At 34.2% G+C, this 71,845-nt stretch overlaps 6 protein-coding genes, 3 long non-coding RNA genes and 1 other non-coding gene across 13 annotated transcripts in view; 5 read left to right on the top strand and 5 right to left on the bottom strand.

Annotated features, from left to right (window-relative positions):
• Positions 1-3,559: 3,559 nt before the first annotated feature.
• LOC125593789 lies at positions 3,560-3,666 on the bottom strand. The gene has a single exon (XR_007329680.1). It is a non-coding gene; the product is annotated as a U6 spliceosomal RNA (small nuclear RNA).
• A 15,305-nt stretch (positions 3,667-18,971) lies between these two features.
• LOC125593193 lies at positions 18,972-20,897 on the bottom strand. The gene is made up of 2 exons (XR_007329140.1): positions 19,381-20,897; positions 18,972-19,302 (listed from the first exon to the last, which is right to left on the bottom strand). It is a non-coding gene; the product is annotated as an uncharacterized LOC125593193 (long non-coding RNA).
• A 73-nt stretch (positions 20,898-20,970) lies between these two features.
• On the top strand, positions 20,971-24,732 carry LOC111209436. Its single transcript, XM_022709332.1, has 6 exons — positions 20,971-21,017; positions 22,099-22,163; positions 22,505-22,942; positions 23,033-23,358; positions 23,479-24,027; positions 24,325-24,732. The coding sequence occupies exons 1-6, from the start codon at positions 20,971-20,973 to the stop codon at positions 24,730-24,732; spliced, it is 1,833 nt and encodes a 610-aa protein (XP_022565053.1).
• A 14,342-nt stretch (positions 24,733-39,074) lies between these two features.
• On the top strand, positions 39,075-43,437 carry LOC106416491 (abscisic acid 8'-hydroxylase 3). 2 transcript variants are annotated; one of them, XM_048768454.1, is made up of 8 exons: positions 39,075-39,597; positions 39,711-39,806; positions 39,918-41,368; positions 41,465-41,783; positions 41,924-42,310; positions 42,398-42,560; positions 42,654-42,879; positions 42,987-43,437. In XM_048768454.1, exons 3-8 carry the CDS (start codon positions 41,169-41,171, stop codon positions 43,090-43,092), a joined length of 1,401 nt encoding a protein of 466 aa, XP_048624411.1. In that variant the 5' UTR covers positions 39,075-39,597; positions 39,711-39,806; positions 39,918-41,168; the 3' UTR covers positions 43,093-43,437. The 2 variants fall into 2 exon arrangements, with proteins under 2 accessions (XP_048624411.1, XP_013712839.1); XM_013857385.3 differs by having other exon boundaries at positions 39,711-41,368.
• A 7,858-nt stretch (positions 43,438-51,295) lies between these two features.
• LOC111209435 (uncharacterized mitochondrial protein AtMg00810-like) lies at positions 51,296-51,853 on the top strand. Its single transcript, XM_022709331.1, has one exon. It carries the CDS (start codon positions 51,296-51,298, stop codon positions 51,851-51,853), a length of 558 nt encoding a protein of 185 aa, XP_022565052.1.
• A 1,169-nt stretch (positions 51,854-53,022) lies between these two features.
• LOC125592535 (secreted RxLR effector protein 161-like) lies at positions 53,023-53,804 on the bottom strand. The gene is made up of 2 exons (XM_048767755.1): positions 53,324-53,804; positions 53,023-53,204 (listed from the first exon to the last, which is right to left on the bottom strand). The coding sequence occupies exons 1-2, from the start codon at positions 53,802-53,804 to the stop codon at positions 53,023-53,025; spliced, it is 663 nt and encodes a 220-aa protein (XP_048623712.1).
• Positions 53,805-62,490: 8,686 nt separating this feature from the next.
• On the bottom strand, positions 62,491-63,788 carry LOC106417598. Of its 3 annotated transcripts, none has more exons than XR_007328688.1 (4): positions 63,460-63,788; positions 63,242-63,316; positions 62,905-63,117; positions 62,491-62,807 (listed from the first exon to the last, which is right to left on the bottom strand). XR_007328688.1 is itself a non-coding variant. In XM_048768609.1 (3 exons), the coding sequence occupies exons 1-3, from the start codon at positions 63,724-63,726 to the stop codon at positions 62,998-63,000; spliced, it is 462 nt and encodes a 153-aa protein (XP_048624566.1). In that variant the 5' UTR covers positions 63,727-63,770; the 3' UTR covers positions 62,491-62,997. The 3 variants fall into 3 exon arrangements, 1 of the variants encoding a protein (XP_048624566.1); XR_007328689.1 differs by having other exon boundaries at positions 62,491-62,813; positions 63,460-63,770; XM_048768609.1 differs by having other exon boundaries at positions 62,491-63,117; positions 63,460-63,770.
• Positions 63,789-65,203: 1,415 nt separating this feature from the next.
• LOC106417936 lies at positions 65,204-66,483 on the top strand. The gene is made up of 3 exons (XR_001283541.3): positions 65,204-65,649; positions 65,739-65,798; positions 66,386-66,483. It is a non-coding gene; the product is annotated as an uncharacterized LOC106417936 (long non-coding RNA).
• A 130-nt stretch (positions 66,484-66,613) lies between these two features.
• Positions 66,614-69,084, bottom strand: LOC106417935. The gene is made up of 4 exons (XR_007328690.1): positions 67,345-69,084; positions 67,043-67,097; positions 66,847-66,932; positions 66,614-66,716 (listed from the first exon to the last, which is right to left on the bottom strand). It is a non-coding gene; the product is annotated as an uncharacterized LOC106417935 (long non-coding RNA).
• A 774-nt stretch (positions 69,085-69,858) lies between these two features.
• The window catches only part of LOC106416572 (decapping 5-like protein), a 3,314-nt gene continuing 1,327 nt past the window's right edge, over positions 69,859-71,845 (top strand). The window contains 4 exon segments of the mRNA XM_048767583.1: positions 69,859-70,211; positions 70,526-70,626; positions 70,804-70,875; positions 70,979-71,833. Of these exon segments, the coding sequence (XP_048623540.1) occupies positions 70,025-70,211; positions 70,526-70,626; positions 70,804-70,875; positions 70,979-71,833 (1,215 nt within the window). The 5' untranslated portion in view covers positions 69,859-70,024.

The following is a 71,845-nucleotide window of genomic DNA, read 5'->3' as shown; positions in this document are numbered from 1 at the left end:
TGAAATCCGACGATATCTCCGGCGATCTCCCCCTTTTCTTACACAAATCATGTAAGGACCCTATCCCACTCTCTTAGATTCTATTTGTTAGGTTTTTGTGGAGTTTTGATAGATTTTTGTTAAGGTGATTGGTTAGGATTGTGATTTTTGGTTGTATAATAGGTTTAGAATTGTGATTTAGTTGAATAATTTGTTTTGTTGAATTGATTTATAATTTTTTTATTATTTTTTTTTTTTTTTGTATTTAGAAAATCGATTTTAGTATATAAAATCGATTTTTGTATTTTACAAAACGATTTTTCTATATAAATTCGATTTTTTGGATTTTACAAAAAAAATTTGTATATAAATTCGATTTTTTGGATTTTACAAAACATTTTTTAATATCTATACAACTTTTTTTTTGATTAAAAACTATTATTTGGGATTTAAAAATATTTTTAATATATATATATATTATTAAAACTATTTTTTGTAATTATTGAACTATTTTTTATTTATTAAAACTATTTTTTTTATTAGAACTATTTTTATATATTTATTAAATATTTTTAATATCTATAAATATTTTTTTGTGATTAAATTATTTGAGACTTTTAAAAAAAAAAATAATTTATATATTTCTGTATTTATTAAATATATTTTTTTTAATTTACAGGTCTCATGATGATCAGATCCGGCCTCGACAGCGTCGTGGTCGTGGTGGTACGGGGAGCCAGTCTCGGGATTCCACCCATTTTCAGGATTCCCCTTCGCCCCACAGCTCCTACCATACATCTCCCTCTGCTGCACCCGCTCCTGCTCCTCTCGCTCCCGCTGCTGCACCCGCTCCTCCTCCTCCGGGTCCTCCAGGAGTGATGAGTGTTGCGGATTTGGTTCAACAGCCCGGTCGTGACCATCTTCCGTATCTCACTCCGTATCCACATGGACATGGTCAAACATGGTAATTAAACATTTTTTTTTCTTTAAATTTTGATTCATTATTAACCGTTTGTTCTTTTTATTAGGTTCAACCGATCCGGGAACGGGATCAGCGCATGGATCAACCGTATGATGTACTCGGCCCTCGACAAGGGACATCCGACTTTCACTCACTTCCCTACCGAAAAGCAGGTTCTGTGGTTTCGTCAGTTTGCGGTAAGTATTCTAATTTTTTACTTATATTTTTAATCTTTAATATTAATTTTTTACTAATTGTGTTTTTTTTTCAGCAAGAGTTCAACTGGAATTCCGATGAGACGCTCTTTATCTATCACCACTTCGTCCATAAAGTTATGGACAACTATGGGAAGCAGATCCACGAGTGGAAGAAAAAGTGGGAAATCAATAAGGTTCGATTTAATTTATTAAACAATTTTTTAATTTATTAAACTATTTTTAAATTTAATAAACTATTTTTTTTTTATATTAAAAGGTACCAAAGTCGATGAACGACACGGTCTGGAAGGAGTTGTGTGCGCATTGGGATAAGGAAGAGACGAAAGAAACTTCTTCCACCAACTCCACCAACCGCAGGAGCGACCGTAAAGGGAAGGGCATCTACAAGCATAACTTGGGTGCTCAATCTATTGCCACTCTGGGAGATCGCATGGTAAGTTCAAATGTTTTTTTTTCAATTATTTGAGTTTCAGAATTTTAATTTATTGTGCATTTCTTCTAATTTCTAATGTTTCTTTAATTTATGTTTTTTTTCAAGGCGGAAGAAAATGATGGCGAGCCGGTTGATGATCTCGCCCTAATGAGGAGGGCGTATACCAACAAGAAGACCGGCCAGATTGATGACGGTCTTGTGAGGGACGTGGTCGACCTGGTCCAAACTCAGGTGGTAGACGAAGTGTCTCAGCTTCAAACCGAGGATGACGCTTCGACGGCTTCGACCAACTTGTCTCGGTGTCGAATCAACGAAATCGTTGAATCCGTAAGTTCTTTTTTTTAAAGTTCAATTCATTTATTTTTTGGTTTAAATTTGTAAATTTGGCTATTTTCTATTCAGTCGGTTCCAAAGAAAAAGGGACGTTTGGTCGGTTTGGGTCGTCGCACCCGGTCGGTTCCTCCTTCTTCTGCACCACCGCCCTTTGTTGATCCAGAAGTACTTACGGCTCAGTTGAAGGACAAAGATGATCGTATATCTTTGTTGGAGACCCAGATGGCGGCTCAACAGGCGGGCTATGAGGCACAGAGGAGGCTGAACCAGCAAATGATGGAGATGATGCAGAGGATGTACCCGAACGAGGTGTTCCCGGACGTGCCAGACCCGTAGATTATTTTTTTTTTTCCCAAAAACTCGGAATGTTTTATTTTTATTTGTGAAACTTTGAATATTAATTAATATGATTTTAATTTTAATTTTAATTTCATATTTTCGAATTTAAATTTCAGAAATTTTATTTTTTAAAAAAAATTAATATTTTTTACATTCCGAGGAAATTAATTATATTTTTCACGCGATCGATCGATGCGTTTTTGGACATATATACATCGATCGATAGGAATATACCGACGGAACTGTTCCCTCGGATTATACCGAGGGACATCTTCCTCGGAATATTCCGAGGAATCCTCGGTATAATCCGAGGGAACAGTTCCGTCGGTATATTCCTATCGATCGATGTATATATGTCTAAAACGCATCGATCGATGAACGTCCGAGGAAATATCCCGACGAAGTTCTCCCTCGGTATATTCCGAGGACATTTCCGACAAAATAATGGTCCTCGGAATTTCCTCGGAAATTTGTTTCCTCGGAATTCCGTCGGAAAATTCCGAGGGATTTCCGACGAAAGAAGAAATTCCGAGGAATTATTTCCGACGACTTGTTTCGTCGGTATGTCGTCGGAATAACGGTATTCCGACGAAATTCTGACGATTTTTTCCCTCAGAATCTTTGCTGTTTTCTTGTAGTGGTTAAGTGGAACGTCATGATATCACCCTTATTTGACTTTTTATTTATTTACTGTGAAAATATAGTTTTTGTTAACTCATACTGTGAAAATATCTTTAAACTTTTTTCTACTAATTATTACGTGGTTCTTACAAAACAAATTATAAATATATTTATCAGGATTTTATTTTTCAGATCATAACTTTTAGAACATAAACATCATCATCATAATTTTTGCATTGAAGTTTTTGTTAATACACATGTTTAGTTAAATTTATATAGTTTTCATAATAATAAGAATATCTTGATCATATTTTTAACAATTACTTTTGAATTAAAGTGTTCGTTGATACATGTTATTATTATTATTTTTATAATGTAATTAATTTTTTTTATTTTGCAATATATGAACTTAATTATTTTGTTATAAGTTAAAAGATAGTCTAACATCCCTTTTATATTGAATTTGTTAGTTATGATATATTTTTACGAAACTTTATTTTTATATCTTCGTTTATAAGGTTTTCAGGAAAAAAACTAATCCTGAAGTTTAAAAATTGGAGAGAATTTACTTCTCTCTAGCTAAATCGGTTTGTTTACTAGCAAAATATCAGTCTGTCATCATTTTGCCAAATGCCAAGAAGTAAAAATATCCCCCCCACCCCTCTTTTTTGGCCAACATAATTGTATCATTTTTATATTTATACGAGTCATCGTGACACAGCGGCTATGCTAATTTTATTTGTATCGTTATAGTATTATCGGATGTGTTACAATATTATCAAATATCTCTGAAAGAACAATTTTTTTTTTGTGTTTTTATTCTGTTTTGTTGGTTAAATTTCTGAGAAAATGGTTTTTTTTTTTGCTTAAATTTGGATATAAGACAAATATCACAAGAAAGGTCACAACTTTCCTTTTGTGGTTGCTCTTTCAAAAAAACTTTTCGTTTGTGGTAATAAAAATTCAAACATTTAATTTTCAATAATAATTATTTCTTCTGTTTCAATTTAGTTATCGTTATAAAGTAAAATTTTTATCTCAAAATAAATGTCATTTTATAATTTAATGCAAAATTTATGAACAATATTATTTTATTTATTTTTTATTGGTTAAAACATGATTAGATGTATAGATAATAGTGTTCTCAGTTTAGAAATATACAAAATTAAATCTATATTTTTAATTTATGTGTATAAATGTAAAATAACAAATAAAATAAAACCGAGTGATTATTAATAAAACAATCCAGAGTTATCTAGGAGTTGACTTTGATGCCAAGCCCAAGAGCATGGGGGATGAGGTTTCAAATTATAATTGACAGCATAGCTTTATTGTGTATTATCTTTGTTTCTTTTTTTTCTGTCAGCTCTCTTTGTGTTAAAAAATGTATGTACGGAGAGGTATGACTGGGATCAATTATTTATGTTTTCTTTTTTTTGTGTAACTTAATTATTTATGTTTTCGTTTTGAAGCAATATTCGAGTTCGATTATGCAACACGTCCGTACTTCTTGTACGTGTCGAGGTTGATTACGTGATACTTTCTCTGATTCAATATAAGTAGTTTTTAAGGTTTTTATACATGGATTAAAAATATATAAATTTTTATACAATTTATTTTGATTACATAAAATATCATTAAATGAAACTAATTCAACCAATAAAAAAATACAGTATTTTGTAATTGGTCATAAAGTTCAAATGATATTACATTTTATCTATAATAACGAAAACATCAATTATTTTGAAACAAAATCTTTTTCTCTAGACATCACTTAAAGTGATACCAATGTTTTTAAAACCGGACCGAACCGGACCGAACCGGCGGTCGGACCGGGTTGAACCATGAACCGAAATAAATATGGGTTGGGTTGATGCTAAAGCCCAACTAAAATTGAACCAGTTAAAAACCGCTATCGAACCGTCAAAAACCCGGGATCCGGCGACCCAACGAACCGGCCAAAATCTAGTTCGTATATAAACCAAAATTTTGTTAATGAAACAACTAATTTTTCTTCCTTTCAAGTAAAAATAAAAAAATTATTAAAGATTAATAAAGTATCGTCTCTCGTCTATTTCTTTTGTCATCTTTACAACTCATAAATTACAAAATTCACAAAGTTTAATATTCACGTCAAGATATTGGTTTTGTCTACTTATCACTTTGTTTAAATTTTATTTCATGATCACTTGTTTTGAAGACTTTAAATAATTGAAGCATTTACGTTTTTGAAATTCGTATTTCAAAATATAATTTTTACCTAATGTGTATATAATTTTTTTAATGCGATGAAGATTTAAAGTGATAAGATCTGCGAATAAAGTTTAAATGTATTTTTCATATTAATTTTAGATTTTAATTGTTATTTTTTATGTTTTTCTATACATTATGGCTATTTAAACATTTTATATGATATGATCTATTATTTTAAGAATATGCATATTATTTATAAATATTATTAAATTTAGTTTAATCTAATTAAATCCGATTAAATCCGGTTCAGATCCGGTCGACCTACAATAACCCATGACCCAAAAAATTTCTGGTCTGCTAGCCGGTCCGGTTTTAAAAACACTGAGTGATACGGAAGGAGTATATTGTTTTCATTTCCACAACCTTCGCTGACTACCTGATCATTCCCATAGCTATATCTATGTCCTAACTCCTAATCTTCTGTTGAAAAAAAAACTCTATGTCCTAATCTTCGCCAATAAAAATATTTGTATTAAAGAAATGAAAAGAAACAAAAAAACACCAAGAACAACCTTTTATACTATGTGTTTTTGCCTTTTAGGTAAGATAAAAAGGCACAACACAAGTAGAGTGTTCGATAAGAAAATTTATTCGAATACGTTCGGCATAATAATGAGATATTTTATGAAATCTATAATCTATTATTTGTTACTCATAATTTTATATCCTGTGACAAAAAAGAGTTAGACCATTCGTTTACTGGTTGTTGTTTAAAACACACAAATTTAAGATATTATCTTCTTTTTTAAAACAACAGATTGGAAACAAGATCGATGTCTTAACATTTACACCAAAAAAAAAAAAAAAAACAAGATCGATGTTATTTATTACTCTTTCAGTTTTATAAAGTAATATTTTCGTCAAATCATAATTTTTTGGAAATATGGATAACAATATAAATGAGAATCGTTTAGAAACATGGACAGCTTCCTTCTATTTACACATTTAACTATTGCATTTAAAATAAATTAAGTAATTTTTTGTATTTCTTTTTATTTACAGATTATGTTAATGCATTTAAAATTAATTTAAAATTAGTTAATTACAATTCTAAAATTTATCTAACCAAATCAATATTCATATATTGACCATTATTAATATTGTACGAATATTAACTAAATCTCATGTAGTCAACAAGTTAATATATGAATAATAAAATTACATCAAATTGCATCAAGTTATAAAAATTTTGATATAATATTGTGTACAAATAACAAAAATTATTATCAAACATCTATATTATAAAATAATATATTTTATTATATATGTAAATTACAAAACATAAAAATATATATGAGATTTTTTATAAAATCAGCAATTTATGAGTTTACATTGAACAAAAGTTAAATCAAATACATGTGCGAGACGCAGATCAAGTTCTATTTAAGTGTTGTAATAAAGAAATATTTTTGTCAAAATAAGTGTCTTTTTATAATTCAATACAAAAGGTATTAACTGTATATTTTATATTACTCGTATTCTTTAGTTTATTTTTCTATTGGTTGGAACGTAGTTAAGTGTATAGTCAATAATGTTTGTATTTCAAAAATATACAAAATTAAATGTTTTCTTAATCTATGTGCACAAATATAAAACAACACCTAAAATGAAATAGAAAAAATATTTTAATTCAATTGGAGTATAATTGTAAAACAATATTATAGAGTTTACTTTGTAATTTTTTGGTGTATATATATCTTATTTAGCTGTAAAAATTATATAAAAAATATGATTTTTTAATATTATAAAATCCGTCAACGAAGTTTTATCCGGGTAAATAATTTCATCTAAAATTTAATGTAAAATCCTCAAACTGGTTTATTTGATGAACTAGAGTATTCGTTTTTTTTGAATTAAAGTATTCGTATACGATACCCGGTAAAACAAACCAATATTATAGACAAAAGGTGTAGTCCAACCAATAAAGTCAGACATAAAATTTTCACGTTAGATATTTAATTTATAAATTTTTACCTCAATCAGACTTAATAAAAAAAATAAGTGTGCGACAGGATCCACTAAATATATCTGATTCAGATAATCCCTTTGGATCATGAGATGAGCATTTATTTTGGAATCAAATTAGAATTGAATCATGTATTTTGGATATTCGATATTTTGGTTGTATTAATTTTGCATTTCTAATTTTGGTTTAGATTTGGTTTCTGTTTGGACTGGTTTGAAAAAAAGTTCACCGATTCAAATCTATTTTTATGTTTGAACATAACAAAAAAAAATGAGATTATCGAAATACTCAAATTATTAAAAAAAACTTATATATTAGAGTTTGTAGATGTAATTTTGAGTATTTAAGTTCTTACAAATATTAATATTGACTAATTGTTTGGTATATATTTATATTTAGATATTTTTGGACTCAATCTTTTAGGTTAGTTTTTTCTGGTAATCTGGATATAAAAATTAAAATCACGGTCATATATATTTGTACCAATTATAATTTGGTTTAGTATCTCTTAGTTTGAGACAGTTTTAATTCGGTTCATTGAATTCATATATTTTTGAGGCATTTTAAGACAGCTTTGGCGTCATGTACAATTCTCAGACTCACTAGTGGAGAGAGTTCTCCGGGGAAGATACTATCCATTGATTCCCCCTTGCGAATCGGTGCAGTGGATAGCCCATCGTATGTGTGGACGAGTATCATAGCGGCAAGGAAACTATTACTTTTGGGCATCAGGAGTAAAGTGCACTCAGGATATGAAATTAATGTTTGGCAAGATCCATGGATTCCCTCGATTCCAGCAAGACTGGCGCGCCCCAGAGCCCCAGTAGTAAATCCAAAGATGACAGTCAGTAATCTTACTAATTTTGAAACAAAGGAGTGGGATATTCGAGTACTGGAACAATATATAGACCAAGAGGACATACCAATGATTCAGAGTCTGGCCATAAGCCCTAATCATCGACGCGATACTTTCTGCTAGAGCTGCACCAAAAATGGACAATATACTGTCAAATCAGGATATTTGGTAGCTACAAATATACTGACAGATGTTGAGGAAAAAGAAGTTGTTGAGCCCAGCATAACCAAACTTCAAGCCTTTGCTTGGAAAGTCAATGCACCACAAAAGATTTTTCATCTTATATGGCAACTAATCTCAGGGCAGGTAGCTGTCACAAGGAATCTGGTACGTCGCAATATGCGATGTGATAACTACTGCCCAAGATGTGGAGAGCCTGAAGAGACGGCTACTCATGTGATCTTTGAATGCCCACCGGCAGTACATGCATGGGCACTGTCATCAACACCGTCAAGCTCTCGGACGTTCCCTACTTCGAGTATCTACACCAACATGGATTATCTCTCTTGGAGGAAGAATAGTATTATGGAACCAGAAAATGACAGAGACCCATATCCTTGGATAATTTGGTATATCCGGAAAGCGAGGAATGACAAGCTGTTCAGAGGTATAGAGAGTGACTCCTTGGAGTTAGTCAGATATGCAGAGAGTGAGGGTCAGACATGGTACAGTGCAAAGGACTCTATACCTGCTCCTCCACAACCACAAATGGTTGAAGACACACAAGCCTTGAGCTTGGAGAATATCTGTGTGGTGGATGGTTCATGGACCTCTACGGATCAATTCAGTGGAATTGGATGGGTGTGGAGCGATGACAGAGGGAAGATCCAACTAATGGGGACAAGGAATTTAAGGAGGCGTGAGACGTCACTACACTCTGAACTGGAAGCATTAAGATGGGCAATGGAGAGCATGCTACAGCACTCGACATGTCAGAGATTTGGGACGGATTGCAAGGACATGATTGCAATGGTAGTGGATCCACAAGCATGACCAAATTTCTCAACTGAGTTGGTGGTCATTCCACTTCTCAAGATGTGTTTACCGGACTTCAAAATTGAATACTTCCCAAGGGTGCAAAATGGTATTGCTGACTCATTAGCTAGGAATGTCCGTTCTTTTCATAGATCTTTGTGTTTTGTTGATTGTTCTATTCCGGTCTGGTTACCCAGGCCACCTCAAGTTTAGGTAATAGAATAGCCGTTTGTTGCAAAAAAAAAAAAAAAGATAATGGCACAAGTTACTCGACCAAGAACTTCCACGACCGTGGCCATGGCCTCATCCTCGGAGTAGTAGTTCCTAGCAGTATATGGACCAGTTTCCATTGTTTCTCTCGCTAAAATCAATAATATTATTTATTATTAATCATTTTTAAAATATTAAGAATATTATCATTGATATTTTGGACCAAAAAATTACTATTATTTATTTATTTATATTTTTCATTAATTCATATATTAATTGAACTCAATATAGTTATCTAAAAAAACAAAAAAAAAGTTGTAAATTGAAAAATATTTAATATGAAAATCTCTGAATTTTGGGGGGATTCTGTTTTTACCTCATTTTTGGTACTACTTTCATATTTATTTTCAGTAAAGTGATATTATAACAAATACCTAAAGTGTGAAGTTTCATGGAAAATTGCCAAAATACTATATTCATAATATCACTTTTCATGTTTACACTAACCACTTTTATCTTCACTTCAATGGTTAGCTAATATAGACTTAGAATTTCTAAAGAGAGAAAAAGATATTTATAACCCTAGGGTTAACTAATCTAGACTTAGGATTTAGAATTGAAGGACGAGGTAGAATTTTTGAATTGTGAAATTTAGGATTCTAATAAAAATATAAAAAAATACTTAAAAAATATATAAAAAATTATAAATAGTTTCAAAAAAAAATTTATAAAAAATTCCAATTCAAAAAGGTATAATTCGAAAATATATTTTTTTTAATATTTATTATATATATATATATATATATATAATAAGGATTTAAGAGTTTTTTACTATTAATGAATAAGGTATTTTTGAAATGGTCTCTTTAGTGGTAGTAAACATGAATAATAGTACAAAAAATTTGATAAACACGAAAATTCTTTAAGTTTCATTAAAGAGGCAAAAGATTATTCTAGTCTTACTTTATTGATATATAAATATAAATAATTATTTAAATAAAAATAAAAAAAAATCTATAGTTTTTGTATTTATGTTTTTAAATTCGAACCTTTTTATAAAAGAAAATTCGAAATTCGAAAGTTCTTTTTGAAATTCAAAAATCCTTTAAAAAAACTATTTTTAAATTTTTTTTATTTATTTTGATTTATTTTTTAAAATTCTAAACCCCATCTTCTTAAACCACACCCATTAAATCTAAACTTTGAGTTCTATATGTGTGTATTTACCTCTTTTTTGTCAACTTTTATTATTGAAGCCCTGCAGGCCAAATACACAAGCATACAAACTTAAGATTATTACATTCTGCCCAATACAAAGCCCATGCGTAAAAGATTAGGATTGTACATGTTCGACATGTTATGCTTGCGTGGCTTCTTCTCTTCAGAAGCAAGAAAAAAAGATTGCGCCGCTGGAGCTCTTCACCAGACGGAGAAGCCATCAAGCTCCATTCTCACTTCATTTGTATTGCTTGTACGCTGCTCCTTCTTCTAATCACCATTGATTCACCATGAAACTCCTCATCACTTGCTGGAGGTTAATCCAAGAAAAGCTTCAGAGAGAAACGAAAACAACACCTTAGGCATGTTCGTTTTATGAACGCCATTACTAGCGGCAGCGGCAGAAAATAAAGCTAGGGCAGAAGGAAATTCTTTGATGTTCTGATTAAAAACAGCCACAACGGACAATCGGAGACATGAAAATGGAATCGCTGCTGCCGCTGAAATTTCGAGCGTCGTATTTGCTGGGTTGAAGTTGACGCAGCGACTGGAAAAAAGGAGGATGTGATTGTTTTTACAAAACCTAGCGACAACGATGATGGTTATTTGCTTTATATTTTTGAAACGCTGACGCAGCCACAGCGTCTCCAAAAAGAACAGGCCTCTTGCCGGAACACTTTCCTATACTGGAAGCTCCGCCTCATCTGGAACTGCTTCAAATCGTCCGAGCTTAAACACATCTCAGATCTTGATCTTTTGGGAGACTCTGCCTGAGCTATAGCGAAGATTGATTCCTATTCAGAATCAAGAACCAAGCTTTCTACCAAAGTGAGAAAGTTTCTTGGAGATCTATCGGATACATATGAACTCCGTCTAACGATCAAGACAATCGCCAAACGAAAACAAAATCGCCTAAAGCGAAAAAAGAAATCCGCAAACCGGAAACATAATCGATCCAGAGATCGAAACTTATTTTACAAACAAAAGTAGAGAGATTCGAATCATCCTCCTGAAGAATAGAAATGAGGTAGAAGGATGATTCGAGAGAAAATATCTCTCTCAAAAAGTAGAGAGAGAACCTTTTTTAAAAGTAAAGATAAATATAAACATATAAATAATCAATATTATATTAGTTGAGTTTTTGCTCACTCTTCAGCGCACCACGTCAGCATTTTGTGGGTCCCACTTTTAAAAAGTGTGAAAAAGTGTCAAATCCATGTCTCGGACCCGGGTTATTGAGATATAAACACCAACATTTATACCACTAAGCTAAATGATACTTTGTACATTGATGGCCAAACCTAATATATATTTTTGAAGGTCGAAAGCTCTTGCTTCTTCGGCTTCCTCTGAGGGTCGGGCCTACAAGTGTATTATGGGTTTCATTTTTAAATGAGATTCATCACGTTATATGAAAAAAGGTCAAGTTTGCAACAATTATAGTTTTCCCATATTGTAAATTGTTGTCGTTTAACATGAGTTTGAGTTCTTTTCATCATTGTCTCAAACAAGTCTGAGTTACAGAATTGCGCTGTGTGTCTGTTCGTAATCTATTTTTTCACCGGTGAACTCTTGATGTCCCCATCTTAAATCTCTTGATCATAAATGTTCCTGATTTGTAGCCCCTCTCTAAACCCTATATATATGATTCTCATATTTGATGAACTCAATCTGCATCTCCACAAAACTCATTGATTTCTCTTAGCTTTAACCATCTTCTAGAAAATGTTTCTCTCCGCCTCTCCAGTTCCTTAAACTGGCGTCCCGGAGTCCGTCACTCAACCTTCGAGTCTCTCCGTCTTGGTCGTAGTAGTCAGAGCATAGCCTCTGGCTTTCTCCGCTTCTGGGATTCCCTGAACTTCAAGAAAGACAGGGAGTTTGTGGGAATCACGGTTCTCTTCCTTGATGAAAAGGTAAGTTAATCTTCGATTTATCACACTTATTTAACATAATTGTTTTTATTGATTTCCTGATTCTTTATTGAATAATATTATTTGCATATTCCGTGATTCATGGGTTTACTCCCGTCGGACGGGATAATCATTACATGTCATCTTTGAAAGCAGATTCTATTGTGAAAGTTGATCGTTTTGAGGTTGTTAGGTGCTCAAGCATGTACAAGATAACTGATCATTCATTCCTCATTCGTTTCATCTCACTAACCATTATTGATGAAGTCATCACAGGTGCTCCTGAGATCAATCTCCAGTCAAGATTATACTGTTCGACAATCTCCAAGTGATTGCGAACACAAACCTAGAACTCCCAGGTATATTATCATATTGTATCTAGGTTTATATTATGTTTTGATATCATAACTGATATTTAAACTCGCAGATGTGGTTGGACAAATCCGTTATGTCCAGGGCTCTGACCTCACCAAAGAAACAATCCGAGTCGTTATTTGTCTCCTCATTGATCTGTAAGAAATAATCAAAACATAATTCCCTTATATTACTATTTATATTGTGCTAACATCAATTATAAAAAATATTTTCTACCTAAGATTTGTGGTCGTCTATTTATCTCCCTTAATTATCAATCTAATTATACACAAATCCTTATTTTACAACTTAAAAGAAACCACAATAACCCAAACAATCAAACACCAAAAACTAGAATCCCAAAAAAGACGAATTATTAAGGATCACCTCTCTTTTTGTCTAATCTTACAAATAAACTTCAAAACAAATATACCAAACCAATCAACTCAACTAAAATTCAACGACACATACATTGGCCAGCTAAACAAATACAAACTACACGGCCAGCTATTTAACAATTTACAAACTTACTTTCGCAGATGCTTACGAAGAAGACGAAGACGATAACCAAGATCAGTGAAATTACCTAAACAAAAAAGCAGAGTAAGTTACAAACTCTGATAAATACAACTAACAATGATTTTTGTTTACATATTACCCATCAAATAAAAAAGAAACAAACACAGCCACACCAGGAGATACAAGAGACAATCCCAACAGATACAAAGACGACAACAACATCTCCACCTGCTCACTCCTCTTGTCTTATGAAAATAACTTACATGCTCAATGTCAACAGACCAATCCCATTGTCTTCTTATGAAAAATACATATATTCGTTTAAAACCCATTAAAGCCCAAATATTAATTGTCACTCATTTTATAGTTATTTCTACAAGTCTTCATGTATTTGTTTTAAAGGTCCAGTAAAAGCGACAAGTTTAAAAATAAAAAAACATATAACCAACATAATAAGAATAATAAAAAATTATTACTTAAAACACACAACTTACACAACTAAACTGGAGAAAAAATATCCAGAAACAAAAGGTACTCTCAACAACCTTAATATAATTTATGTAATCTCAACAATACAAGTAACAAATTAAAAAGACAAACAAACAATAAGTCTCAATGACACAGCAAGCAACACCACGAACTATATCAATCACATTACTAACACAGTTTAGTTCTTCATGAGTGGAGAACAGTGCATACACAGTTCATCATCACAACTATAATCCTATAACAATAAAAAAACTTGAAAAACAATGATCAACCCACAACGGAAAATTCACAGCTACAATAACCCTAAAAAATATTGAGATGAAATAAGAATTCTGTCCACAACCCCGCGCTTGCGCGGAGGCATTGCCCCTAGTATTAAGAATCTGTTAGTTTAAAAAATTTCTCTTGATTTTTTTTTTTGTTTTGAAAACAACAAAATTTGTCTTATACGATCTAACTAAAACCACAGTTTATTTTCCTTGTGCGTGCAAAACTAACGTTCACTTCTTTGGTTTTAAATATATGATTTGCACGAAAATGTATAAAAATCTTTTATTATAATTAGAAGGGAAATAGATTTAGTTTTTCTGTTTGTTTTACTATTCGTTTGGATATTACGGTACCAAAAGAGGAATACTAATTATATGTGGATATATAAAAGTTACAGTTACAACTTACAAGTTGTACGTCGGGTACAGACAATCTAACTAATCATTGTCGCATCATATTATCCTTTCTACTTTAAATGACTGTAACTTAATACCGTGTGGGGGCAAGTACAGAAAAATAAACAAGACAATAACTTTTAACGTCTTTATTAAAGGAACCAACGTAGAAAACTAGTACTAGTATCGAAGAGTTGTCTAATTCCCGTCAACTTGTTCACATAACATTTTAATAGTACTGTATTATTATTTTTATACGAAACCACTGATTAAGAAATGCTGATGTTGACTGGACGTAAAACCACGGCCACGATTACAGCTGACAAAACCAGCGATTAAAAAAAAGTGTTTTTTCTTTATCCGAAATGGATAAAACATAGTGATTAACATAAGAATTAAACTGCCATCAGATTTAGTTAAGGCGATAATGTTACATTTGAAAGAGAAAATATATTTATTGGAGAAATTTTATATTTACCATTTTCATATACTATTTTTCATCTTTACCACCACTAAATGGACATTTTCAAAAATATTTTATCCATTAAACGGTAAAAGACTTTTATATCTCTGTTATCTATATATATAATAAATAATTATTTAAATAGAAATAGAAAAATAGAAAAATAAAATTTGTTTTTGTGTTTTCGAATTATACTTTTTCAAATTCAAATTCTTTTATAAATTTTTTTTTGAATTTTTTTTTCAAATTGGTTTTTTTTTATTTTTTTTTCAAAATTTCTTTTTGAAAATCGAAAATTATGTTTGAAACTATTTTTAAATTTTATTAAATTTTTTAAATATCTATTTATATATTTATTAGAATCCTAAATTTCACATTCCAAAAACCTTATCCCACACCTCAACTCTAAACTCTAAGTAGTTAACCCTAGGGGTATAAATGTCTTTTACAGTTCATTAAAAGTGAGGGTAAAAGTGATTAGTATAAACATGAAAAATGATACTATAAATGTGGTATTTGTGGCAATTTCCCATAGGGAAAATTTTATATTTACCACTTTCATGGTACCACTTTTCATCTTTACCACCACTAAAAAGAAATTTTCAAAAATACATTCTTCATCAAGCGGCAAAAGACTCTTATACCCTTGTTATCTATATATATAATAAGGGAAAATCGTATTTTAAACCCTGAAAGTGTCACATTCTCGCACTTTAAACACTGAATGTTTTTGACTAGCACTTTAAACTTTGAAAGTAGCATTTTTATCATAACAAACCTCCAATGAGGTTTACTTGTTTACCAAGTCAACTAGGTGACACGTACTATTCATTTTGTGATGACGGGTCGGTTTTTTTTTTTTTGTGTTTTTTTAAATAAAAAAATAAAATACATTGAAATTTGAAAAAAATTGAAAAAATTCGAAAAAATTTGAAAAAATTCAAAAAAATATATAAAATTTCAAAAAATATAAAAATAACATTTCAAAATTAAAATTAAAAAATTAATCCAGTTATAAACCAATAAATATATATAATATAGTAACTTGAATGGTGATACTAGATTCTGTTTTTTTGGTTTTTAATTTGTTTTTTTAATTTTTATTTATTAATACTTAACTTATTAAATTTTTGTTAAACTAGAAAAAATCTCATAAACCACTTAAAATATTTTTGACCTTAACTAAAATTTTGTAAGTTAGTTTGAAATATAATTAAAAGATATAGAGGTATGCCTCTAGATTTGTATATGTTAGGTTTTGGTATGCGTTGAGCTTCTTAGATAAGTAACATATATTTTAGTTTCTCTAAAGTTTGATTAGTTATTTATTTAATTTTAAAGTTACTTACTATTTTAAAGAACTTCACGTATAAGTTAATTTATTTTTAAACAAACTTAAAATTACTAAAATAAATATCATTTTGATAAATAATACCAATAATAGGATTAGTGTTGAAAATTTAATAAGTTAAGTATTAATAAATAAAAAAAAAATTAAAAAATCAAAAACCAGAATCTAGAATCACCGTTCAAATTATTATATTATATATATTTATTGGATTAATCTTAAAAATATTTATTTTATTTTTATTTTGAAAAGTTGTTTTCTATATATTTTTTAATTTTTAAATTTGTTTTGTTTTTTCGTATTTTTTTCGAATTTTCTATGTATTTTATTTTTTATTTAAAAAACAAAACCGACACGTCATAAAAAAATGAACAGTACAGGTCACTTAGTTGACTTGGAGGTTTGTTATGATAAAAATATCACTTTCAAAGCTTAAAGTGCTAGTCAAAAATGTTCAGTGTTTAAAGTGTTAGAATATGACACTCTCAGGGTTTAAAATGTGATTTTTCCTATATAATAAAGGATAATTCTCTCAAATAGACATTTTTTAAGTTTATGTCACAAAAATAGACCTTAAAAAACAAAATGACCAAAATAGAGTTTTTTATTTTGAAAATTTTAATATTTTTTTAGTTTTTAAAATTTGAAATCATACCCCCGAAACCGCACCCCTTAACTCTAAACCCTAAACCCTAAATCTTAAACCCAAAAATATACCCTTAATAAAACATTTTGGTCATTTTGATATTTGGAGTCTATATTTGTGATAAAAAAAATTTAAGTTTATCCTAGGGAATTTCTCTATAATAAATTATTATTTAAATAAAAATAAAAAATAATAAAAATAATTTTTTTTTGTGTTTTCGAATTATACGATGCCAAAAAAAATGAATTATACTTTTTCAAATTAAACTTTTTTATAATTTTTTTTGAATTTTTTTTTTCAAATTGTTTTTTTTTCAAAATTTCTTTTTGAAAATCGAAAAATTATGTTTGAAACTATTTTTTAAATTTTTTTTATATTTTTTAAATATTTATTTATATATTTATTAGAAACTTAAATTTTACATTCCAAAAACCCTATCCCACCCCTCAACTTTAAACCCTAAGTCTAGATTAGTTAACCCTAGAAATATAAATGTCTTTTACTCTTCATTAAAAGTGAGGATAAAAGTGATTAATGTAAACATGAAAAGTACTGCTATGAATGTGGTATTTGTGGCAATTTCCTATGTTTATTTGGTTAAAATGTTAAGATGATGTTCCTTTCATTACCTTAAGTAAATAAAGTTTCTATCTTTTTAAAGAAAATTGAACCCGAATGAAGTTAAGAAAAGACTTTTATGTATGAATGTGGTATTTGTGGCAATTTCCTATGTTTATTTGGTTAAAATGTTAAGATGATGTTCCTTTCATTACCTTAAGTAAATAAAGTTTCTATCTTTTTAAAGAAAATTGAACCCGAATGAAGTTAAGAAAAGACTTTTATGTATACCACTTTCATAATACCATTATTCATTTTTACCACCACTAAAAATATATTGTCAAAAATACATTATTCATTAAATGGCAAAAGACACTTATGTTTTTATTCTCTATATATATAATAAATAATTATTTAACTAAATAAAAAAATATCTTTTTTTTCGAATTACACTTTTTCAAATTCGAACTTTTTATAATCTCTTTTTTTGAATTTTTTTCAAATTTTCTTTTTAAAAATCGAAAATTATGTTTGAAACTATTTAAAAAAAATATGTATATTTTTTTAAACATTTGTTTATATATTAATTAGAATCTTAAATTTCACATTCCAAAAATCCTACCCTACCTCTCAACTCTAAACCCTAAGTCTAGATTAGGTAACCATATGGATATAAATGTTTTTTACACTTCATTAAAAATGAGAGTAAAGTGATTAGTGTAAACATAAAAAATGGTACTATGAATGTGGCAGTTGTGGCTATTTCCCAAGTTAAAATTAAATTGACAGTATGCATATTACATGCATATCTATCTATTTTTTTTTACATATGTTTAATGTGAGGATTTGGTTAATGTCAGGATTTGGATTTCAAATTTGACCAATCTATAAATATAATTTAGAATACTATGCTAGCTCCTTATTGTAGTTTATTATTTTTTTTTTTGACAAATCCTTAGTGTAGTTTACTTTCAATGTAAAAAGTAACAGATTATTTTTTACATATGAATTTATCATAATTAAATCTGGGCGTCTAATTGAATATAGGTTTGTTTGTATATTTCATATGAATACGACACATCGGATCTGGTCGACCCATTTCTTGACTAGAAAATATGGACCTAGCTGATTATTTTTAAATATTTGATTGGATATTTGTTGGGAAAAATGTCAGAATTCCAAAATCATGTAGCATGGGAAAGTAATATATCGGTGATGACGTGGACAGTTCCCTATTTTGTCGTGTAGTTAATTGGCCAAATTTGAAATCCGTATCCTAACATTAACCTTATGCAAATAGACAGATTATGTATGAAAGATCCAAGTTTGAAACCATTCTATGTCGGATACCTGTATAAAAATGAAACTCTTAAATTAGTAAAATATCTAAAAGGTATTTACAGTTTTTGAAATAATCTAGAGTCATTTAGCTGAATATACAAATTTCAATTGGTAATTGCAAATGTACGCATAATTCGAAAGTATTTGCATATGTGGTTATTTATTATGTATGATCCGACGATATTGGCCCAACCATCATATGATAAAGCTACATTATAATCATCATGCGATTCAGTGTATCTATTAATGTAACATGATACATTTTTAAGTTTGTAGTACTCAGTTAATATATTTTCAATATTTGTCGTAATACCAAAAAACCTGTTAAAAGTAAAAGAAACTGATCAAACATGTCATGATCTGAATACATTTTCCATAATACCAAAAAAAGTTTTTTTCAACTAAGAACATATTGGATTCTCCGCTGACAGACTATAGAATCCAAATAAAAAATCCAGTTAAAAAGAAAAGAAACCGATCAAACAAATCATGATCCGGATACATTCACCCCAACTATTTTCTGTGATCGGATTATGGTGATGAACCAGAAAAGAACCAAACTTTCAGATATTCTTGGAGTTTTAGAAGGAGAAACCGGTGATGTCTTTGTTTCAACCCATGTCATATTCTCTGTTTTTGGCTATGATCTGTTCGAAAAAAAGAAGAAAACCGAGTGGATATCAAAACAGAGAGAGAGAGAGAGAGAAGAAATTAAAGAAAGTGACATCATATCGGCAATCGTCAAATCGCTTTCTGTTTCTGTTGAATCAAGTGAGTCAATGAGTTGGGAAGAGACCATCTTCTATAAACTTCAATCTGGTTTTACTTTCTGATTGAAATTGAGAGAAGAGACTGTATGAAAAGAGTTACTTAAAGTTTGGTTTTTTGCGGAAAATATAGTTAATAAGGTTAAACTTGGTATTATGAGATAATGCATAGTGCTTTTTCATATAGCTAATTTCCAAACTTGTTTACGTTATCTACTGCAAATACACAATAATCTAAGTTTATCTGAACTACCTAAAGTATATGTTTGCAATATTTTCTACCTTATCTGTTTATTTGATAGATTGTAGATAGTTAGATAGGGTTTTATATTTCAAATCGTAGATGTATAAAATCCATGGGGATCTATGTGAAGTCTTGAGTGTACTTGATTCAGTCTCACTTCGCTGTCACTTTATACATCTGGTAAGATTTTTTTGTATTTTCTCTTCTTTTTTTTTTTTTTTTGGGTCAAATTTCTGTACTTTCTCTTTGTCCATGGTATACGCACACATGCTTATTAAAAAAAAGGAATAATTACCATGAATTCAAATCCCCTCTTATTATATCTAACATTTATAATTTCTACATGAAATGTAAGCTTATTTTATTAGTCATTTGTATAAGTTCTCCCAAATTTCAACTTACTGGAAAATATGACTTTTGTCAATAAAATCTATCAAATAAAAATTTGGTGTGGTTTGGATGATATTTTATAGTAAAAAAGCAATGACTCAAAATATCACCTTCTATGATGGTATATGAAACTTTTTAAAATAAAAAATATACTTCAAATCTTAAAAAAAAAAATCAAACTTTTTTTGTCAGCGAAAATCAAACTGTTTGAAATATAAAAAATAAATTTTGAAAATAAAATTTTAAAAACTTTTATATATTTCATAAAACGATAAAAATATCAAATTATTGTAATTTTAAAAATAATAATATGATTTTAAATAAATATAAAATGTTTAAATGTTTTTTCAAAACATTGATTTTTTTTTCAAAAAACCCATAAAATTTGTAACAAAACTTTTTAAGTTTTACTCAAATCTCGGACTTTCTTGGATTTAATCAAATCTTGAATTCTCTCGAATCCTAGGATAACCATTCTTCCTAAAGTAAAATACTTCGAAACAGAGGTTTATTTGTTAGTTTATACAAAAATGGTAAAATTTAATGATGGTTCATTTTTTATATTATGCAAATATTGCTGTTATATTTTACCAATTGAGTTGATATTTGTCACTTGGTGAGTCTCTCCAAAATTTATCATAGTTTCTTATACGCGCTATCTCTCTATTTATTTCTCTCTTCTATTTTATTTTTATTCTTATTTTCATTAACAAAATATTTTTTTTAAAGTCGACCAATGCAGATGGCCTTAAGTTCCATTAAGTTTAGTGCACAACAAACATTCTAATATATAATTTAAATGTACTAAAAAATTCAATTTGAATAAATTCTTAGCCGGAAAAATTATACAAAATTTATGTTTTTGACTTATTTATTATGATGTTAACACTTAACAGCTTTACATTTTTACAAACATGGCCGGTCTAGAGGACAAGTCACCCATGGCCGGTCTAGAGGACAAGTCACCCAAACCATTTTTTTATAGAGGATTTTGCCAAAACTAACCCACAACTTGATTTTAACCCCAAACCTATACCCAAACTTGAATCAAATGCAAAACTAACCTAAAAGCCTAGTGAAATTATAGCTCAGCCCCTTGGGACCAAACAAAAAAGCAGAAGCCATTTTTACGAATATAGCTCCAGTAAGTCGTCTGAGATGTTGGAAGTAGTCTGGACGACTTACGTGTAAGTCGTCTGGTACCAGTTTATTTTAAAAATAATTTATAAATCTTGTAAAAAATATTTTGATGCGTGAAAAATAAAAATCATATAATTATAAACAGTTTTAAGTGATATAAATTAAGATATGATAAAATTGATTTGTTTTCAAGACAGATGAGTGGAAGTAGTGAATCATGATATTCTTTGGTTTAGGAGTTTGGCAAACATATGTTGTAATATTGTATGCATTCTTAGGGTTAGATTTTGGAAAACTGAAATGTTTTTTTCAAAAATTAGTTTTCACCTATATGTGTTTATTTCTGTGTATAGTAAACACTTTTCAAGTTTGATTTGATTTTATGAAGTGTTTAATTAGATAATTAAGTTTAGGGGTTATGTTTATGGTGTGGACGACTAATATTTCAGTCGTCTGTTGAATAATTTACCCGGACGACGTATATTTCAGTCGTCCACATCGTACCGAACCTTTAATTTTACCAATGTACGTTTTAACCTAACCGGATCATTTACCGGACATATAAAAACTATATTTTCACTATTTCACAACTTTACGAAACCCTAGCGTCGTTTCTCTCCAAGGGCGATTTCGAAGGCGATAAGACGAAAACCCTATCGTGGTCGTGTTCCGCCGTTATCTTCGCCGGTAATCTCTCTGATTACGACGAATCTCGTTTCTCCTTCATGCTGTAGAGTATTTTCGTAGTTTAAACTGACCATCCGCTTCCTTTTTTTTCAGATCTGAAATCTCGTTTGCCAAACTCCGCCGCTGGTATGTTATTTCTCATGTATTAAGGCGTTTAGCCACCGGAAAACCCTAAATATTTTAGTCTTGATTCATATTTTCCTTTCGATTTGCAGATCTGTAACGGCTTGGGACCACATCTTCTCGGACCATATCTTCTCCGACAATATCTTCTCCAACTGTAAGTCATTCGTCTTTTGTTTAAAAGATTGTTTTTCTATTTATTCAGATATGCATGCTCAACAAGATTTTGAGATTGTTGTAGTCTTTTACTGAAAGACTACTTGGACGACTTCTAGGAAGTCGTCTACGATGTCTTACTCTCTGGACGACTTACATGAGTCGTCCAGAGAGTAAGACATCGTAGAAGACTTCCTGGAAGTCGTCCAAGTAGTCTTCTCACTTCCTGGAAGTTGTCTGAGTAGTCTTCTCACTTCCTGGAAGCCGTCTGCAAGTCTTCTATAGTATTTAGAATAGTGCGCTACCTATGTGTTTGAGATGGTTGTTTGTGATTGTTTGCAGGCCTTAAAATGGATTTACCTGAACTCCCGCCGAGGATGTTTACATTAGGAGAAGATCCCGCTGCAATCAGGAGCATTTCGTATCATTCTGATGACACGAAGTTGTTTAAAGCTCTATGTGATTGTCTCACAGCTGACGAATATGATGATCTGAAGGCGTCGAAGTTGGGAGTGTTCATCAAATTCAAGGAGCTTAAGTTTGGTTGGACTTCAAGGCTGGTACATTTTATGCTCTGTTTCCAGCTGGACATCAAGAAGAAGTTTGAGCTCTGGAGTCTTGTCGCTTCACAACCTGCGAGGTTTTTACTGATAGAGTTTGAACACCTCACTGGTCTGAACTGCGATTACATCAAGGACCTGGAAAATCCAAGGTGTGAGGTTACGAAAGAGATGGCTGCTTTCTGGGAGAAGTTGCGTGTTGATCTCGATACTGGGCCAAGTATTGAACAGATAACATAAGCATTTTACCACTGCGACGAGTGGTCTCAGGATGATCGCATGGGGCTGGGATACCTTGCCATCTACGCAGGATACATTGAAGGGAAAAAGTTCTCATCCGCTACACCAGCTAGTCTTGTAAGGCTAGTGATGGATTTAGAAAATTTTGAGAATTATCCATGGCGGAGAGTGGCGTTTAAGGTGCTGATGGATTCTCTGAAGGCAAAAGACTTGACGCAAACAGGTTACACTGTTGATGGGTTCATACAAGTCGTCCAAGTGTGGGCGTACTATGATATGCCAGAATTGGGTGCTAATTATGGGTCTCCCGTACCAAACAGACCGTCTCTACTGTTGCTGGCTTACAAGGGTGGCAAAGGACAACACAAATGTTTTAAGGCTACTATAAAAAAACAGGTACTTAACTTCACTCCCTAAGACTTCTCAGACGACTTAAAGTTAAGTCGTCTGGAAAGTCTTCCAACAAAAATACTTCTCAGACGACTTAACTAAGTTTATATCTTTTATTTACTGCAGAATAACATGAACAACTTCGTTCGGAAGGACTTTGATGAAATGTTTCCAAAATGGGACAGAGACGTAGATGACCCTGCCGCGGATAACATAATTAAAGTCATGTTTAATGATCCTGGATGGAAGTGGACCATAGACTGCTGGCAAGTCACCAGTACTCACAAGGTTGTGAAGATGGAAGTGAGTCCAGGGAAGAATGAAGTGAGTCCAGTGAAGACGGAAAAAACTACAATGAAGTCAGAGAGTGTTGTGAAGGAAGAAAGTAGCAGACCTCGGAAGAAAGCTCGTAAAGGGTCTTCTGTTTCTGCTGAGACACTTGCGGCGGGTAGTGATGGCTTTGGGATGACGAAACAACATATTGAAAGGGCCTTCAAGGACATATCTGATGCCAATAGTTATGGCTTTGGGACGTGCCTTAGGGAGATCAAGTTACTGGGGGATAGGATGGTAGCTGTGGAGAAGAAGGTGGGAATCACCAAAAAAGGGGGTTCATCTGATGATCGTCAACTTACAACCACTTCAAATCCACCAAAACCTGTGCACGAACCCGGGGTTAGTACCAAAACCTCTCCCAAAATTGCAGAGAAGAGAGTCACTAGGCAAAGTGTTAGGAAGAGTCAGAACTGATGTGCTTTGTTTCTTGTGTGCTTTGATGAACCATTGTATGCCTTGATTCTGAACTTGTGTGCTTTGTTTCTAGTGTGCTTTGATGAACCATTGTATGCATTGATTCTGAACATGTGTGCTTTGTTTCTAATGTCAATTTGATCTTTGCTGTAAGGGCTTTGTATGTGTGAATTTGATCTTTGGTTAATAGTTTTTAAACACATTGTGAACTCTAAATTGCAGAGTAAAAGTGTGAATGAGGCAAAATCAGGACAGAAGGAAGCCAAAGAACCGAGTCTTACTACAGAACCGAGTTCCTCGAGAGAGCTATGTCTTGTGAGACCTGCAGACGACTTACCGAGTGATGATCCTAGCGTTCTTCTATTGGACAAACAAGTTTCCACTGCTTCAGATTTACTCTTGGAAGAAGCTAGAAGGCAGACAAAGAAGGAGACTGCTATGGTGAATCTCCGTGAAAAAAGTGAGCGAGAAAGGAAACTTGCTTCCACACAGCAAACTCCTTTTAAGGGAAACAACACTGCCAAACAGATCATTCCAAACAAAAAGGTTGGCCGAGGCTATGATCCTTTTGCACCCTATGACAAGAAGAAGTCGAAGGAGCTCACTGAATGGGTGCAACAAGATCTGTAAAAAAATGATTATTTACATTTTATAAAAAAAAGCATCCATTTGATTATTTACATTTTGTGTTTGCAGTTCTTATAAACTGCCTCTGAAAAAAAAGCCACGTAGTTGTCCAAGTCGATTTTATCATGTCCTCCGAACCCCTTTAGAATGGCTGACCGACCATGTAAGTCTTCTGCTATTTTCTTACTCTTATACGTAAGTCATCTGTAAGTCGTCTGATAGTTTTCTGATTTGCATAAGTTGTCTGTAAGTCGTCTGGTAGTTTTCTGATTTGCATAAGTTGTCTGTAAGTCGTCCGGTAGTTTTTTGATTTGCATAAGTCGTCTGTAAGTCGTCCGGTAGTTTTTTGATTTGCATAAGTCGTCTGTAAGTCGTCTAGTAGTTTTCTGACTTGCATAAGTCGTCTATAAGTCGTCTGGTAGTTTTCTGATTTGCATAAGTCGTCTGGTAGTTTTCTGATTTGCACAAGTCGTCTGTAAGTCATCTGGTAGTTTTTTGATTTGCATAAATCGTCTGTAAGTCATCTGGTAGTTTTCTGACTTGCATAAGTCGTCTATAAGTCGTCTGATAGTTTTCTGACTTGCATAAGTCGTCTGTAAGTCGTCTGGTAGTTTTCTGATTTGCAGAAGTCGTCTGTAAGTCGTCTGGTAGTTATCTGACTTGTATAAGTCGTCTGTAAGTCGTCTGGTAGTTTTCTGACTTGCATAAGTCGTCTGTGAGTCGTCTGGTAGTTATCTGACTTGTATAAGTCGTCTGTAAGTCGTCTGGTACTTTTCTGACTTGTATTGTTTTATATGGAGCAAATGGATGTTTTTATTAATTTACTGAGGCAACGGTACCAAGACCATCCACAACATTTCAGGAGCGACAGAATGTGCTTTCTTGATCATATATTTTCTCGGCAGTGGAGGGCCTCCTACCCTGATTTTAAGAGCGACAATGGAGATGCCAACGGTTTAGGAAGAAGACTCCCTGGTGGGGCGTGGAATTATCATGCAGGCGAGATACCTTCTTTTTGCAAATCTAAGAAGGTTTGGGGGGGTGGATGTGGATGATATCTATGCACCTGTGAACTTCAAGAACCAGCATTGGATTGCTATATGGATATCAATCCATAAGAGGCACATAGTCGTCTGGGACATCATTATCGGTCATATTAGCCCTGAAGAACTCGATGAGGTAGTGGAGCCTTGTCACAATGGTCCCTTATCTGCTTGTTGAGTGCGCACTCTCTGACGAACAAAAGGTTCAATACACATTGGAGTCATACACATATGCGAGACAAACCGATGGAGTACCTCAGTGCCGAGCTGGTGATTGTGGCCCCTTCGCTCTGAAGTATATTGAATGTCATGCTCTTGGGATGAAATTTCCCAAAACGTTTAACAAAAGAAACGGGAAGAGCATCAGGGAGAAGATGGCGGTGGATATATTTCAAGAGCTTCCTATGTGCCATGAATGGGAAAACCAAGACAATGATGAGAACCTGGGAACGTATGAGTAGATATTGGATGTGTTATTTGTATTTGAACTTGATGCTTTTGTGTACTGTTGTATGCTTTTGTGTACTGTTGTATGGTAGATTAGGGGACATTAACAGGGTCAGGATAGGATAATGTTTTTTGTAACCTATCCTCATACCAAACTAGAATTCCGTAGGAAATTAGTTTGGTAGTGCAGTAACCTTTCGGAATATGTAATGTTTGACCAGAAGGTCTTCTGGACGATTTACCATCACTTCCAACAAAAAGACATCTCAGACGACTTAAAGTTAAGTCGTCTGAGAAGTCTTCCAACAAAAAGACTTCTCAGACGACTCAATGTTAAGTCGTCTGAAAAGTCTTCCAACAAAAAGACTTCTCAGATAAGTTCATAAAACATAAACTCTACAGATAAGTTCATAAAACATAAAGTCTACAAAGACAATCATAAAACAAAGAGTCTACAGAGAAGTTCATAAAACATAGAGTCTACAGAGAAGTTCATAAAACATAGAGTCTACAGATAAGTTCATAAAACATAAAGTCTACGGAGAAAATCATAAAACATAGAGTCTACAGAGAAGTTCATAAAACATAGAGTCTAGTTAAGTCGTTGGACGACTAACCTGAAGGTCATCTGGACGACTTACTTGAAGGTCTTCCACGTCAGTTCTTACATTGTGGACGCTTATGGCCAGTTTCTTTGTAGACTGAGCACCGATAAACCCTGTGTTGCTTCCGGGGTTTGCGTCCTCTCATCCTGGATAGCTCCAACCAAGATTGCCATCTTGATTTCTTCCGTCTCCCCGGACCACGTTTTACTTCCGGAGGAAAGTATGTGCGTGCCTCAACAAGTTGTCCAACACAAGGATATATATTCTCTGAGTATCCTGCAAACAAAGTATCCTTTGAGTAGACCGGCTATACAAGTGTGGAGATATGCACACCAGCTGCTGTTCCATCTGCTATAGCATGAGAGCAAGGTATTTTCTCGACTTGATAGACACCACAATCACACTTTTGAAGTTCCAGATCAACATTACAGTCTCTATTGCCACTTTTCACAAAGAACTTCCATCCATCAATTTGTTGGACTCTCAGAGTATACGCGTTCTCCTCTTGAACAGCAAGCAAGTGTTCAACACCCCGACTACAGATGATCCTTCTCCTTCACAACCATATGCCCCTTTGTAATCATCAAAACATATTTCATCATCTTCTTTCTCATCCTCGTCTTTAACCTTTCCATACTCACTATAATCCTCAGCATCAGCGACAACAGGGATGTCAGCATCCTCCTCCCCATCATGATCCTCAGCTTCATGCCCCTCCTCAGCTTCATCCCTCACATCAGCTTCATCCCCCTCCTCAGCTTCATCCCCCTCCTCAGCCTCATCTCCCACATGATCTTCATCTCTTTCCTCTGAAACCGTTCTCATCTTGCTAAAAGCTTGATACACAAAGACGAACTTGTCTATCACTTGTAACATGAATAGGAGGAAGGTTTGGATCCATCTGTTGTAATGAGTAGGTTAACTCCACAAACTCTGTGTTCATGTCCAGGTTATAATCTTCTTGAGTCATTGCAACATGATCAGCATGTGTCGAACCTTCACTCAAAAATAACATTCTCGCTCCTTTGAAATGATCAACCACAAAATTCCAACATCCATCTTTCAACAACCATTCTCCATACACTGCATGTAACTGACGCATCATCTGAAAAAGTCAAAATAAAACACATTAGCAAACTTAGAACAAAGAAAACGAAAGTTTATTAAAGATCAAAGCGGACGACTTCAATCTAAGTCCTCCTGACGACTAAAATATACGTCGTCTGGTCAACGCAGAGGTTATTTTTGCTATTGACTTTGAAATCTGTTATTTCAGACGACTGAAAAATAAGTCTACTACTTTTGTTTGGTTAAAAAAAACTCCAAAAAAGTTAGACGACTTACATTTCAGTCGTCATAGGTTAGTTTTGCATTTCCTGGACGACTTACATTTCAGTCGTCTCGTGAAAATTAAAATAATAATGTTTTTTTTTTAAACTAGACTACTTACAATTAAGTCGTCATAAGTTAGTTTTGCAATTGAAAAAAAAACTTTAATATTTAATTATATATAGACGACTTACAATTCAGTCGTACGTCAGACGACTTAATTGTAAGTCGTCTAGTGTTAATAAAATATTGATATTTCAATTTTCACCAGACGACTGAAATGTAAGTCGTCTGGGAAAGTCAAACTTCTGAAATAATCCAATCAAATGCAAAACTAACCTATGACGACTGAAATGTAAGTCGTCTAGGTTCGTTGCAGATTTTTTTGTAACCAAACAAAATCAGACGACTTAACTTTCAGTCGTCTCAGAAAACAGATTTCAAAGTCAATTGCAAAAATAACCTCTGCGTTGACCAGACGACTTCCAGGTAAGTCGTCTACAGCCAGACGACTTCCCATGTAAGTCTTCTGACGAACATATCTGGAAAAAAACTCGATGTCATACCTTAAATTGGTGAGATAACTTGCTTAGCACACATAAGGCTTCTCCAAGCACACAGAATCTCAAACGAAAATGACCCACCCAGAATCGTTAGCTCTATGACTCTATGAACCATAAAAAGTGTAGAATCAAAATCTTGGTTTTTTTAGCTCATTGTGGAGAGAAAGTGAGAGATATATTGTGTTTAGTTCACAAGAATGGAAAAAGAAGAATGGTAACTCGATTTTGGGAGCATTAAGAGCTTCAAATTGGTTGTTCATGGTGGTTGGGGTATTGATGACAATGACAATTTTGTAATTACTTGAAGATGATGAGGGTGAGAGGGTAAACATATCATTTTCGAAAAAAAAAATAAAAAATTGATGGCATTTTCGTGAATTATATGAACTTGTGGGGTGAATAGGGCAAAACTAATTTCCAAAAAAAAAAAAAAGGTTAGTTTTGTGTTTGACTTTGAGTTGTAGGTCAATTTTGCAAAAAACATTTTTTTATATTTAGAATTTTTCGTTAATATTCTTTTGATAATAATAATATTTGAAAAAATTACTCTTGTTTATATAATTTTTTACTTATAAATATATTTAATAAGTGTATTATTAAAAACTAATTATTTTAAAAATATGAAATTTTGTATTAACAATTAATGTTTATGATAACATTAGCTAATATTAATGTACAGCTAACTTGATAAATTTATGATTATCTTTAAAATGTAAAATTTTGTATTAACAGTGAAATGTTTATGATAAACATTGACTTATATTGATATACAGTTAACTTGATAAAATTATATTTATCAATTATTAATGGACTAAATTAATTTATAAAGTTTTAGTGTGGCTTTGGTTTTACTGTGATATATATATATATTAGATACAATCTCTACAATATTATTTGAGAACTCAGTTTCTTATGTGTCGTGCTCACGTTAACTCTCACGATGGTTGATTACACTAATACCCTTAATGAATTAAAAGTATTACATTAAAATACAATTATTGATTTTTTTTATTTAGTTTCCTTTTTAAAATTTTCTAAATAACATATATAATAAAAAACATTTATAAAGTTTAAAAACAAATTTAAAAACGAAAATATATGTATATATATTATGATTTCATTAAAAAGGAAAGTTCACAAAGTAGAAATATTCTATTTTTTTAAAAAATAACATAAAATGTACTTTTAAAACACAATTTTAAAAAATACAAAAATATATTTTTTCAAAGTAATAGAAATAATTTTTATATATCTATCTATTTTCTTAGATGATTACATAAAATAATTAAGTAACATAAACTTATGTATGTTTAATTGACTAAAAATAATTTATAATTAATATTATTGAACTTTTTTATATATTTTTCATATATTTAGTTGACTATAATATCTTTTAATTAAAGTAAAAAAAATCTATAAGTTATATTTTAGTTATATAATATGATTTTTAAAATACAATCACACAAATTTTTTAAACTGTTTATGTTTAAGAGACATTAAAAAAAAGAATTAACAATAAACATCTTTTGATCAAATAATTACAAAATATTTTAAAATAACATACACTATATACTTTAACAAGGAATATATTATATTTTATCATTATTAAAATTATTTGTTTTCATAATATTAAATTTTCTATTAATTTTTATGTTTTTATGTTTGTGGAACTTAATTTGACTATAATTAAAATACCAACGCAAATTTGAATTCTCATTTTTAAGATTATTTAAAATAAATTTCAGTTTACTATTTAATAAATCTAACGCATAAAATTATTTATAATTTATAAAATATTTTAATTATTGTAAATATTGATATGTGTTCATGAGCTTCCAAAAATGTATTAGTTACTTACGTATGCATGCAAGTTCATATTGATCACCGCTTTATTTTCTAATATATATATTTATTTAAAAAGCAACATATAATTGGATAAATATTATGAAACTACATGCACATTTAAACGATAAATAAAACTAATTTGATTTTACTTAATTTAATTTAAAATAATTATACTTCAGTTTGAATTTGAGAAAAATATATGTAACTCAATATACTCACAACATGAGTGACACGACTAACCACAACTTATATCTAAAATCATAAATTTAACTACAATAAGACTATATAATTTTATAATAATTTATTTTATAAATGTAAATTATAGGATGACTCAAAATATATTAACATATGAAAGTAAAATATTAACCAACTGTCATAATTTAGTTATTTTGTAAAATTTATATATACTCATGAGACTATGGAATATTATCGTCATATTAATTTATGTAATTTAGAATCAGACATTTTAGTTTATTTTATATTTCATTCTAAGCACAATATATCTTAAGTTACTAATGTAAATGCAAATACGAAAATTAATCATAATTTTAATATATTTAAAATAAAAAAAATATTATAGTTGAATTCATAGAAATAGTGCAATCTAATATACCCAAATGATAACTAAATCGACTGTAAAAAAATTAATAAAACCGACTATATATAACATATCTAAAATCATGTCTAATTAAATTAAAGTAATATAATATTATTAATATAAATTATACATACAAATATAAATTTATTTAAAATTAAAATAAATAACAATCAATTATTATATTATATTTATTTTATAAATATTTATACCTGTAAAACATAAACGACATGATGTATTAGATCTAGATATATAAATTGGCTTCTGGTTTTGAACTACCCAATTCAAGTAAGTTGGATTGTGGCTTTGGTCGTTTTTTCTTTGTTTATTTTATTTGCTTGTATTTTTTCACAAAATTTTATGTGTTTTAAAACCAGAAAATTTTAAAACATGCAACATAAAAACCTTTTGAAAGACTTTGTTTAGGACATCTAACAATGTTGGATCGTTTCTGTTTAGACATATATATACACAGTGCCGGTCCTGACATGGCAAACACCACAAGCAATTTTTCAAAAGCTTGGTCTATTATGTATTATATGTAACTAAATTAACATATATATCAATGATTTGTTCTGAAAAAAAAGGCTGAACTTTTCAAAATTTTTTGGTGGGCTAGAAGCTGGTGCTTGTTGTGCTTCCCATCAGGGCCGCTACTGTACAATAGCAAATAATGGGAATTTTCCTTTTCTATATATACATACATGCACTGTTTACTATTTGGTTATGTCCAAAAACTATAAGAATCGGTTTGGAAATACGTATAACCTAAAAGACGTGTCAAACCAGAGGTGTTGGCACATGTGGGATAAAGGACACGTTTAGCATTCAACATAAATTAGATTTATTATTATTATTATTATTAATTAGATCGTAGACAGATTACACAAATACATACACCATGATAAAACAACAAATTATATAAGTAAAATAACTAAGAAAAGTTGACAAAAAAAAAAAAACTAAGAAACAATAAATCTGAAGAAAAACTTGAAAAAACATTTTTTTTTTGAAGATTTTGGATTTTTACGATCTCTGTATCTTTGTCGTATTAACACTGATTCTCTTTGTTGTATTACATCGATCTTATTCCAATATATATATATATATATATTATTTGATTTAATTTCTAATGTATAAATTCAACCGTAATAAATAATAATTGAAAATGCCAGTTCTCAACGATTGCAAAGATATCACTATAAAATAAAGAGAACATTTTTACTATGTGTTGCTGTTTTTTCCATAGTTTCAATATATTTTGATACCAAATATATTGTATCAAAATATAAATTTTGAAACTTTTTTCTTTGGACGACATGAAGCTTCCTGCACCGGTTTCTAAATCATTTAGTTTATTCCAGAATCTTCAGTTATTCACACACAAATATATATATATATATATATATATATATTTATAAGCGTAATATGATTCCAAAGGTTTTTTAGGTCCAAGGACTAATTATTACGAAGTCCGCAAAATTCGCGTTTTTTTACCACTTAAAGCGTTCCGGGTGACCAAGAGGAATCAAACTCATGGCGGTACTCACATCCGTGAACCCATTACCACTAGGTCTATATCAGCATAGTTTTTCATTTTTCTGAAAAGAAACCGGAGCATAATCTATAAAACCATGCATCTTTAGCCCAAAAAAATTAACAAACGTTTTATCATGGGAAATTACATCCTATAATACTAAAAAAAAAAAAAAAACCAAATCTCTATTCTCTCTCTTCTTTTCTCTTTCCTATCTCTTTCTACCTTCTAATTTTGTTTTGTTTTTTATTATTTCACCAATTCTCCTTTCTATCATTTCACCTTTTTTTTCTCTCTAAAATGTGCGTTTTATCATTTCATAAACAAGAAAAAGCTAAAAAAAATATATAATCATAGAGATGTTGACACAAAGGTATACATAATTGCATATTGAACACCAACATAATTACTGAAACAATCTTCGACTTCAATTACAAAAACAAAAGAAAATGATCCTCGACTATGCTTTTCTTATTCTTTCGTCTCGTCCAGTGATTCTAACCAACTATTTTTGGATGACTTACAGACGAGCCTTTTTCAATTGTACGACTTGCATTTTTCACCAGTCGCAACTTCTTTGGATCTCTTGGAGTCATCCTTTTCCATGTTGAGCTACAACTGCATGGAGTCCTACTTTGTGTTTTTCTTTTTGGGTACACCCTTGTCTAACTTCAACATGTTTTCCAAAAAAAGTTTGACCCTACTCTTAAGCAGTGTTAATGAGTTTCTTATTTGTTTAGATATTTTTTTTATTTATCCTCATGTAGCTATTGAAGATCATCAATTTATCTCGATTTAATTTCAGCCTTCAAGTACAATATTACTGGTCTGAAACAGTGCATTGGCCATCACCAGGAAATACAAGATGATTTCACCATTTGCAAACAAGAATATTTTTCAGTTAAAAAAAACCATCCACCTTGAGTCTAATAAACAGGAAAGGCAATACACATTCGATTATATGTTCAAGTCTCAGAGATAGTATATTCTAAGAGTTTATAGGGATCTTCTTTGCCAGTTTTGAAGTAACTACTAATGTAGCTGATTGTTCCTAATTAATTCATGTATAATTCTTATGGACATCTTTGTTATACTACAGAGATGGGACTCGTCAACTGGAATAATACAGTTTTTCAAATTATTTTTAATAAGTGAATAGGTATATTTCGATAAGATTGTTTTACCTTCTCCCTAAATTTATGTTTCTTCTCCCTAAGTTCAAGAAACATGTAATGTTGGTAATTTTATTAAGTAAATAGGTATACTTCGATAAAATTTTGTATCTTCTGGATAAAGTCGCTAGTTATTTCTAATTAATTCATATATAATTCTTATGGACATCTTTGTTATATTACAGACATGAGATTCGTCAATTGGAATATACTCTCCATTTCATTTTATATATCGTTGGTTTTTGTATACATATTTAAAAAATAATTAAATTTCCTATTATACCCCTAATTAATACAATAATTTATTTGTTTTCGGTTAATTAATGAGCTGAAATGTAGGGATAAAAATGGAAAAACTATCAAACATTTGTATTGAAAATAAAAAGACACTTATAATAAAATAAATTTTAAAGTCTGCAACGACATTTAAAATGAAATGGAAGGAATACAATTCTCTTACATTTTTATAGTAAATAGGTATATTTCGATAATGACTTAGACTGGAATCAATACATTTGTATAATGGCTGTAAACTTGTGTCAAGTTTGAAAGTTCCCATGAGCTTTTGGGTAAACATTTTTTATAAATTTTCACAACAAAGTTGGAGCGATTGAATAGTAAAGACTTTTGTGTGTGTTTAGTTAGTATATATCATCAAAAATGCTGATGTTTGAGAAGCACTTGTGTTATTATTACGTTGATTAAACAGAAAAAATAAATAAATGTGTGAATAGAAAGTAAAAAAAATTAAATGTGTATATGAAAAACTTTCAATAATATTTTTTTGTGAAACAGTAAATATACATGCAGTTACTATTATTACTATTGCAAAGTTTGGGACAAGATTCAAGAAGGCAAGAGAAGATTTCCACAGTGGAAACAAACTAATGCACATAAAAAGTTTGGCATGTATATAGAATTTTAAAGTGAGTTTATACAAAAAAAAAGATAAATTTATACTCCCTCTGTTCCTCGAAATATGATTTTCTAGATTTATTTTTTTGTTCCAAAACAATAGATTTTCTAAAATTTTAAGGTAATTTTAGTAGTTAATGTTGAAAAATTATAAATATACTTTTAAGAAACATTAATTGAAAATATTTGAATTGGTTGAATACTATTGGTTGATATTTGTTGGATAATGTATAGTAAAATAAATAATAAAATTCAATTGTAAATATTTATTATATTTTTAATATGCGTGAATATTCTAGAAAAATTTTCTTTCGGGAACGGAAGGAGTATCTGCTGAGGGACTTAAAAAGAAGAAGATAAATTGAGATTTCCTCATTCGGAAGTAGTCTTACGTAAATTCTAGTAAAGTTGTTAAGCCTCTGTCACGCACGCAAATAAATGTATGTTTGCATGTTACGAAGAAGATATCGAAGGTATAACAATCATCTACGCTTGTGACGTTCTTGATATTTTTGAGTACATCGAATATTATAGTAATGGTTTAGCTTAGTGTTTTCTTTTAAAAATTTTTTTGATCAAAATGTTTTGTTTTAAGTTTATCCCACTTTTTAGAAACAGAAACATTGAAAACGCAACAAGACATCGAAATCTCATGTTCACTTTTATTTTTCTTTCTTTGTGTACCGTGCGCAACATACTCCTTAGTCCTTATTGTTCACGTCAGTATTGTTTTTATTGATCAAATATGTACGAAACACTGAATGCAATGCAAAATGTGTTTGACGTGAAATAAGCACACTTGAAAGTAGGTCTGGGCACAGATACTCGATACTCGGCTCGTACCCGCTATTTGTCCCGTAGTTGTCCCGTAAATCAAGTACTTGTAGTGATCAAACCAAGTAACAAGTACCTCAAATGAAAAACTTGCAAGTACAAGCCAAGTACCAAGTCTTAAAAAAATACAACTACTTAACTCGTTTGTACTTGTTACTTGTTATAATTTTTTATAGTTTCACAATTTTAATCCATTTACATTTTAAAATTAGATGAGTCATGTTTCTTTTACAAGTCTTGTTTGTCTTATTTCATTTAAAATTCAAGTTCTCGACATTGTTAAGTCGGATAATAAGTTAATAAATCTTATTATTTGTAAATGTAAGTCATCAAATATCTTTATATCTTTTAATATTTTCCTAATTACTATTTTTACCTAATATTCGCTACTTGTTTCTAATTTTTTTATTATATATTTAACAGATTTTATTTATTATTTATATTGTAACTGAAATCAAATAAACATATTCGATTCGAGTAAAAGTTTTTAATAAAAAAAAGCAAAATTCATTGTATGAGATTATGCTTTATTTTAGTTATTTGCAAATAATAAATATTTTAGAAACAAGTACTTGATTTTATCAAGTAACAAATCGGATCAAGTAACTTGCAAGTACTGAATTTTTTCTCGAGTACTTGATATAGCAAGTACTTGTTTTAGACAAGCCAAATTCAAGTCTCAAATACGATTACTTGAACGAGCTAAGCCAAGTATCAAACCTTCGAAATTTAGCAATTACTTGGCTTGTGCCCACCCCTACTTGAAAGACTTGTGTCCATCGAGTACAATAAGGAATCTTCTCAGCTAGAATATAGTTTTTTCATGGTTCATACATATTAATATTTATTTATAACTTCATCAAATGATAAAAATATAGATATTGCATCTAAAATATTATATATATATATATATATATATGTTTTTGAGAAAATATCTAAAATATATATTGTATTATTGTATCCCATGTTTCTCTCTTTCATATGATAATTTATATATGTTCTTTTTGTTCTAAATTGAGTCCTTTAAAAAAATTCAAGTCTTCGATTCTCTGGATTTATAGAGTCTTATTCGTTGGTAATTGTTTTCATTGTTGGTTTTAGATCTATATTTTTTCGTAAGCTGTTAATATTTTTGACTTTTGTTTCTGCATTGCTTCTAGTCAAAGCGTCTTTTTTATTCATGTAGTATGATTGGTTGGGACATTACAAATGATATAGCTTTAATTTCTATATATAATTATAAAAGTTACCAATCATATTTTATCTTTTACAAATAAAGTCAAAAATAAGAAAATGGTTGTAGCAATCTTGTTTCCTAAAACATTATTTTGTAAGCCGTAGAAAAAAAAATATTATTATAAAAATATCTTTTCATTTTTATTATTTTCTCTTAACTTTTAAAGATATATTGGCTACAGCTACATAAAAAATTATACATGTAAAATTCTACAGTAAAAAGTTTACAATTACATCTCTACCAATCACCCACTATATTAATTTTGCAAAATTTACCGATTAAATTGTCACTTTGATTTTTCTCCTTTACGATGTAATAACACCAGCATGATTGCACGCCATTTTTGAAAATTAAATTCCAATATGTCATATAATAATTCAATATACATTATAATACAAATTAAATGGATGAAGTCGTACCACGAGTCCATGACTACGTACAAACGAGCAGCGAAAGACAAAATCTTCGGCCGCGTAACGATGCATCATATTTATTTGACCGCGTATGTATGTTTCTTGTTCAAGAACATTTAATTGGAATCGTTCTATGTTGTATATCCCCAACTATATAATCCCTACTCTACTTTTAGAATTCATGAATACGTAATTATTAAACGTTATGTGGTGATGTGGACGTTTCTTCAATATGAAGATTCACATCTTCTCATCTCTTATCCTTATAAGGAGGCCATAATCTTCGTAACACAATGCAACTAAACTATGTGCTGATTGTAAGTTTGTCGATTTCTGACTCTAACCAATTTTGACTGTCTCAAATTCAACTTATTTTTTGTCAAAGTGTGTACTCGCTCGGTGCTGTTTTGAGTGAATATTTTTGTATCGGCTATATGATATTTTGCCAACGACTAAAAATATGATCAAATATTATAGTTTAACTTCAAGAAATTTCTGATAAAGATTAGAATTTCTAACCAACAAAAAGAAACTCGAGAATTACACAGTCTATGCATATTATCGAACTGTATAAAAAAAAACTGCTATCGACATTAATTTATGTTTAATAATTCGCTAATAATAAGTAATCTACGGTGGGTTATATATTGTAATGACTGATATGGTTTTAAACATTAGCTGCACTTGTTAAAAAAATAATACTACTTAACTCTGAAATTCTTATATATATATATATATGTATCAGTTTTAGAAGATATTTGGCGCGATAGTTATTACTTTTATAATTTTCAAAGCTAATAAGGAAGTAGACAAATAAATACTCGTCTTTATAGATCCTCGTAGAAATTAGTTAGTATATTTTTATTTTACAGGCACAAAGTCAATTTATATTAAACAGATACAAAACAAAAGTCAATGTATATTAAAATATTTCTCAAAACTAAAATATTTCTCAAGTTGATCATATTTGTAATTTAAACCTAATTCGTATAATATTATAAAATAAAAGTCAAATTTTATTTATATAATTAAGTTCTAATCACATTAGCTTTGAATAATTTGCATGTCAACCACGTAGGTGTTGATTAATTCGTATAAGCTACTAATAAAGTATATTAATATATGGCTGTAATCGGATCCATGAATTTAATATATGGATTCGTGGTTTCCGGATATCCGGATTTCAGATATCCGTCTCGATATTCTATTATCCGCGGATATCCGGATCCGGATCCATAAAAATAATATTTAAAAAAATATATATATTTTTTTAATATAATGCATAAATTAAATATTTATACAAGATTTATAAATATATTTATATATGTCTATAATATTGTAAAAACTAAAATATAATATTATAAGATCATTTCATGTATAAATATTAATATATCAAGTATAAATATTAATGAAATTAAAAAATTTAATGTTATTTAAAAATTCGAATCCGGATTGGATATCCGGACCTAAAAATTAAGATATCCGGATTCAGATTCGGTTTGGACGAATCCAATATTTTACTATCCGGATTCGGATCCGGACACCGCAGATATCCTATTTTAAGAGCAGATCCGGAGCAGATCTCGGATCGAATCTGGATTTCAGATAATAAGTCTCAGGCCTACCCTAAATTGCTTCTTTATCAAGTCAGAATCTTTTAGGATTTTTAGTTGGAAAATGATATCAATTAACGTAAAACAAAACTACGGTAAGATTTAGGTTGGGTGAGTTGATTACTGTTGGTTTGTTTCAACCAATTATACCATATACCATAAAACTGAGACTACCATTACTCTAACTAAAGTTATGAATACATTTCGCATTAATCATATGTATTTTTTATTTTTTTTTAATATCTGAACCGATGATCGGCCTTTGAGTGGCATCTAAGTTACACGCGCCCCTATCTAGTTTTTCTCAGCTCCGTTTTTCGTCGTTACTAGGGTTTGGAGGCACTTTGGTGGTCGGCGAGCTCGCCGGTCTCGGAGCGACCTTGCCTCTTCGGATATTGTGCAACAAGATGGAATAGTCGAGATCCGGTGTCATCCGGCGGTGCTTCTCTCTCTTCTAGCGTGTTCGGTTTGGTCCATGTAGTGGCGAACTTCATATGATAGCCTCTCTACTCTGGTATTTTTTTGGCAGTACGGTGGTGCTCTCGGTTAGAGGACACCGGTAGGTAGCTGGAATCCGTTAGTTAGTTATCGGGACTGAAGTGTTGGGCTTTGATTCGACGAGTGCGTTGTCGGCGTCGGCGGTTCTGGTTACTGGAATGGCGGTTCCTGTAATCTTTGTTTCTAGTCGGTCCAACCGTCTCCTCCTCTCCGTGAAGAAAGGTAAGCATGCACTATTTCAGACCTTGTGAAAGCGGTAGATCTGTTGCAGCTAGTGGAGATTAGGGGTTGAGAGTTGGTTCTTCATCTTGAATCTGACGTTTTAGTGGCTGCAGGACACTCCGTCGGTGGCTTGCGATGGTGACTGGAGTAGGATCTGGCACTGGCCTTGGACACCCCGGCCCAGTGATGCTCAGGGAACCAGTACGCAGGTTGTAGTGTTCAACAGAGGAGGAATCTCTTCCTCGTCTTCTTCCCACGGCTTTTTCCTTTTTTTAGATGTATATTATAATGGCTTAATCGCATTGTAATCTACTATGCAGTTTCCAGTATAGCGAAGCCTCAAGACTAAGTCTGAGACAGATCGGATATCCGGGTAGTTTTAAGATATCCGGATCTGGATTTTTATCCGGCGGATCCATAATTATACTATCCTTATCCGGATCTGGGGTTCTCGAATGTCCGGGTGTCGGATATCTTTCTAAAAATTATAATATTTGGATCCGTATTTGGATCCTTAAAATAAATAAAAGATATATATAAAATATTAACAATAATTTTAAAATAAAAATATATATAATATGTTTAATTATTTTTATGTATATTATTACAAAATTTACATAAATTTATATATACTATTATAAAGATGAAAATATATTAAATAAAATTAGTTTTTATATGTAGATATTACTATTTTTGAAATATTTATTAATAAAATTTACGGATCCGGATTCGGCTTTGACAGATCCAACATTTTACTATCCGAATCCGGATTCGGCCTCTCCGGATATCCGGATTTTCGGATCGGATCCGGATCGGATCTCGGATCGAATCCGGATCTCGGATAAAAGTCTCAGGCCTACTCAAGACCACCATTAACCCTAGTCTCTTAACTGGTGTTCTTAGCTTCGGTTAAGAGATGATTCTTAGCTTTTTTTAGATTTTAACTAAAAAAAGTTAAGAACCGTCTTTTAAATAAGATATATAAGAAACTGAGGTTAATCCTTGAAATGTTAAAAAAGAAAGAGACCGAGGTTAATCATGTACTCGTGTACTATTTTGAATTTTTTTTATTGGGGTTAAGATTTTAATTAATATATATTTATTTAGAAAAATATCCAAAACACAAATACACACAAGAGGCTAGTACTTAGTAGGCTACATAGTTAAACTAGTAATAATCCTTGAAGTGTAGCCATCAATTAACATGGCAAAAATTTAATTAAAAAAAACCTTCTCCTTTGTCTCTACTTAAGAGCCACAATTTGCCCTTTCCTTGATTTTAATTCCAATTAAAAAGGATGGCTAGTACAGGTCAAAACCTCACACGCTTTTTTTTTTTTTTTTTTTTGGCATGCTCATCGAAGACACGTGCTCTCGTCACTCTTCTCTGATATGAGCTGGCTCCACAAAAGGTTCCTTTTAGGAAACTCCCTCTCCTCCCCATTGCCTATAAAACCAATTCATCTCTCCCACTTGATTTTCCATCTCAAACAAACTTCCATTAGAGACAATTTACAAACACATTCTTCAAATTCCCACACGAATTGGGTTTTGTCCAAAAATTAAATATAATGGATTTCTCCGGCATGTTTCTCATTTTCTCTGCGGCGGCTCTGTTTCTATGTTTACTCCGGTTCATAGCCGGATTCCGTCGAAACTCCTCCTCGAAACTCCCTCTTCCTCCGGGAACAATGGGTTATCCTTACGTAGGCGAAACGTTCCAGCTTTACTCACAAGACCCAAATGTGTTCTTCGCATCAAAACAGAGAAGGTCTTGTTTGCACACCAAACCAACAAAAAAAATCTAAATTTTGCTCTCTAAAACAGAAAAAAGTTTGAATTTTTATTGATCTTTTTGGTAAAACAGATACGGATCGGTGTTCAAGACTCATGTACTGGGATGCCCATGTGTGATGATCTCGAGCCCTGAAGCTGCCAAGTTCGTCTTGGTTACGAAATCTCATTTGTTCAAACCAACTTTTCCGGCGAGCAAAGAGAGGATGCTCGGAAAGCAAGCCATCTTCTTCCACCAAGGAGATTATCACGCTAAACTCAGGAAGCTCGTCTTAAGAGCTTTCATGCCTGATTCAGTCAGAAACATGGTCCCACACATCGAATCAATCGCTCAGGAATCACTCAGTTCTTGGGATGGAACTCAGCTCAACACTTACCAAGAAATGAAAACAGTAAGCCCCACACCTTTCTCTATCTTTAAAAACAGAGTATCCTCTGTTTTTACTTTTCTCAGTCTAAAAACAGAGTATCCCCTGTTTTTGCTTTTCTCAAGTCTAAAAACAGAGTATCCCCTGTTTTTTTGTATCAACAGTACACTTTCAATGTGGCGTTAATCTCAATACTCGGAGAAGACGCAGTCTTTTACAGAGAGGATCTAAAACGATGCTACTACATTCTTGAGAAAGGTTACAACTCGATGCCGATTAATCTCCCGGGAACACTATTCCACAAAGCCATGAAAGCTCGCAAGGAGCTTGCTCAAATCCTCGCAAACATCTTATCGAAGAGAAGAGAAACCCCATCAACGCACAAAGATCTTCTTGGATCATTCATGGAAGACAAAGAAGGGTTAAGCGACGAGCAAATCGCTGACAACATAATCGGAGTTATCTTCGCGGCAAGAGACACAACAGCGAGTGTGCTGACGTGGATCCTCAAGTACTTAGCAGATAATCCAACTGTCCTAGAAGCTGTCACTGTAAGCATATTTTTCTAAAAGGACACTTAAGATCTCATAAAGGAGTGGCAGTTTCGTAAATTAATGTGGTTTTGTTGGGTAAAACAGGAAGAACAAATGGCTATAAAGAAAGCGAAACAAGGAGAGAGTCTAACTTGGGAAGATACAAAGAAGATGACACTAACTTCTAGAGTTGTCCAGGAGACAATGAGAGTTGCTACAATCTTATCTTTCACATTCAGAGAAGCTACTGAAGATGTTGAATACGAAGGTATGTACTAATAGATGAATATTATATACTAATTTATATCAACATGCTGCATATCAAATATGCTAAAGTTTGGATTTTCAACTTTTTCTACAGGATATTTGATACCAAAGGGATGGAAAGTATTGCCACTATTCAGAAACATTCATCACAATGCTGATTTCTTTTCGGATCCGGGCAAGTTTGATCCATCAAGATTTGAAGTTGCACCGAAACCGAATACATTCATGCCATTTGGGAATGGGATCCATTCTTGTCCAGGCAATGAGTTAGCTAAACTTGAAATCTCTATTCTAATCCATCATCTCACCACTAAATACAGGTTGGTACTAATAAAATCACATTAGTTCTTTTAAAGTTGACTTGAAACGGCGTCGGATCATCTTTTTGAAAAGTTTTTGCTTATGATTTGTATTTTGGTAATTTCAGGTGGTCAATCGTGGGACCTAGCGATGGAATTCAGTATGGACCGTTTGCCCTTCCTCAGAATGGATTGCCTATTGCCTTAGAACGAAAACCAGAGGTGGACGTTTAGAAAATTACAAGAGCACCTCCTTAGCTTCTAAAATTAGGTGGAAAATTCTTTTTCATTTTAGTGGCAAATTATTTCACTGGCTAAGAAATAAAATTATTAGACATGAAAAGGGAATAGGAAAAAAAAATCCCTAATGGGACCCTAAATGTAAATAGTTTTCAGTTATTTTAAATATATTTTTAGTTTAGGTTTATGAAATGTAGAGAATTAAAATTTTGGAGTAATAGGAAAATAGGTTATTGTAAGATGGCTGGCTAGTCCGTTATTGAGACTTTCCCTTTTTTGTTATTTCTCTCAAATTGTAAATTATTTTGTTATATCAATGTAATGAATAAAATTATGGAATGCTTAAAGCAAATTTCCAAAAAAATTTGCATTAGTCAGTAGATATTTCTTTTATTTTTGTCAGTAAATAATAATTTAACTACTAATTTTATTAACCGCTTTGATCACACTTAGCCTACACTAAAATTATTAACTAAATTGCAGGACTGATGTAAGTAACCACTTTATCAAGTATGAATAACAAAAAATTTCACTGCACTAACAACAATTTTTTGGGAATTTCAGATAACTTGATGTTAAATGACACAAAATGAAGTATGTATTATGTAATCACCTTTTTAGTTTTGACATTTGCAGTACAAAAGAAAGAGATCATGTAAGAATATATTGATATATGAGTCGACTAATAATAGAATCACAGCCAATAGTTTACCATTCACTCGTTTACATTTTTTTATGGTTATACCATTCAATTTGTTACTTGTGTAAACACTTTAATTAGTATTAGATAATGCTAGTAAAATAGCTGGTCAAAAGAATTCAATGCATTTTTGTGAAAAGTAGATGCCAAATCGACGACAGTTGGAGACTTGGAGTAACCAATTTTAAAATTATTTTATTAAATAGCCGATTTTTTTATCTTTTTCACGGACGACTAACCGATTCCATTGTGATTTTTTTCCACGGAAGACTTTGAGCATAAGTCGTGAATTATGAGCTAATTCGGTCAATGTGATTATTTAACTGCTGCATTTATGATAATTTGATGACTATAACAATAATTCTTGAAAATATGCAGCTGTATATTCTGATTTTCAACTTGTATTTCCTTTGGTAAAATCGAATTCTCGTATTTAATTAAATATATTTCAATGTTGAGCACGTCATTCAACTAGCGGATTCAAGCACACAGTACTACTACTCGTATAATTATTTTGCCAAAAACACATTCTACTACTACTTGGATTCAAACACATTTGTTGCATCATCTAATCACAACTCCAAAAAAAAAAAATTCCTTTTAAACACTCCTCTCCTGAAGCTAGTGGTGATGACATGAGCTATAGACTATAGTTGATTCGTTAGGTAAACCATAGACGCTGAGCCTGAGCTATAGACTATAGTTGATTCGTTAGGTAAACCATAGACGCTGAGCCGTAGGATACTTAGGACCAGACTGATTCAAACGCATCGGTTGCGGTTGCGGTTGCGGGTGCGGGAGTTTACGGATGCGGATGATTGCAGTTCCAAGCGTCATTGCGCGTTTCGCATGACTGACACAACATTTCAAAATTGTTGCGTTTGCAGGATATTTGTGACTGGATGATTATAAGATATTGCAGCGGTTTAATAATAAATTATCCATATTAACATATTATAACATTATAAAAATATAAAAAACATACTATTGTAATAAAATATAATAAATATCAATATAATATGATTAATAAAAATATTATGTTTATTTATAAAAATTTTAAATTAGTTGAAAGTCATAATTTTAATAAAATTTGTTATATTAAAACTTTTCCAAAATATTTTATTTCGTTTTATATATGTGTATATCTTTATATATGTGTGTATATTAATGTTTAAAAATTCTAATAAATAGTTAGTTTAAAGTTTTTATAAAATAGATTATGATATTGTTTGTGAATTTTAATTTATATATAAAATCTGTATATATTTTTATTTATAATATTTCCATTTTGAAATTTTAATTTTAAAACTTTAAAATATTTTTGAAAATAAATTTATATTTATTTTTACACCCGCAACCGCAAACGCTAGCTGGAACCAGCTTTTGATTTTAAGAGGTTCGGAGCGGTTTGAAGCGATTTGTAGCGGTTTGTATGATTGTTTCGAAACGCTGTCAACCGCTACCAACCGCAAAAACTGCGTTTGCGGGTCGTAGCGGGAAAACCAGCGAGGCCCTTAATACTCTCTTGTGGGTATAATTCCTTTCTGCTCTGTGCATTACTCTGGCTTTTGTTTTTTATGTTGGTAAAAATATTAAGAAAACTATTCTGGGTAAAATTTTTTATAGTGACTAACTCCATTCCAAAAGTTTCTATATCCAGAAAATCCCGAAAAATTTATTTGGAGAGGTATAGTACCACCGTGCTGACGGAGTATCGAATCTACGATTTCTGACGGTCGTTGTGAGAATTTCAAAGAACCACTGGACCACCTTGGTATCTCACTTTGGATGTTGTTGTTTCCGAGCTTACAATATGTAAAATTTTAGTTCGAGAGTTTAGAAGTGTATTATATATGGTTTGGATCACGACCAAAATATCTTAATGGCTCCAAATTTCGCAAAGGATAATTAACCACAATTATGCAAACAATAGACTATAGATGATCGACGAATACAATTATATAAAATTGGGTTTACTGAAATGTAAAATAGTAAGCAATAAAATTAGGGTGTGTGTTAAGTTGTGGATTTTAAGATTTTTCTAGTCATTTAGAGTGTTTTGGTGAAACTATTTTTGGTTACAAAAATAAAAAAAATTCAAATCTCATAGTTTATACAAAATTATATTAAATTCTAAATTCACCTAAAACCATCTATAAATTTATTAAATATCAAATCATTCCAAATTGTAGACTGAATACACTCTTTTGCAAAACGTGTTGGTTATTTGGACGCCAAACCAACCGCAATCTTTTGTTGTTGTTGTTGGTTGTATATAACACACATACATAAGTTATATACACATAATCGAATTTGAATCTGGATAATACTATGGCCACAATGTTAATACAAATTGATTACTAGGATGCAAAGCTATGCTAAATAAATACTGTGTTTCTCTTGTGATAAATTATCGTATTTGAATTTATAAATAAGTTGTTTATTTTATATTTGCATCTTGTTAAAGTATCTTTATTCAATATATTCTTTATAAGGTAAGACTAAGAGTGATTGGATAGTCATTTTAGAGTAAAAATATAGAGTATTTTTTTTGTTCCTCTAATTATTTTTAAACTTTACCAATCAAGTAGAAAAAGTAGAAGAAAACTTTTACTCGCATTCTCGCTGAGTGTCTTGTCTTTTTGTGGTCAATGACATTATTTTTCTACTTCGTTATTAAAAAGAAATCTAGCGTAACACATAACTATTTTTTCTTTTCTTAACTTTATGTTTTACCATCCCCTCAATCACTCCATATTATTCTACCTACATTAACATTTTACCAATCAGAACCTAAGAGTATCTTTACTTAATATCTTTGTTGCAGCATGTCAGCATTACTGTACTAGAAAGATAATAGCATTCTGAAGTATTAAACATTTTTTTCTATTTAACTGATTGTGAAGAATAAACAGTCTGTCTAAGTGCAGAAATGACTGTACATAACTATATATATTGGTTGATTAGTAGGCTGTAACCCACGATTTTAATTATTAATTTAATAAGTAAATTGATTAACCAAGGACAAATGAAAACATAACATTACCCGCCAAAAATATCTAATCAAGATTCAATAATTAGAATTATATTATATTCATCTGGATAAAAAGCTTCATGAAATTCATACAATTGTATACTAATATTTTTTTTTTCTCCGCACGATAACAATGTAATAACGACCAAACTAGAATTTGTAAACAATGTGGATACAGTTCTGAACTTAGAACGTTTTTGAACCATTTTTATACATTAAAATAATTGTAACCAATATTATTTTAAGATCATAGAGTTAATACAAAATTAACTTAGTGGAAATCCATAAAAGATTACAATAGTTGCAATTTAAAAGAAGCTTAATAGAACATTTAGTTAGAAAACGAAAAGCACAACCCAACAAGTCTTATAGATAACGGACACGTCTTCTTGAGACATGTTTTTTAATCGAATTTAGGATCAACTTAACCCATATTCAATTAATATTATGAAAAGAAAAAAGCCTCATGTCCGCCAAGTGTTGATACATGAGATGGAGAACACTGGACGCAAAATATGCAAGAAATAGTGGTTTCCACCGGATGAGTTGCCCTGTTGGTCCAGGTCAGGGATCGACACCCCTCTAGTGCGAAATTATTAGCTCTACATGTGGCCACGTGGATATAGGTCCATGCTTACGGCCCATTTGAATACCCGAGAGAGAATCCATCCGTGAGTTACACCTCCCACCCGAGGTTAGGTCTGTGTCTTTAATAGATCCGGGTTTAACCCTTTTCAGTTAAAAAAAAAATACAAAAAATCATACTGAACACTGGACACTGTAACTCTGTAAGTTCTTCTGTAGTTTATTAGCGTAGAAGATATATGTAAATAATGTCGACTCTATATTAGGAAACACTAACTCTGTATATATATTGTTGTATGTCAATCAATAATAACCAAGCAATTCCATAAGATTACATGGTATCAGAGCATCACAAAATCCTTTGACCTAAATCTTTGTATTACGCCGTCGTCGCTTTTGTAAGAGCCACCGCCGCATCGTTTTTATCTTTACTTCTACCGAAAGCTTCACGATGTCAGGACCAGTTGGAGCAGTTACAGTAGCTGCACCAAATCCTCTGTATCAACTTCACCCTTCCGACAATCCCGGAGCTTTGATCTCCTCTGTCGTATTGAAGGAAGACAACTACCCGGAATCGGCCACTGAACTAAGGAACTCTCTGCAGGCAAAGTGGAAGCTCAGCTTCATTAATGGCACTCTCACTAAACCCGCTGCTGAACCTGATCTCAGTATGTGGCTTGCTGCTAACTCTATGATCATTGGTTGGATTTGCACCTCCATTGATCCAAAGATACGTTCCACAGTTTCATATGAATCTGAAGCCTCAAAACTTTGGGAAAATCTCCGCGTCCGTTTCTCAGTTGGGAATGGAGTTTGCAAGCAAGTCTTGAAGGATGAGATCATTTTCTGCAAACAAGATGACCGTCCAGTGCTTGAGTACTATGGAAGGCTGACAAAATAGTGGGAAGAACTGCAAAATTACAATACAAGTAAGGTGTGTACTTGCAAAGCTGAAGCAGACATCATGAAGGTACATGAGGACGATCGAGTGCACACGTTTCTGTTTGGACTTGACCTTCCTCGCTTCAGTAATATCCGCTCCACTATCACTGGTGAAGATCCCCTTCCTCCACTCAACCAAGTGTACTCTCGGTGATCAGAGAGGAACAAAACTAGAACATCGCCCAAAGTAGAGACACTGTGAAAACAGAAGGGATCGGCTTCTCCGTTAAAACTGACGTGCTGTTGCAGGTTGTTGCAGCTTCGACCCAACGATTTCGGGATCGATCCACTCTCTCCTGTACACACTGCCATCGTCAGGGTCACAAGGTGACTGAATGTTTCCAGGTTCATGGGTATCCTGAATGGTTTTACAAACAAAATCGTGTAACTCGCCCTACAACCTCCGATGTCAAACCAGTCCAACGCGGTGGTCATCCAGCACGTGGGACAGGGCGTGGATGCGGATTAGCTAATAATGCTCATGCAGGATCTTCTGCTGACAATGGAAGTGACCAGATCGCACAGCTGATCAGTCTTCTCCAAGCTCAACGTCCAAGCACCTCGTCTGAAAAGTTATCGGGTAAAACTAAGCTCATGATGTGATTATTGACACAGGTGCCTCTCATCACATGACGGGAGATCTCTCCTTGCTGATGGATGTTGTAGACATCGTGGCTTCACCTGTGAAATTCCCTAATGGGAATGCATCACGAGCCACAAAACTGGGTGTCTTGTCCTAAAGTCTCGATTATACACTTGATGATGTGTTGTTTGTCCCGGATTTCAACTGCACTTTGATTTCTGTGGCAAAGTTGTTGAAACAAACAGGCTGCATTGCGATATTTACAGATTCTTTGTGTCTATTGCATGACCGTTTTATGAGGACTTTGATTGGAGCGGGTGAGGAGCGTGAGGGAGTGTACTACTTTACTGGAGTCTCGGCTGCTCGTGTACACAAAGCTTCTAAGGATGTTGGGTCTTCTGAAGTTTTGTGGCATCGTAGATTAGGACATCCCTCTGATAGTGTTTTACTTTATTTACCTGAATGTGATCGAACATCTAGTTCTTTCGAGGAGATTAAGAGTTGTGATATTTGTTTCCGTGCTAAACAAACAAGAGAAACATTTAATGATAGCATTAATAAAGCTTCAGATTGTTTTTCACTCGTTCATGCTGATGTTTGGGGTCCTTATCGCACTCCTTCTACATGTGGAGCAGTGTATTTTCTTACTCTTGTCGATGATTACTCGAGAACTGTTTGGACTCATCTTATGACTACTAAACCGAAGTTGCAAATTTGATACGCAATTTCTGTGCCATGTCTGAAAGACAATTTGGCAAACCAGTCAAGGCATTTAGAAGTGACAATGGTACTGAGTTTATGTGCCTCACGTCATTCTTTCAAGAACACGGCATCCTACATCAGACTTCGTGCGTTGACACTCCTCAGCATAATGGTCGCGTGGAGAGGAAACATCGACATATTCTAAACGTTGCCCGAGCTTGTCTATTTCAAAGTCATCTCCCTGTTCGATTCTGGGGAGAAAGTATTCTGGCTGCCACACATTTGATAAACTGAACGCCTTCATCAATCCTGAAAGGCAAGACTCCTTATGAACTGTTGTTTGACACTCGGCCATCATATGATATGATTCGCACTTTCGGCTGTCTGTGTTATGCTCATCTTCGCTCGCGTGATAAAGATAAGTTTGGCACTCGCAGCAGAAAATGTGTGCTTGTGGGCTATCCATATGGTAAAAAGGGGTGGCGACTATATGATATCGAAACCGAGAAATTTTTCACTAGCAGAGATGTGCAGTTCCAAGAGGATGTGTTCCCATTCATGAACTTCACTGAGAATGTCTCGACATCTCCATCACAAAGAGTTGAGGACATAGACACAGACTGGATTCTACCAGTAACTACACCCATCTCACTAGTCGAAGCTTCTCCTGATACACATCCCACTGATACTTTGCCGATGGAACCATCTATCTCGAACGATGCAACTCCTATCTCACCAATTGTTTCTGAAACTACCGAGTCTCCTACTCCTGCTGCTGTATCACCTCCACCGGAAGTGTTGGGTCGGGGTCATCGTTCCAAGAAACCGTCGGTTCTTTTGAAAGACTTTGTCACTCATCATGTACACTCACCTCTCACTCACGCTTTCTCATCTGGTCTCTCTGATTCAATCTCCTCGCCTACGGCCTCTGGTAAAATTCTCGACCCTATAAAACAATGCTTATCTGACTCTGCTTTTTCATCAAATCATATTGCATTCATGGCTGCGATTCTCGATAGTACAGAACCAAAATATTCCAGAGATGCGGCTCGTATAACAGAGTGGTGCGTGGCGATGCAGAAAGAGATTGAAGCGTGAAAGGCTAATAATACATGGGATATCTGTGATTTACCTCATGGCAAGAAGGCTATTAATAGCAAATGGGTATATAAATTAAAGTTCAACGCTGACGGGACTCTGGAACGTTATAAAGCTCGCTTGGTGATATGTGGAAATAGACAAAAAGAGGGAACTGATTATACTGAAACATTCTCTCCCGTTGCTAAGATCACCACAGTTCGATATCTTCTTAGTGTGGCTGCAGCAAAAGATTGGGAGGTTCATCAAATGGACGTCCATAATGCTTTTCTACATGGTGATTTGGAAGAGGAAGTGTATATGAAACTTCCACCGGGTTTCAAAACGACGGATCCCACTAAAGTCTGTCGTCTCAGGAAATCATTATATGGACTCAAACAAGCTCCTCGCTGCTCCAAGCTCACACGGCTCTTCGTCAATTTGGCTTCACGCAGAGCAAGGAGGACTATTCATTGTTTTCATATAAGAAGGGACAAACGATTCTTCACATCCTCGTATATGTTGATGATTTCATCATTTCCGGGAATGATCTGCACACTATTGATCGGTTCATATGAAGGACCTTGGCAAGTTAAAGTATCTCTTGGGTATTGAAGTTTCTCGGGGTCCAGATGGGTTTTGTCTCTCGCACCGTAAGTACACCCTTGATATCATCACTGAAGCAGGGATGCTGGGAGCAACACCATCGTCAGTTCCTATCGAGCTTAAACACAAGCTTGCTTCGGTAACATGTCATGTGTTCGAAAACCCAGAACAATATCATCATCTTGTTGGTCGCTTCATCTACTTAACAAGCACGCGACCTGATCTGAGCTATTTAGTTCACATTCTTTCACAGTTTATGAAAACTCCTTTACTTGCGCATTGGGAAGCTGCTTTGCGTTTGGTCAGATATCTAAAGGGGTCATCATCCCAAGGAATTTTTCTTCGTTCAGATAGTGACTTAACGATAACAGCCTATTGCGACTCAGACTGGGCTTCCTGTCCGCTTACACGACGATCTCTCTCAGCCTATATCATCTACTTAGGTCACTCTCCGATCTCCTGGAAGACTAAGAAGCAAAAGACAGTTTCTTGTTCTTCTGCTGAAGCAGTACCTTGCGTGAAATAAAATGGTTACGAGCACTCTTGAAGACCTTTGGCTTTCATAACTCTCGACCAATACCTTTACACTGTGACAGTAAAGCCGCCATTCATATTGCTGTGAATCCTGTCTTCCACGAGCGAACGAAACATATTGAAGCAGATTTTCATCAATTTAGAGATGCTGTACAAGATGGAACCATTGTTACCGATCACATCTCGACGAAGGAACAACTTGCTGACTTATTTACTAAAGCTCTCCCAAGACCAGCATTTGAAAGACTTTTGTCCAAGTTAGGTGTACAAAATTTCGTACTACCAACTTGAGGGAGGGTATTAGCGTAGAAGATATATGTAAATAATATCGACTCTGTATTAGGAAACACCAAATCTGTATATATATTGTCATATGTCAATCAATAATAACCAAGCAATTCCATAAGATTACATAGTTTTAACTCGCGAAAGTCGATTGGACTTTTGAGTGCGATCAACTGAAGAAAGGGGCTAAAAAACTCAAAAAGTGTACTCAAACTTGATCTGATCTCCATGTGAAAATCTCATTGTAAACTATTTTGAAATATAAATTTGTTTTAGTGCTATTTGAGACCATTTCATTTAAAAAGTGCTTTATATTTTAAAATATAAGTTTGTTTTTGTTGTTGTTCTGTTAACAAGATATTTGGTCCCCTTTGTTTTTTTTTTTTGTAATTGATCCATTTAGTTTTTTTTTTTGCTAGAGTGGCTGAGACTTAATTCTTGCACCATGTAAAATCTTCAAATCATTATTAATATGATATTTATATTTCAGCAAAGTAAAATAAAATAAAATATGTTTCATGTAAAAGAGAAAAATATTTTTGTATATCTCTTTCATACTATTTTAAAATAAAATATCTTTTGTCTGAAAATAGATTAATTCTTTACCCTTAACATGAAATATACATGTATATAGAATTCTGAAGATTGAATATGAATCACAATAAAGAATAACTCTCTTTATTAAAATCTCTTAAGGAAAATAACTCAAAACCTTAAGCACTCAAAAGAATCTCTCGAACTCACAAGTTATGCAACATGTTTGCATCTACTTATATAGAGATTTATTTCTCTAATCCTAATAGGTAACATATATTACATAACTACTAAATATATTCCTAATTCCATAACTCGGTAGGATTAGGATAAACTTCTAACTCAAGTAATATTCAAGCTTAATCCAACATTCTCCCCCTTAAACTTGAAGTCTCCTATCAACACATCTTCTACTCCAATGAGATCTCTCATCTCTTTGAACTTGATTCTTCCAAGTGCCTTTGTCAAGATATCCGCCTTATGTTCTTGTCCAGGAACATGTTCTACTTCTATTAGCCCTTTCTCTACGCATTCCCTTATGAAATGACATCGAGTGTGAATATGTTTACTTCTGCCATGAAACACGGGGTTTCTAGTCAAAGCAATTGCCGATTTGTTATCAATCCTGATACCACTTTCTCACTCGTATCACCCATGACTTTGACGAGAAAATCTTGTAACCATATGGCCTGCCTAGCTGCTTCTGTCCCGTCCATGAATTCAGCTTTGCATGAGGATAGCACCACTGTCTCCTGTTTTTGTGACCACCAGGTGATAGGACTGTCACCAATGTAGAATATGTGCCCGGTGGTGCTTCTTCCATCATTAGGATCAATGTTATGGGAACTGTCGCTGTATCCTATTGTCTTCATTGGTGCTGAGTTGCTGCGATGAAACGTAATGCCATAAGAAGTTGTACCTTGTAGATACCGTAAGCACTGCTTCATAGCTGCTCCATGCGACTCTCTTGGTGTCTGCATATGCCTACTCAAGACACCTAGGCTGTATGCTAAATCCGGCTGCGTATGGAGAAAGTACCACAAACACCCAACGTTTCTTCTATAGCTCGTTGCATCAATCTCTTTCTCATGAATGGCTCTCGACAACTTGAGTCCCGCATCCATTGGTATGTGACACGAGTTGCAGTTCTTCATGCCAGCCTCCTCCAAGATCTTTAGGGCATAACGTCTCTAGTTCAAGTTTATTCCTCCCTTATGTTGCTGAACTTCAGTTCCGAGATAGTAAGATAGCTTTCCAAGGTCACTCATCTCAAACTTAGAAGACATCTCATTCTTGAACTCTTCAATGACACTCACGCTTGTGCCAGTCACAAATAGGTCGTCTACATAAACTGCGAGAACAAGTAACTCTCCGTTTACCATCTTTCTATAGGCTGACGGCTCCTTTGGACACTTTCTGAACTGTAGCTCCTCCAATATCTGGTTTAACTTGTTGTTCCATGCTCTTGGTGCCTGTCTAAGCCCATATAAAGCTTTGTTCAGCTTATAAACCTTCCTCTCGGATCCCTTGACAATAAAACCTTCAGGTTGTGTAACATAAACATGCTCTTTTAACACTCCGTGAAGAAACGCCGTCTTAACGTCAAGATAATGAATTTCCCAATCCCTCGAAGCTGCCAAACTAACGAGAAGTCGGATTGTTTCAATCCTGGCCACTGGTGCAAAGACCTCATCGAAATCTATGCTGTATTGTTGCACATAACCCTTTTGCCACAAGACGAGCCTTGTACTTATTTATGCTACCATCCAAGTTTCTTTTCAGCTTGAATACCCATTTCAAACCTATGGGTTTGACGCCGTGTGGTAGATCAACAAGTTCCCACGTTCCATTCTTTACAATATATGGACGCAATCTCTTCTTCACAAGCCACAATCCACTCCTTTAACTCTTGTGCTTCTTCATAAGTCTGAGGCTCGCAGTTTATCAACGTAAGCAGCCGCTCTCCTTCTTCTTCTTCTTCGATAAGTAATATGTAATCGTCAAGGTACTTCGGTTTTGTTACCTCTCGTTGCGATCTTCTCAAGGCCGGAGCAGTCTCTTCTTCTGTTTCTACTTCTTCTTCTTCTTCTAGCTCTTCTTCTAGCTCTTCTTCTCTTTCTACTTCAATAATCTCTTTAGTTGTATCTTTTCTTTCATCATCTTCTACCTTGTGCTCGTGAACTTCATCAACTTGTATGCCATGATTTCCAAACTCTCCAAGTGTGATCGTGAAGTCTCCTTCCTTACACGATTCATCGAGCTTTTGATTCCAGTTCTAGCCTTTAGATTCATCGAAGACCACGTCTCGACTCACTACAACTTTGCGAGTCTCCAGATCAAGCATACGGTACGCTTTTGACCCAGGCTCCGTACCTAGATGCACTAGTATGCGTGACCTGTCATCAAGTTTCTTCAAGTGTGGGGATACTACCTTTGCATAGCCAATGCAGCCGAATATACAAAGATGACCTATGTTAGGTTTCTTGCCTCGAAAAGCGTCGTACGGAGTTACATCCTTGAGTGATCTCGTAGCTATTCGATTCAAGAGATACGTAGCATGTATTGTTGCCTCTCCCCACAAGAAATTTGGAATCCTCTTGTCTTTCAACATGCTTCGCGTCATCTCCATCAACGTTCGGTTGCGTCTCTCGACAACTCCGTTTTGCTGCGGAGTATACGGGGCTGATAGTAGTCTTTTGATTCCTGATTCTTTGTAGTATCTGTTGAACTCGTGTGAGACGAGTTCTCCTCCTCTGTCGGTTCTAAGAGTTTGTATCCGTTCGTTTGAATCTCGCTCCACCATCTCCTTGAATCTCTTGAACTTAGTGAACGCCTCGCTCTTCTTCTTGAGAAGCACGGACCACATGTACCTGGAGTGATCGTCTATGAGGACGAAGATATATCTGTTTCCTCCAGCAGTACTAGGCATTATTGGCCCACATAGGTCGCCATGTACGAGCTCCAATATCTTACTTGTGCGGTATGATGTTTCTTTGGGAAAAGCTTGCCTTGCTTGCTTCCCAAGCAAACATGAACCACATACCTCTTTTCAATTGTAATCTGTGGAATTCCCACAACAAGCTCGCGTGAGATCATAGCTTTTATTGTTTCAAAGTTTACGTGTCCCAGTCTTGCATGCCATATAATTGAATCTCCTATCGTCGTCGAGTGCAAGCACAAGTCTTCTTTCACTACAGGAAATATGGGTAGTAATAGCGGACGAAAAACGCTATGAATTCGATATAATAGCGCTCCCTAAAACGCTCTGACAGCGCCCGTTATAATAGGTCCGACACTTTTGATAGCGGATCTGTCGTATGATATAGTTAAATAAACAACAATAGCATTAATTTCTATGCAATTGTTAATATTTATAATAATGAATTGATTTTATTTTATAAAATGTAATATTTAAGGGAAATAAGACATGAGCCAGGTAATTAATCATGGTCTGGTTTCGGCTTGACCAAAGCCTTCTTTGTTGGACCTGGACCCTTGTCCCCCGCCTTACTGACTTGCTTTGCCATTGCCTTCTTCCTCGGAGAGACAAAGATCTGGACCAGTCTCTTCTTTGTGTTCCCTCCCATCGCAGCAGCAGTGATCTTACCATTTTTCTTCTTTGGGATCTGATGCTCCTTTTCTTCTTTGGGATCTGATGCTCCTTCTCTTCAGCTAAGTCCACACTTTCATCAATCGGGAAAGCCTCCTCAATCTCCATGGAGTTTGTTTCAGCAGAGACTTTTTGATCTAACCCTGCCTCCTCCTCACCATCCTCCATCATTTCATACTCCAAGTTTCCATCTTCCCCATCCAAGCCTGCTACCATCTCCCCGATCACCTCATCTTCCTTGATTCCTATATCCAAAGTCTGTTTCCCATCATTCTCCACACTTGAACGCTTCCTTGCGATCTCTTCCTCCATTTCTTTTGACCCTTCAATAGAAACCACCTTAGTTAATGCCGGTATCTCCTGAATATCTCCCTGTAGATGGATTATTGCTACATGATCCTCCCCTGACATAACCCGAAGGCTCTCCTCAACAATCTCATTCTCAAACAATAAAGCCTTGCGAGCCTTTGACTCTGACGTCTCCCCACTTTCACCGCTCTTGAAAGCCTCTAGCATCAGTTTCTGTTGGGGATCCAGATGACCTCCAACTCTTGATTTCGCAAGCCATTGATACCACCCGTGGCCCTAACGTAGCTATCCCTTAGCTCTTGAGGTGGAAGATATCCAGCCTGTCTGACACACCTTGTCATCAATCTCCCTTGATCCCTATGTCTTCTCCCTGGACCCAATTTAGCACCACCAGCTTGTCTTCCTCCCTCATACGCAATGCCTTTTCCTTTGACATCCTGCTTTCCAGACAACTGTTGGTTATGTCTCCTAATATCCCCACCAGAGTTAGTCTCCAAATTTTGGGACTCCACTGCCCCCTTATAGCTTAAAGCTTTCCCTCCTTTATCCGGCTTATCAGAAGGACCAACATCATCTTCCTCCATCGCGCCCTTTGTTGTGGGGCACTTGGACTGATCATGTGTCAACCTTGAATAAGTGTAGGGCTTTGGACATAAAGTCTCTGTTTTTTCCTATTTTGTTTCCTCTGTTTAAGTTGTCTCTGATGATGTCAGAGAGTTGGAATAAAAGAGTTGGTTCTAGTTTATCTTATATTGGTCCTGTTTGGATGATGAAGGTTTATATGGAAGAGTATGTTATTGGTTTGGTAATGAGGTCACTAGGATATCAGAATACTTTGATTTTAGTTTCTCTTCCTCCTAGTAGATATCTTTATACTTTGTGGAAATGGATTGAGGAATGGATAAAGGATTGGAAAGTTTATTGCTGTGACAAGCATCTTTTTTGGAGGAATAGAACTTGTATTTTGGATCTGATTAGGAACATAACCTGTATTTTGGATCGGTTTTGCATTTTTGATCATGTTGATGTGTGTGTTTTGATGGATTCTAGTAGTGGAAACATGTGTTCAGAGACATTTATTTTATATGCAAAGTGGCGTAAGGAAATATATGGGAGGAGAGGTTTTCTCGATCTTTTGGAATTTTGTGGCTGGGACTGGTGCTGGCTGTGTTTTGGTTACTCTAAAAATTGTACATCGTATGAACATGGTAAAGATCTTTATTTTTGCGGTCAGTTTATTTTCCAGGTTGTGTATAGTAGCTCAGAATGAGGTAAAATATGTTCCAGATATTGGTGAAACCGTATTGATCTTGTGGGGAGTGTTCACCAGTTATGAACATAAGATAATTTCTTGCTATTGCTTAGGTGAGGCCATTAGCTTCACTATTCTCATGGTATGGGGAACCGGTGGAGTTGGCAATCGGTCTGTATTATGTTGTGGGACTCATGAATGGACAATGCAGACTGTTGATGTAATCGGTTGCACAGCCTTTTCTTTGTTACGTAGGTTCGGAAGAGGTGATTGTTATAACACAATTGTTGTTGTATTTTCTTGTAGTCCCCAGTATAATGGCAATTCAATGTTTAACCAAAAGCGAGAAGGGGTATATATGTGGGACTTTGTTATAAAAGGCGGTCTGATATTATGGAGGGGGAGGGTTCACAAGGATTACATTTTCCAGATTGGATTTACAGCGATACTTTGTATGAGTTTCAATTATCGTACTGAGGTCGTAGAGAAAGCTCTAAAAAAAAAATAATAAGTAATTGATATGAAAATTTTAAGTTGGAATTGTCGAGGAATGGGAAGCAAGTATACGATTAGTTACTTGAGAGAAATATGGCACAAACATAGACCGGCGTTTCTTTTTTTATCGGAAACAAAACAATGTTTTAATTTTGTTCAGAATTTTCAATTTCATTTTGGGTATAAATATCTCCATACAGTGGATCCTATTGGGAGAAGCGGAGGACTGGCCCTTTACTATAGCCATGAGTCACCGGTTTCAATACTCTATTCGAGCAATCGAATTATAGATATTGAAACAAGCTATAAAAGATTTTTTTTTTCTTTTGTATATGGGGATCCGGTCCAAGGTCTTCGTGATTATGTTTGGGAACGCCTTACACGAACCGGTATAAGTAGAGTGGAACCATGGTTTATTATTGGGGATCTCAATGAAATAACTGGTAACCATGAGAAGGAAGGGGGAGCGCTTCGCCATGCGTCCACCTTTGTTCAGTTTAATAATATGATTGAAAATTGTGGTCTATTAGAATTTCCGTCTTTGGGAAATACTATGTCATGGAGTGGGAAGAGACAACGACAAACAGTTCGCTGTAGGTTAGATCAGGCTTTAGGGAATGTAGAATGGCATAATCTATTCTCGTCCTCTTTTGTGGAATATTTAGGAATGATAGGCTCGGATCATAGGCCCATTGTTACAAGTTTAGATGAGAAATTAATCATGACTCGGAAACAATTCCGTTTTGATAAGCGATGGATCGGTATGGAAGGGCTTATGGACTCCATTTCACAAGGTTGGTCTACGGAAAATCCACGGGATAATTCAGGTGTTGTAGATAAGATTGTTAATTGTAGACACGATCGGTTTGGAGAAAAAATAACCCTCCATATGGTAAGGAAAAGATAAATTCAATTCATAAGGCTTTGGAAGAAATTCAGGGTGATAATACTAAAACGTATGAAGAGGTGCTAGAGGTATCCACGAAATTAAAAGAGGCTTATAGGGATGAAGAACTTTTTTGGGAACAGAAGAGTAGAACGACTTGGCATGCCAAAGGGGATCGTAATACTAAATTTTACCATGCGCTTACTAAACAGAGACGAATACAGAATAAAATCGTGGGGTTACATAATAGTGGTGGTGACTGGGTTACATCGGAAGAAGAGATAGAATGGGTTGCGGTTGACTATTTTAACGATTTGTTTTCAACAACATCACCAGCAGGCTATGAAGAATTTTTAAATGAGGTACCAACATTGATCACAGATGATCAAAATAGAAGTCTAACTTCTTGGGCATCAGAAGAGGAAGTGAGATCAGCTTTATTTATGATGCACCCGGAGAAGGCTCCGCGACCAGATGGAATGATGGCTCTGTTCTTCCAACAATTATGGTCGATTATTAAAAAAGATATTATCGATATGGTTAGTGAGTTTTTCAGGACATGATCTTTGGATGAAAGAATAAATATGACTAATATTTGCCTTATCCCAAAGACAGTGAGGCCAAGTAGAATGACGGAACTGCGACCCATCAGTTTATGTAATGTGGGATATAAAATTATTTCAAAGGTGTTGTGTCAACGGCTGAAAAGGTTATTACCACACCTGATCTCAGAAACACAATCCGCTTTTGTTTCTGGGAGGTTGATTTCAGATAACATTTTAATTTCACAAGAGATGTTTCATGGATTACGGACGAATAACTCATGTAAAGAGAAATTTTTGGCTATAAAGACGGATATGAGTAAGGCGTATGACAGAGTTGAATGACCCTTTATTGAGGCTATTTTAGTAAAGTTGGGTTTTGCACAACGATGGGTCTCTCGGATAATGTCTTGCATTTCTCCGGTACAATACAAAGTCTTAATTAATGGTCAACCTAAAGGACATATTATACCAAATAGAGGTTTGCGACAGGGTGATCCTTTGTCGCCTTATTTATTTATCTTGTGCACTGAAGCATTAATAGCAAATATTAGGAAGAAAGAAGAGGAAAAGCTACTAACGGGTCTTAAAATTGCGCGCGGAAGTCCGTCAATTTCACATTTATTATTTGCTGAGGATAGTCTTTTTTCTGCAAAGCCAATAGGCAAGAATGTGAGGTCATTCTACAAATTTTGAAAGATTATGAACGTGCATCGGGGCAGCAGATTAATTTTTTGAAATCGTCCATACAGTTTGGACACGAGGTTCCAGAGTCAGCGCGTTTAGAGGTACAACAGGTTTTAGGCATTACTACACTAGGTGGCATGAGAACATACTTGGTGGTTCTAAAACACAGATTTTTGGTTTTCTTAATGAAAGGGTTAATAATAAGGTTAATAATTGGACTCTCCGATATATTACAAAGGGGGGTGGGGGTGGTAAGGAAGTATTAATTAAATCAGTAGCATCTCCCATGCCAACTCATGTAATGTCTTGTTTTCGTTTACCAAAAACGGTGACTAAGAAACTTACGAGTACAGTTGCTCATTTTTGGTGGGGTAGCAGCGGTAACACAAAAAGTATGCATTGGTTTTCGTGGAACAAGATGTGTAAGGATAAAACTGAAGGGGGCATCGGTTTTCGAGATATTCAGAATTTTAATATGGCCTTATCAGCGAAGCAGCTATGGAGATTAATTGATAAACCTAATTCGCTTTTTGCAAGAATTTTCAAAGGAAGATATTATCGAAATTCAGATCCTTTGGATCCTATCAGATCATATTCTCCCTCATATGGATGGAGGAGTATTACATCCGCTAGATCTCTGGTTAATAAAGGGCTAATCAAAAGAGTGGGAACATGTTCAAGCATTTCAGTCTGGAATGATCCTTGGATCCCCGCTCCTCGCCCGAGGTCAGCAACCCCAAAATTTTCTAATCAATTCTTGAATCCATTACTTAAGGTGGAGGATTTCATCAATCCAGTTGATCTTTCTTGGAACCTGGATTTACTCAATGCATATGTTCATCAGGACGATGTGAGTACTATACTGAGTTTAGACATTAGTCGTAACCCTAAGCCAGATTCATATGGCTGGCACTTTACGGATCATGGTAGATATACGGTTAAATCAGGCTATCGGACTGCGAAATTATGTCCTGATATGGGTGGTCAGCATATTGATATGGGACCGGACACTAAACCATTATTGGCGCAATCTTGGAAGCTGCAGTGTTCACCAAAATTGAAACATTTTTTGTTTGGCAAATAATTTCCGGTTGCTTACCAGTGTATAGGAATCTTCACTCACGAAGAATTAAATGTGATAAGCAATGTCAATTGTGTGGGGCTGAGTAAAAATCTATTAATCATGTGTTTTTTGAATGTCCATTAGCACTTCAAATTTGGGTGCTATTTAATGTCCCGTCATGTCCAGGGATTTTTCCGACCTCATCTCTTTTTACAAACATGGACTATCTTTTTTGGCGGATACCAAAAGAACCAGATTTGAGTTATTTTCCATGGATTCTCTGGTATGTTTGGAAAAATCGGAATGCAAAAATTTATAAAAATCAGATAAGGGATCCTCTAGATCTCCTCCAGACTGCGGAAATAGAAAGTGTCTTGTGGAAAACCATATTGCATATGATACAAACAGATGTTATATAGATGGAGCATGGAGGGAACAAGACTCTTGCACAGGGCAAGGATGGGTTTATAAAAAAGGTGGATCAACTGATACTATGATGGGTGCCATGTCTATTCGCAAAAGTCTATCACCTTTACATGCTGAATGTGAAGCTTTGATATGGGCGATGGAGTGCATGAAGACCCTACAAATCGCATAGGTGGTGTTTGCAACTGACTGCTCTCAACAGGTGAAGATGGTGTCTACACCAACAGAATGGCCGGTGTTCACTACACATATGGAAGAGTTTCTGCGATGTAAGGAATTTTTCATCCCTTTAATATTCAGCATATTCCGAGGGCACAAAACACAATGGCGGACAAGGTATCACGAGGTGCTAGAAATCAGCCTTCTGCTATGGTTTATGTTGACTCGATTCCCCCGAAGTGGCTCTTGGATCAGGAATCTACTTAGTGCTTTTCGCCTTTTGTTGTAAAAAAAAAATGTAATATTTATTTCGAATTTTTGTAATAAAAACAATTAATCATATTATAAAAACTAAAAAAATATTTAAATGATTAAAAACAATAATTAAAAATTAAATTTTATTTATTAATTAAATTTTGTTTACAAATAAAATCAGTTTATACATTAACCAAAAAATTAAACCAAAACCTAATTAACCAAACCTAAATAAACCAAAAAAAAATTGAACCAAGCCTAATAAACCAAAACTTAAAGCTCTAAGCTGCAGTCTCCTTCCCATCGCAGTTCCGTCATCTCCTTCTTCTTGTATCTTTCTTCTCTTCTTCTTCTTCTTGTTTGGATGAGATTTAAGCCGATGGACAGAGATAGTGACGGGATTAAGTGCATAGCCATTGGCAAGTGTCCATGCCGCGTATTCACTTTCCATGTAAGATTAATTTAAACCCAACACACCAACATTCATGAGTCAATACTCTGAAAATTCAATAGCAAACAAGGAGAAAGTAAACCATGTACCTAGCCAATTGCTCAAATTCAGAAGATTGAGGCTTTTCCCAAGGTAAAGTACCCAAAGCACTAGAGAGAGCAGCATACTTTCTTCCATTAGGCCTACACCACCACCGCTAGATTTCTCTGCCATCTCCGACTTAAGCCTCTGTTCTCATACATCATCTGAGATGTCATAGAGGAGGTCCACACTTGCTGGCGTTGCTTTCCTAGAAACAAGGTCTGAAGAAGGTGTTCAAAGTAAATTAGCTTAGATAAAGAAACACCCAAAGGTCAAAAGAGTTCATAGCTTAGATAAGTATGATGCATCCTACACTGAATTTTAGAATGAAGAAGGAGAGTTCACCTTGTCATATCTGGCACATATCACATTCCCACAATCAAAACCAGAGTCGATCATTTCAATCATCTTCTCCACAATCTGGAAAAAAAAATTTGTATTGAAATCAACAACACCATTCAAAAATATAGAGCCATCAACGTTCTCACAAGTAGCTATGTCTTATAATCCCTCAAATCAAGAACTCAAGCAATACATAGTACAATACAACTGCAGAACCCTACCTCTCTCTGTGACCACCAAGACGTCGGCGAGAAACTCAGCAGGTTTACTCTCTCCGAGAGAAAGAAAGAAGTGACGAGCGTGACGGAGGTGGTGGCGACTCCGGTGAAGACGGATCTTAGAAGCCATGGTGGTGGTGACGAGCGATTGGGGATGGGAGAGATGGCGATGGTGGTGATAGTAACGAACGATGGCAGTGGTGGTGGTGTTGACATCGCGTCTTCTCCTTTGTCGCGTCTTCTCGTTTCTCTACCATCTACGAACTCCATCTCTTCTCTCTCTTGCTTATCTAAATCGTAGATCTCAGAAACAATAATTAAAACAGAAAAAATACAGTTAATCTCAAGCGTTAGATTCAATATCATCTAATGGTGCAGATGGTGATACTTGTCATGAAAACAAGTAAACCAATAGCAAGAAAGGGTGAGGATAAACACAAGAGTGATTTTGTGCCTTTGATCAAAATCAATCAATGGTTCAAAACAAAACAATACATATTGTCTTTTTATTTATCTTGAACTATTATAAAAATTATCTTAGCTTTAAATACTTTGATATCATAATTTAAAATTTGAAATATAAATTTTGTATTTGAAATATAAATTTTTTTACGGAATTATAATTTATTTAAAAGTTAAAATTTAATGTTTTAATGATATATGCTAAAATGAGATATGTGGTTTAGGGGATTAGGGTTAATATTTAAGATTAAGTATATGATTTGAGTTTTAGAATATACTCGTAGTTTAAATTAAAGTTTCTATTATAAGTTTGTAAAGATTATAAATTATGATTTTTTATGTGGAATTTAAGTTTGGGGTATAGGGTATCAGATATAGAGTGTAGATTTAAGATTTAATGTTTGAGTTTTAGAATTTAAATTTAAAATTAGATTTTTAAAATGATTAAATTTTGAGTTTTGATTAAGAATTAAGTTTGAAATTTAAATTTTGTATTCAAAGTTTAGGGTTCGAAGTATGATATAAGGTTTGGAATTAAGATTTAGGGTTTGAAATAGTCTTTTGCAGGGTTTACGTCATCGAATGGAAGCTCATGTAGTTTTCTTGATATATCGTGTCATTACATATTTGATTGATCAATAATTTTTTGTCTAAGAATTTTTCAAGATTTTTTTTCAAGAAAAACACTTACCATAAACATATTTGAAAACTCAAACCACATCGATTCAATCATCAAATCAAACATTAAAAGTGGAAAAAGCAAATAAGCTAAGAATGCTTCAAGTCTCAGCTCTCACATACGTATATATAAGCTACATTCTCTCGAACCTAAAGTTCTCTTGATGGTCTTTTAAGTACTTCAGGAACTCATCATCATGGAGAATGATATTCGTACTGGCAACACCTGTTGGATATTCACAATACAGGAAACAATACCGGCTCACCCATGAAAACCTCCGCACCACGATGTCGCATCTCCACCGCACGACCACGCCTTGCCTCCTTTGTCGTCAAGATTCATATTTTCTGATTGTGGAAAAGGAAAAACCCTGCATCTGGTTGACCTCTCAGAATATACATTAAATTTTAAAAGCATATTCTTTTGTTCATCTCAAAGAAAAAGACAACAGAAGCATCATCAAGCTTCCAAGCATTACACATGAGAAAACAAAAGACTTGAGTTTAAGACAAACATCTTTACATGTCTGTGAGAGCAGATATAGCACAGGAACAAACAGGTGTATTTGAAGGAAACAAAATCTTAGAGAATCACCTTATTGTCGATGTTAGTGTAGTAGATAGTTCTTCTCATGCTCATCTTTGAGAACCAAAAACAGGACTAGTCTTAACTCTTGAGTGAAGTACATAACTTTCCACTCAGAGTGTGATGAAAACATCAACAACCTAAACAAAGAAAACCTGTAACATCCCGGGCCCGGCCCAAAAGGAAACTCAAGTGCAGGAGGCTCAAGGAGAAGAAACCCTAGACATAACCCCTCCCATCGCTTATAAAAGGAGAAGTTTCCCTAGGGTTCAGCCACAAGAGAGACAGCAAGCGAAGCCCTGCCTGAGCAGAACCCCGCCGCCGCCTCCGCCTCAAGCCGCCGCTGCTCCATCTCCGGCGAAGCCAGCCGCCAGCCGCCCGCGAAGCCCTAGCCGCCGCAACCGAGCTCCTAGCCGCCGCCTCCTTGATTCAGTTTCGTGCAAGCAGCTGAGATCTGAACCCTAAAGGTAAAACTAATATCTCTAGCTCTAAGTCATTGGAAAATGACAGATTCTAAACCCATCTCTCTCTTGTGTGAATCCGATTCTCAAATCAGATCTCGAGAAGTGACTGTTCCCCAAACCTAGATCCAGATCTACTTCTGCAAAAAGCTAAGGTGAGGACTTGGCTGTGAACTTGCCTCATGTTGAGTAACCAATGGGACTTAGTCCTTTGTTAATCAGTTCTAGATATTGTGTGTATGTGTGATGTGATATGTGATTGATCTTGTCTAGACGATAGTACGTGTTGAAGTGATAAGAACGTAGGCATGTTAGGGTGGTCAAGAATATGATGATAAGGTGTTGAGACGTGTTGTGAATGATAAATGAAAGATGTAAGAATAAGTATGAATAAGGGATCATATAGAGAGTCTAAGGAAAGTATGTGGGGTAGTAGTCCACGCTAGGTATCCATAGGAGATGTGGCCAATCCACAAGAATATGGAAGCGCCCATAGGAGATGTGGCCAATCCACAAGAATATGGGGTAGAAGCCTAGTTGGGGCTACCCACTGATGAAAAGGACGAAAAGATGAAAAGGATGTGCATTGTAGGGTCTTTAGTTCATGTCGGGTAGTATGGGTTTCTGTGTAATAGATCTTATTAGCTCATGACTTGTGATTGTTTGCTCTTCCTGAGTTGAGCTCGTGAGTTCCTAGAACCTACCCTCACTGAGTATTATGTACTCACCCCTCTTTTTACAGGTAGGGCCGAGAGGGAGCGGGAGTAGATGTCCGTATGGTGCAAGTGTTTTCTCGAGTCTTTCATTTATGACTCCTTTCTTTCAACCATTCCTTCTTAAGTCTTTATTCGACATTTCAGTTTTGTTGAGTTTGGTTTTATGTAAGACAATTTGAGTTTTAATAAGAGTTTTTGAACGAAAAGGTTTGGGGTAAAGCATTTGATAAGGTTCATCGGGCCAAGGCCGTTACAAAACCAGTCATGACAAAGAACACAACATCAGATTCAGATGGAATCAACGTCATTGGCTTTCTTCTGTTCAGTCAAATCGACGTTTACATCCTCCTCGTCTCCCTGGATATATACACACACATCTTTTAGAACACACAAGTAAGGACTTTTAACTTGAAAGATTAAACTTTTAAGAATCCCGCAATGTCGTTCTGCAACAGAAGAAGAAAATAAAACAAAAAAAATGTATTACCTTATTGCTAGAAGAGGTGCCACAACAGCTATTCTCTGACTGACTACACGAACTTGAGCTTGCACTTGCAGTAGCCCTTCCTGGCACTAAAGAAATATAAACTGTGCTCGCTTCCATTTTTAAACCTGATGCATCCTTAACGAAATGGGTTCCAAGATTATTAGTAAAGAACTAAAGATGGTAAGAAAAGTCATACCTGGAGATGTGTAGTTAGTGGATACAACAACTGTGTTCTTTTTCGATTCTTCCAACTATAGACAAAAATTATGGACAAAAACTTATCAAACAAAATTCACCTTTAATATAGATAAAAATCGAAACTTTAATCTATCAAACAAAGGAGGTAATTTTTTATTCCAACAGCCGAACTTTAGCCAAGAACAAGGAAAAAATATAAACTTTAGCCAAGAACAGAGCATAGACAGAGACTCTTGTGTTTCTAAGACTTGGAAAAGGATTAAATTATATAATTGAGATATGGAAGATGAGAGAACAAACCATGATCAATGCCCGAAGACTTGGAAACTATCAAGCTGTTCTTGAAGAATTCTGTGTCATCTGAAACTTAAAGACGAACAGGAGATGTTCTTGATGAATTCTGGATCTTCTGTAAACAAGCTCCAGCCTTCACCAAATCGTACAAAACTCGATTGCTCCCGAAAGGATGTGATAGAAACGAGAATAGAAGAAGAATCTGGGTAAGGAGCGGAGGATATTGGATCCATGGCTTTGCGGCTGTTGATGTAACACATTCCTTCCTTGTTCTGCTTATGCGCTTGAAGCAGTCGTGCTTGGATTCCATTATCCAAATACCACATGTTTTCTCCGCTGGTGTTGGCATCATACTTGCTTGGCACGATTCCATCTTCATTAAGATATACAATCTCATGTATCATCAGCTCGTCCACATCTTGCGTGTCACTACTGTTTTCTTGCGTTTCTTGTAGTTTAAGCAAGTGATCCGGACAATCTGATGCGTAATGACCAAGTTTATCACACTTATAGCACATGACTCTCGATGTATCTCTGCCTCCGTTATTCCGACCACGGCCTCTTCCTCTGTACCATGATGCTCGCCTCCCTGACCTCTGTACCATGATGCTCGCCTCCCTGACCTCTGTTGCGATAATCGTTGTAGCCTCGATTCGACTGGTTTGCTTGAGAATCATTGTTGACATGCATCAGTTTGGTTTGATCTTCCTGAGGTTCAGCTTCTTCATCAGCAATACGTTCTTCATAGGCTTTAAGACGACCTATAATGTCTTCGAAACTCGTAGTATTTAGGTCTAAAACTTGCTCAAGAGATGCCACGATGTGAATATACTTTCTCCAGGGAAGACTGTTTTAAAACTTCTTTACAAGTTTTGGTTCCTCGATGCTTACTCCCAGTGCTGCTGATTTTGGCGAGATCTCCGACAATTTTCCTCCAAAGTCGTCGATCGTTTCATCGTCCTTCATCTTCAATCGGTCAAAATCATTCATCAACGTGTGCAATCTCGCTTCCTTGACTATCCCGGCTCCCACATGTCTCGTTTTTATAGCTTCCCAGACTTTCTTTGCCGTGTTGAGCTCCCCAACCTGTAGGATAAGAACTTCTGGTATTGATCGGAATAGAAGTGCGATGGCCATATCATTCTTGTCTCCTTCAGTTAGGTCTCCTTCGATGGCTTCCCATACCTTATGAACTTTGAGAGCAATCTTTATACGCATTGCCCATACTGTATAATTGGTTGATGTAAGCATAGGACATTGTATAGAAGACTTGCCTCCTCCGTTCGGTTTGTCTGTAACTGCGACGATATCCCCCATCTCTTATGGAAGGCTCTGATACCAAATATAAAATTTTGAAGATTGAATATGAATCACAATAAAAAATAACTCTTTTTATTAATCTCTCTTAAGGAAAATAACTCAAAACCTTAAGCACTCACAATCTCTAGAACTCACAAGTTATGCAATCATCATCTACTTATATAGAGATTTATTTCTCCTAATCCTAATAGATAACATATATTAGATAAATCCTAAATATATTCCCAATTCCATAACTCGGTAGGATTAAGATAAACTTCTAACTCAAGTAATCTTCGAGCTTAATCCAACAATATCATCAGTACATAGGCCTGGGACGGATCGGATATCCGGGCAATTTTAAGGTATCCGGATCCGGATCCTTATCCGGGCGGATCCATAATTTTACTATCCTTATCCGGATCCGGGGTTCTCGGATATCCGGGTGTCGGATATCCTCCTAAAAATTGTAATATCCGGCGGATATCCGGATCCGGATTTGGATCCTTAAAATAAATAAAAAATAATATTAATATATATATATAAAATATTAACAATAATTTAAAATATATATATATATATATAACATCTTTAATTATTTCTATGTACAATATTACAAAATTTACATAAAATTTATATATATTATTATAAAAATGAAAATATATTAAATAAAATTAATTTTATATATAGATATTACTATTTTTGAAATATTTATTAATAAAACTTACGGATCCGGATATCCGGACTTAAAAATTAAGATATCCGGATCCGGATCCGGCTTTGACGGATCCAACATTTTACTATCCGGATCCGGATTCTGCCCCTCCGGATATCCGGATTTTCGGATCGGATCCGGATCGAATCTCGGATCGAATCCGGATCTCGGATAAAAGTCCCAGGCCTATCAGTACATGCATAGCATAGAAATTAAACTATTTAAAAAAAAAAACTTGCAAATACTTTTGGTATCATCACAATCTTGCACATTATTGTCATAAGCATCGTGGGGGAAATAACAACATACTTTTCCAAAGTCGTGTACTAATTAAATTAGTGAACCGAAATACTCCTTGTGAACCGGGCTGATCCAATTGAATACTCATATTATGTTTCAAATTAGTACTGAATCAAAAACAATTGTGAGCTTAAAGAAAATGGGCTTTAGGAAGGCCCAAAATAGAGTCAAAGATGGACCAACGGCACAGAGATCTCCCCGCCTTTAAAAATCACGACGGAGACGAACTCGAGCCACGACGGTTCCGAGAGAGAAAGAGACGAGAGAAAATTTTCAAAAATCAAACATTGCAATAGGAGAGAAACAGCAAGAACCCTAATCGATTACAATAATTGATTCGTTCTACTTCTTCATCGTTCCTTCTCCACTGAAATGGCGAGTGAGAGTTCCCAATCTTCCTCGCCGTCGCCGTCGCCGTCGCCATCTCCATCTCCATCTCCGTCGCAGGGCGATACGTTCGTAGGAAGCTTCATCAGTCTAATTTCTAACTCCGAGATCCGTTACGAAGGCATTCTATACCATCTCAACGTCAATGACTCCACGCTAGGTCTAAAGAAGGGTACGGATTCTCGATTTTGCGAACGCAGATAGATTTACATGTTCATGCTTGTGTATTCGTAACCTGGGAAGCTAAGTAGATCTTTATCACTTTGTTGGCGTTTGGAGTTATCATTTCTATTCTGATTCCTTTCTTGTTAGTGATGATACTCTTGTGTTGCTTCTTGAATGTGTTTTGCACTAAGATCTTTATTTGCGTTTGAAGTTATCATACTGATTCTGATTCTGATTCAGTTCTTGTGAGTGATTATGCGTGTCCTTGTGTTGAATGATAATAGGGTCGTGTGTTGCTTCTTGAATGTGTGTTTGTTGCAGTAAGATCTTGTGGAACTGAGGGGAGGAAGAAAGATGGGCCGCAAGTTCCGCCATCTGATACAGTTTACGATTACATTCTTTTCCGCGGAAGTGACGTCAAGGTTTGTGTTCAAGCTCTTACCTTCTTATACATTTTAATGTTTTTAAGATTGTATCATTGTTTAGCCATTGAAGGTTGGTTATATTGCATTCTTATGTTTTTCTAAGTGACATGGTCATTGTTTAAACTTTGAAGGTTAGTTATATTGATCTGTATGATTCTTGTTTGGTATATTCAGGATCTGCAAGTTAACCCTTCTCCATCTCCACAACCAAGACAGCAGATTCAGCGTGAACAAGACGTTAATCAGGTAAAGATATTCATGTAAAGCATGGATAATGATAAGTTGTATGTTCGAACTATCAGATTGCATGATTTTTTTCGTTGTCTTATTTCCTGTTTCTTGTTTACAGGTCTCTCATGCCAGGCCAGCTATGAGCTCCCCTCCTGGATATGATAGTGGTTATGGCATGGGGAGAGGAGCACAATGGGTGCAAACACCTGCTTTGAGTAGTAAACCGGTTCCTGCTACACAACATTCACCAGTCCCTTTAGGCTTCCAGCCTCCTCCATCTAATGCTGGAACAGAATCACCAGCAAGCCTTATTGGTTCAACAAATAGTTTTCAAGCTGCTCAAAGTAATGCTGGTATGTTTATGCCCATGCCTTCTTTTGTGCAAGGAAACAAATTACCTTCCACTGGTGTCCCTCCTGGTATGATGCACCAGGCAGTTTCATCATCTTCTATGAAGCACAATGATCCTCAGATTATAGATATGTCTGCTTCACCAGTTATGGGATTAGTAGATGATACATCACAGGTTGTTACTCGTACACCTGACGTTGCTTCTAATCAATCATACTCTTCTCCCCTTGGTCAAGCACAACGCCATACTCCACCTGACCTTGCTTCTTCACAACTTTCTGAAGCACAGCTTTCTGCTCCATATATTCAGAACAGTTACCCCATTGCACCCCAGGCTGTTGGTAATGGTGTCTATGACTCTCTGTCTAACCATCATAACCGATCGATACCTTATAATATACCAGCTATGACTTCTCACTCAGCTCCTGTAGTTCCTGGTCCGTTTTCAAATTCGCCTGTGTCATTTTCTGACATGAAGCCATTACTACAATCTAGGCAGATGGTCAATAGGGGTCAAGAGATGTTTGTTGCAACTAACCCGGTATCAGTGGGTGTGCCATCTCGAAGTCTTGCTGCCACATATCAAGAGCCATTGCTGCCTCTTGCGGCTACAGCTCATCAGGTCTCTCTCTCT

Source organism: Brassica napus, chromosome C9 (genome assembly GCF_020379485.1).
Source record: "Brassica napus cultivar Da-Ae chromosome C9, Da-Ae, whole genome shotgun sequence".
In the NCBI taxonomy this organism is placed as follows: domain Eukaryota; kingdom Viridiplantae; phylum Streptophyta; class Magnoliopsida; order Brassicales; family Brassicaceae; genus Brassica; species Brassica napus.
This window is presented reverse-complemented; position numbering and strand designations above follow the sequence as displayed.

Bases quoted from the DNA above. Each gene is read 5' to 3' on its own strand.
- LOC111209436 (XM_022709332.1), top strand. From the start codon at position 20,971: ATGGCCGGTCTAGAGGACAAGTCACCCATGGCCGGTCTAGAGGACAA. The intron at 21,018-22,098 runs GTCACCCAAACC...TTCGATTTGCAG, and splicing joins ATGGCCGGTCTAGAGGACAA to ATCTGTAACGGCTTGGGACC. The intron at 23,359-23,478 runs GTACTTAACTTC...TATTTACTGCAG, and splicing joins AGGCTACTATAAAAAAACAG to AATAACATGAACAACTTCGT.
- LOC106416491 (XM_048768454.1), top strand. From the start codon at position 41,169: ATGGATTTCTCCGGCATGTTTCTCATTTTCTCTGCGGCGGCTCTGTTT. The intron at 41,784-41,923 runs GTAAGCCCCACA...TTGTATCAACAG, and splicing joins CTTACCAAGAAATGAAAACA to TACACTTTCAATGTGGCGTT. The intron at 42,561-42,653 runs GTATGTACTAAT...CTTTTTCTACAG, and splicing joins TGAAGATGTTGAATACGAAG to GATATTTGATACCAAAGGGA.
- LOC111209435 (XM_022709331.1), top strand. From the start codon at position 51,296: ATGAAGGACCTTGGCAAGTTAAAGTATCTCTTGGGTATTGAAGTTTCT.
- LOC125592535 (XM_048767755.1), bottom strand. From the start codon at position 53,804: ATGGATGCGGGACTCAAGTTGTCGAGAGCCATTCATGAGAAAGAGATT. The intron at 53,205-53,323 runs GTGAGAAAGTGG...GGGAATGCGTAG, and splicing joins CAAAGTCATGGGTGATACGA to AGAAAGGGCTAATAGAAGTA.
- LOC106417598 (XM_048768609.1), bottom strand. From the start codon at position 63,726: ATGGAGTTCGTAGATGGTAGAGAAACGAGAAGACGCGACAAAGGAGAA. The intron at 63,317-63,459 runs GTAGGGTTCTGC...TTTTTTTTCCAG, and splicing joins CTTGGTGGTCACAGAGAGAG to ATTGTGGAGAAGATGATTGA. The intron at 63,118-63,241 runs GTGAACTCTCCT...CACCTTCTTCAG, and splicing joins TATGTGCCAGATATGACAAG to ACCTTGTTTCTAGGAAAGCA.